Consider the following 71,395-nt stretch of genomic DNA (forward strand, 5'->3'; position numbering starts at 1 on the left):
GTAAGGTGTAGAAGGCACAATAGCTCTGATAGTCTGGTGGTGAAGGAAGACCACCAGACGTTTGAACAAGCCATTCAGCATCACCTTGTTGGGCTAAGTGCAGGCACTGTCAGAGCGCAGGGCGTCCTGCCTTTGAAAGAGTTTCCAAAGTGTCCTGATGTGCCCTTTAGCAATGCAAAATAGGTCAGTGAAAATAGAAACCTTTATCTCACAGGCTGGCCCACGGGAAACGCCTGTGCGCGTTTTATCAGCCTGCTTCGATGGGAGCCATTCGAAACGCCAGGACGGGTCGTTTTCCGTAGTGTAGTGGCTATCACGTTCGCCTCACACGCGAAAGGTCCCCGGTTCGAAACCGGGCGGAAACAACCCGCGGTGCACGCGTGCCAGTGCCATGTTACCCGTCGCCATCTCTCTGCCCCAAGGCCGGCCGTCGTTTTCTCTTCCTCGGAGTGGCAAGAAATCCTGACCTTGAGAACAAACGATCGCAGAAGGGTAGCTTTGCGAGGCGCTGGAACTCACACTTTTAAAATCGATACATGTTGTAGCTGTTACAATACGACCGTAGCAGGATCAGCGACATTGCTGTTACTCTTATGTAGTCGAAGGCGCAGTATAGCTCTGATAGTCTGGTGGTGACGGAAGACCTCCAACCGTTTGAACAAGCCATTCAGCATCACCTTGTTGGGCTGAGTGCAGGCACTGTCAGAGCGCAGGGCGACCTGCCTTTGATAGAGTATCCTAAGTGTCCCGAAATCGGTGCACTCAGAGCGTCCGTCCGTCGACAGGTTGAAATTGTAAACGCTGGTGTAGCCACTTTTAATTAAAATATGATGATGATGATGATGATGTTCTTGTTCTTGTTCTTGTTGTTGTTGTTGTTCTTTTGTTTTTCTTGTTGTCGTCGTGGTCGCCGTCATTATTATTGTTAAAGTAAAGCAGTAGTTAGATTTGTTGCTACCGTAAGGTGTAGAAGGCACAATAGCTTTGTGATTGTCTGATGGTGGCACAAGACGAGCAGCAGCTGTTTGAACAAGCCATTGAGCATCACCTTGTTAGGGTAAGTGTAAGTCTCGTCATAGCTCAGGGCGTTCTTCCTTTGAAAGAGTTTCCAAAGTGTCCTGATGTGCCCTTTAGCAATGCAAAATAGGTCAGTGAAAATAGAAACCTTTATCTCACAGGCTGGCCCACGGGAAACCCCTGTGCGCGTTTTACCAGCCGGCTTCGATGGGAGCCATTTGAAACACCAGGACGGGTCGGTTTCCGTAGTGTAGTGGCTATCACGTTCGCCTCACACGCGAAAGGTCCCTGGTTCGAAACCGGGCGGAAACAACCCGCGGTGCACGCGTGCCAGTGCCGTGTTACCCGTCGCCATCTCTCTGCCCCAAAGCCGGCCGTCGTTTTCTCTTCCTCGGAGTGGCAAGAAATCCTGACCTTGAGAACAAACAATCGCAGAAGGGTAGCTTTGCGAGGCACTGGAACTGACACTTTTAAAATCGATACATGTTGTTGCTGTTACAATACGACCGTAGCAGGATCGGCGACATTGCTGTTACTCTTATGTAGTTGAAGGCGCAGTATAGCTCTGATAGTCTGGTGGTGACGGAAGACCACCAGCCGTTTGAACAAGCCATTCAGCATCACCTTGTAGGGCTAAACGCAGGCACTGTCAGAGCGCAGGTCGTCCTGCCTTTGAAAGAGTTTCCGAAGTGTCCCGAAATCGGTGCACTCAGAGCGTCCGTCCGTCGACAGGTTGAAATTGTAAACGCTGGTGTAGCCACTTTTAATTAAAATCTGATGATGAAGATGTTGTTGTTGTTATTCTTGTTGTCGTCGTAGTCGCCGTCATTATTAATGTTAAAGTAAAGCAGTAGTTAGATTTGTTGCTACCGTAAGGTGTAGAAGGCACAATAGCTCTGATAGTCTGGTGGTGAAGGAAGACCACCAGACGTTTGAACAAGCCATTCAGCATCACCTTGTTGGGTTAAGTGCAGGCACTGTCAGAGCGCAGGGCGTCCTGCCTTTAAAAGAGTTTCCGAAGTGTCCTGATGTGCCCTTTAGCAATGCCAAACAGGTCAGTGAAAATGGCATCCTTTCGCCGCACTTCAGACGCCATCTCACAGCCTAGCCGACCTGAAACACCTGAGCCCGTTTTACCAGCAGGCTTTAACGGTAACCATTTGAAGCAAGAGGCAGCAGTGTCAGTTTCCGTAGTGTAGCGGTTATCACGTTCGCCTAACGCGCGAAAGGTCCCCGGTTCGAAACCGGGCGGAAACAGCCTACTGTGGGCTGGCCCTTTTCGTCATGCTTGCCCTCGTGGTTCCCCGGAGGCGGTGGGTGTCTTTTCTTCATTGGAGTGCCCGCAATCGATGCACTCAGAGCGTCCGTCCGTCGACAGGTTGAAATTGTAAACGCTGGTGTAGCCACTTTTAATTAAAATCTGATGATGATGATGATGATGATGTTGTTGTTGTTGTTCTTGTTGTTGTTGTTCTTGTTGTCATCGTGGTCGCCGTCATTATTATTGTTAAAGTAAAGCAGTAGTTAGATTTGTTGCTACCGTAAGGTGTAGAAGACAACAGTTGGTATGGCGTGTGATATCAAAACATTCAGAATACTTTTAACCTATATAATTTATAAGCTTTGTAAAATAAACCCAAATATCTCTTTTGCGGGGATAAACGCTGTTCTGAGTAGTTTGTGACTTGTTTAATACCAAACAAAGCATCGCTATTAAAAAAAAAAAAAAATCACTGTAAAAGCGCTAGTTATTTTAGATCTTTATAGTTATTTTCTAGGCTCAGGTTGTTTTTTAGTGCTTATAAAGGCCTGAAATATTCTTAGTGGTTGTTGACTATAGGTCTTGATGCTTAAAAATGTTTTTTTGAGAGACCAAAAGGTTCTAATAAAAGTTTAGAGTAGAGAGGAGAGAGATCGTCTCCATCTTGGTTTCTATTTGAAATTTGATGCAGTGTCATTTTATTGGTTGGTTTTGATATGTTAATTGGTAACAGGGCGGCACAAAGGCCAGACCAGAACAATGCCTTACAAGCAGATCCGGCATGTGGCCATCAGTATAAGTATGAAGGTCTGGTCTTCAGCTCGACAGACTCATACTGACCTTTCGATTTAAGACTAAAGATCAACAATGTCCGGAAACAACATCAGCGATTCGATTTAAACGAGTTTTTAGGCAAGTCTTCAGATTATTTTCATTGACTCAGAGCGTGTTGTGTGCATGTATTGTAAATAAGGCTATAACATCTGTTTTAAGTTCTGTAAAATTATTTTTCAGCCAGTCAACAGGAGTTCATTTCCAACGCTGAGGAGATCATCTGGAACAACGACGGTAAGAATTTTGTGTTTGCGCTCATGGGTTCTTATGCATGGGTGTGTGTGGTTTTGAAGCGGCTCATTAGAGTTATGAAAACGTTTTAATATATATTAATGCCGGTCTCTTTAATTACACAGAAACTATCGAAAGGCCTGTGATTAATGTCTCCGAGGATCGACCAAGAGAAGTGGTTATCCCTAGACAGGCTGTCTGCCGACCGGGTAAGAACTAAACCCCTGTTTGTTTGTATAACGATTCTGTAAGATGTTTGAGTCCAGTTTTGTTAATTTAAAAAAATTATCCTGTCTAACAGTATTAAGAAATGTGGTTCGAGACAACGAAAGGCCTTCCACATCGAGGGCTTGTTTCGTTTTACCTTCGAGAACCGTAACCTTTCAAGAATCTGAAAGGCCGTCAGCCCCGGTATCTGATAGCTGTGAGTATATATCTGCAGCCTGTAAGAGGTTAAAGCTTTTTATAAAGCGGTGTGGTTAAAGGTTAAACATGTCTCTTACCTTCACAGCGGTGCAAAAAGCTAAACCAGCCGAAAAACATAAGAAACGATTATTCTGTGGAGGTAAGTAAGATCTTTCAAACTTTAATGTTTTTAAAAGGGCTTTGTTTGCCCGTTGAGGGCTAATATTTAAGCGATGGGTGACCGTTTCCTGTAGGGCGGGGGGTTCTGGGAAAGATCTTTAGAAGTCCGGACAGGTCTAGGCTTGTTTCTGGGGAACGTGTTTAGAAATGACCGATTGCCGTACCGTCTGGTTAGGAAGTAAAGCCGTCCGAAAGGGTTTAGTAAGTTGTTTGGCTTATCTCCCGCTATTATACTTCTGTTTTAAAGTGGTTGTAGGAAAAGGCTTGAAGGTGTTCATTGTATTTAATATTTAAACAGATCGTGAAAACGTTTGTGAAACAGGAAGTCCCGGGATCAGGAAGCGTTTACACTTGGAAGGTTCGTTTAAAAATGAAATGTTGTTGTGTGTGTGTGTGTTTTATTAACAATATTACAGTTTTTAAAGAAACATTTAAGAAACAGTTTATTTACAGCGGCTTCTCTGTTTTACATTTATTATCAAGTCCTAATAAATATATTGTCTGTAAATAATAAGGTGTTGTAGTGAATGTCTAAGGCTATTTTCAAAGGTCTAAAAAAGCTAAAGGTTTTGAATGTCCTGGACATGTTGTTTTAAGTTTGATTTCTGTCGCCGTTTAAAGATGTAAATGTAATGTATATTTTTATTCTTCCCAAGACTCTTGGGATAGTCATTCTGTGAATGAGCTATTGATGACAATTACCCCGTCTAAGTGGGATCAAACATCTTTCCCGGTGAGATCACCGAGAGGATCCCCCACGGTGGTCTTGGAGACCCCCCAACATCTACTCAGGCCACAGCCTTCTGGGGGTAATTCAACACCCCAGATTCAGCCCGCCGCATTGTCGGGCGGAACAAATACAGGCATCCAACAACCTCAGGGGTCGCCGTCAGTCAGGGCTGACACACCACCCAACGACGGCCTGGTTTCAACATCGTCCCCCCAGACCCGTTTCTTGGCTACAGAAACGCGGAACAGTACCCCGCGCTTGGCCAGGGTGTCACCGCAAAGGCCTTCTTGGTCTCCGTCCATGAGTATACACTCGCTCCTTGCCTCCTTCGACCGAGATTTACCGGAGCGACCATCCTTTGAAGCTGAGCCAGGCCACCAGCCCCCGGAGCTTCTTCCTGAAGGTCGGCATGAGTTGCTACATACTTTGTTACAAAATCAAAGACTTGTGTTAGTGGGGCAAAACCTGCTGATAGAGAGCCAAAACACCCTTATTAATACCCTTACTAACGAATTGTACCGTATTTAATGTTTTAATAGACACAAAACGCCTTACTATTGTGGGTTGTTGGAAAAATAAAAAATAAATTAAAAAATGTCCTGACTTGGTAAAAGAACTCACAAACTAAAGGATTATGAACAAGCTAGGGCCCCAAAAAGACCTTCCCGAGAGAACATCCCCGGCCCTGTTGTGAACTCCTCTGATGTCCCAATGAACCTGGAACTATTACAAATGATAAATGATTTAAATAACCCCCAATTACCACCGATAGAATGTGAATTAACAGAATTACCGGTGAACCCCGACCTGTTACAGATGGTCAATGATCTAAATAACCACCTCCCACCGGTAGCGCTTATAGAGGTTCACCCCCTAGTTCACCCCGATTTGTTTGAAATGGTGGAGGCTTTGGAGGAGCTACCCCGACCAAATTCTGCCCCTATTATAAATGATTTGAAACAATTAGAACACAGGATGGCGGCAGAAGCAGCCATCACTATAGAGGAGGGTCTTGACATTAACCGGTTGGATATCTTTGAAGGACTTTTACAGGCTTTAAATGAGCCTCCTCAAAAAGGGGGTTTTGTAGATGTCAGCAGTGGGGGTGTTTGGAATTTGGAGGGTTCTGAGACTGATAAGGCTGTGGAGGACATGCTCTGTGAGAATGTAGGGGGTAAAGGCTTTGTTCAAAATGATGATGTGTCCAAGAGTACCAGTGATCCCGTGATTATAGATAGACCGGCCTATAACAATTTTGAAATGATTCAGCGTTTTAATTTTGCAGAACTTTTAAATTGTGACAATTATGCAGAAATATTTGTCAACATATACGAGGCCTTGCAGAAAATGCTTGAACAGGTTGCTGAAAGGGTCAGACCTCGAGATGTTGTACAGTTAGAACTCAGAGGGGATGATTTGTTTAGCAACCTATCTGTAATGCTGAGTGGAGATAATTTAGACGTCTGGCTAAAATCGAAGCGTTATTGCAAAGTAACACAGCCATCATAGCTGATGAAAGTCTGTCTCTGGTAATGAATGTGGTTCGTAACCCTGAGGGTGGGGTGCTTAGAAGACTGTCGAAATGCTTGAAGAACGACATAATTAGGACCAAGCTCAGGCAATTAGTGGTGAGTTCCAGTGGGGACAATAAGCTCTGTTTTGCTTACAGTTTAATAAAATTACTCACCCCCGACATGCCTGAACCCCAAGCTCTGCAAGAGGCTTTAATGCTTCATCAGAGGGCCGGCTTAAACTCTCAACAGATGGTTGCCTTTTCAGACATCACCAAGTTTGAGGAGTTGTTGTCTTTAAAAATTGTTGTGTGGTACCGTTGTGAGGTAAAGGAAGTATTTGTGAAATTTCAGACACATCCTGAAACCCATACACAGACACTGTTTCTCTTCCTAAGTGATAGTCATTACTTTGGAATAAAGAGTTTGACGGCTTTTTTGGGTTGTTCGTATGTTTGTCATTGTTGTTATAAGGCCTTCAATGATAAGCTTAAGCACCGCTGTGACGGTTACTGTAACGTCTGATTCAATCCCCAATGTTGTAAGGGTTTGGCCCCTACCATCCGATGAAAAGATTGCTTAAGGATTTGTCTCTCTGCGTTCTGTTTTTCCGAGCATAAGGTACAGAGGGCCGCTGCTGAGGGGGTTAAAAAACTGAGTTATTGTGATCAAACTAAATATTGCCCGCAGTGTTGCCTCCAGTACCGTTTTCATGAGGTTAAACCACACAAATGTCTGGAGCCGAGATGCAGGATCTGTAATGCTGATTTAACCCCGGGGTCCGAACACCAGTGCTTTATTCAGCCGGTTAAAAAGGAGCCGCCGCACAACCGGTATGTCTTTTTTGCTTTTGAATGCCGGCAAGAAAACGGGGTCCACGTTGCTAATTATATACACTGTATTGACATGTTGGATCGTGAGTGGTCAGCTAGCGGTGAGAGTTGTGTCAGGGAAATCATTACGCGGTATCGCGGTCCAAAATACCTCAATTACACATTTATTGCCCACAATGCTAAGGGTTATGATTCTTACATTTTGATGAAGTATCTGGTGGAAAATGGGGTGACCCCAAAAATAATAGCTCAGGGTAGCAAGATCATGTGTTTCACCGACGAAGCTTTCAACTAACGTTACATAGACTCGTTAAATTTCCTCCCCATGAAATTGAGCGCTTTGCCTAAGGCTCTGGGTTTTGAGGCTCAGAAGAAAGGTTGGTTCTGCCATTTTTTTAATACTAAGGACACTCAAAATTATCGAGGGTCCTACCCGCCCGCCTCTTATTATGGGGTTGATACTATGATGTCTCATGAGAGGGACGAATTCTTTAAATGGTACAATACCGAGAAGAGATGGCCGCTTATTGTAAAAATGATGTGGTGATCCTTAAAGAAGCCTGTGTGCGTTTCTGCGCCGAGGTTATCAACACATCGGGTCTCGACCCTTTGCAAAGTGTGACCATAGCGTCTCTCTGCATGAAAATGTATCGGTCCAATTTCTTGCAGAAAAACACTATAGCGGTCACCACTTCTGACAACTATCGTGCTAGACAAAAGAACTTTTCGACTGTCTCCATACAGTGGCTGGAATACCTGAGTGCCCGGGATAACATCTTCATCAGACATGCTTTAAATCAAGGGAAAGTCAAAATGGGGCCTTACTACTTAGACGGTTTTAGCGACGTGTCCGGGCGGCGTACCGCTTATGAGTTTGCTGGTTGTATTTACCATGGCTGTCCTCAGTGCTTCGACCCAAACACCTTTAACCCCGTAACACAAAAACTCTGCGGTGATATGTACTATGATTTCCAGGAACGAATTGAAACTTTAAAAAACACCTATGGTTTGAACGTGCTGGTGATTTGGGAACACGAGTGGACGACCCTGAAGCAACAGGATGCGGGGGTACAATGGTTTATGGAAACCTTGGACTTTCCTGAACGTCTAGAGCCCCGGGATGCGTTATTTGGGGGTCGTACCAACGCCCTCTGTTTACATTATGAGGTAAAGGAGGGTGAGAGAGTAGATTACTATGATTTCACCAGTCTGTACCCTTATGTCAACAAGACCAAAATGTACCCGGTGGGGCGTCCAACCATTGTTTATCGTGACTTTCTCAAAATCGGACATTTCTTTGGTTTGATCAAAGTCACCATGTACCCTCCTCGCGAGCTGTTCTTACCCATGTTGCCTTACAGGTGTTCGGGAAAATTGATGTTCCCTCTGTGTAGAACGTGTGTGGAAACTGAAAATCAAACTACCTCTTGTCTGCACAGTGATGAAGAGAGAGCGCTGACGGGTGTCTGGTGTAGCATTGAGCTTGACAAGGCGGTGGAGAAAGGTTACAGAGTCGGTAAGGTGTATGAGGTTTGGCATTTTTCTGAAAAACCTGATACTCTTTTTGCTGATTACATTATGACCCATCTGAAAGGGAAACAGGAGGCATCGGGCTATCCCTCATGGTGTGTTGACTCCGCGGCCAAAGAGCGATACGTTCAGCAATATTTTGAAAAGGAAGGGATCCGTCTAGAGCCGGGGAACATAACTGTAAACCCCGCCAAGAGACAAATGTCCAAACTGATTTTAAACAGTCTGTGGGGTAAGTTTGGGGAAAGAAATTACCGTCTAAACACAACCTTGATTAAAACCCCTGAACTGTTCATAGAATTTATGTTTTCCAAACAACATGCAGTATCACACTTTCAATTCTTAAATGACCACGTGGCACAGGTCCAGTGGAGGGCCCCTAAAGATTTCCCCACCAAACAGGGGAATGTTAATGTTTTCATAGCGGTTTTTACCACGGCTTACGCCCGGCTTGAACTGTACAACTTAATGGATCAGTTGCAGGAACGCACGCTCTATCATGATACTGACTCTGTAATCTTTGTCACCAGGCCAGGGGATTGGGTCCCTCCCCTCGGGGACTACCTTGGGGAGTTAACGAGCGAACTAGATCCTCAGGACCACATAGTGGAGTTTGTTTCAGGGGGTCCTAAGACTTACGCATACAGAACGGCTGCGGGTAAGACCTGTATGAAAGTTAAGGGTTTCACTCTGAACCATTGTAACAACAAGCTCATTAACATCAAGTCTCTGACGACCCTGGTAGAAAGTTTTTTAACCGAGAAAGACGCGCCTCCTCGTGAGATTATTACAGCCGGAAATCAGATCTATCGCAATAAAAAGGGGTACACGTTGGAAAATAGATCACTAAACAAACGATTCAGGGTGGTGTACAATAAAAGAGTGTTGAAGACTGATTATACCACTCTGCCTTATGGATATTAGCGGTGGTTTTGATAACAGACTTCAACACCCTTTCTCCTGTATTATAGCCGGTCCCTCCAATTCGGGGAAGAGCTATCTTATAAAGAACATCATAGAAGATGTGGACGCAACCGTGTCCCAAGCTCTTGACAACATAGTGTGGTGTTACTCTTGCTGGCAACCTCTCTACGATGATTTGGCTTCGGAAAAAAATAATCTGAAATTTGTGCAAGGTCTCCCCGCCTCGTTGTGTGGCGATGACTTGTTCCCGCCCGGTCAAACTAACCTAGTGATCCTTGATGACCAGATGGAGCAGGCCGGTGACAACAGTGAAGTGGAAAAAGCTTTCACAAAGTACACTCATCATAGGAATTAAAGTATTATTTATTTAGTTCAAAATCTATTTTTTCAAGGTAAAAAAAGCCGCACTATTAATTTAAATGCCAATTATATAATTCTTTTTAAAAACCCCAGAGATAAACTACAGGTCACCGTCTTGGCTCGTCAAATGTACCCTAACCAGACCAAGTTCTTTTTGGAGGCATTTGAGGATGCCACCAAAAAACCCTACGGGTACTTGATTGCGGACTTAAAAGCACAAACCCCAGAAGACTTTCGCCTCAGAACAGGTTTGTGCCCGCCCGATTGGCCGGCAGTCTATGTGCTAAAGAAAAGGAAATAAATAAGAATGTCTGTTCGGATTAAAAGAAATCTGCCGCTTTTGCAAATGTTATTTGAGAGGAGCCCGCGCCATAGGAAAGCTGTGCTGGCAGGGGCCCCCTCGGATTTGATCGAGACCCTGTGTGAAATAGCTTTTAACATCTTACGCGGTAATATACCCCTAACCCCTTCTCAACATTCTAAACTCAAAAAACAAAAAGCGGTTATCAAGATCATCGCTAATAAGAAGTATTCTATTAAAAGAAAAAGAAAGAAGATTAATCAAACCGGGGGTTTTATAGGACCGCTGTTGAGCATAGCCGTGCCTTTCCTAACCAGTCTTCTAGCTTCCAGAGTGGGTTAATAATGGAATATGCTCAGAAAATGTTTTTGATCCCTCAGGAGCAGCTTGAGAAACTGAGAAAAAATGTTGTCGGGCCAGAGCCCATTAGACAAACGGCCGAAAACAACCTGGACTCTGAAATGAAAGCTATACAGGCCAGGGCCGATTTAAATCAGTATTCCAAAGCCCAGTTGTATACCAACACGTTACAGCGCTACCTCCGTCTGGTTAGACAGGGTGAAAAAGATCAAAACATTTTAACTTTAACCATGGCCTCTCAAGAAAATGGTTCTGGGGCTGATGCGGGGGGAACGGTTGATAAAGATGTTGCGGTGACCGAACCTGTTGAGAGTTCAGAGGGAGATGTTGTAACGGATGTTTTGAGAAACATGCCGGCCAGAAGCAAAAGACATGCAGAATATATCCTGCACAAAATGGTTCAGAAACCGCGGGTAACGGCTTGGAATGAACAGGGTGAATTTGTTTTTAAAGGACAACTGATCAAAGGTTCACACATGTTTGATTTGTTGAAGAGTGTCACTAGCACTAATAAGGTACCCGATAGTCGCCGACCTGTAGGCTGGAATGCTTTCCTACAGGCGATGGCCTGTCTGAACATGCCCCAATCAACAGTTCCTAACCAGGAAACGCGACAAAAAATCCGTCTGTGTAAAGAGGTGGAGCCTGATCTGACTCCGATATCTCATTACTCTGACCGTGCTGAGCGACCATCCTCAGGATCTATCCATCGTTGGGAAGCTTATTAATCTCATGTTTTTATTTGTCTCCCCTGTAAATAATGACCCGACAAACAATTTTTTATTTTTATTTTTTATTTTTCAAATGTTGTACATTTATTTATACCATAACCCCTGCTTTGTATAAGAATTGTGTTGAATAAAAACAAAACTAATGATTCAAAGGCTGTTTTCATTATTTTTTCACCTTAACACGCATGACATCTTTTAAAATCCTCACAAGAACACCCCATCTGTATACACGGCTGGCTAGGGTCGTAAGTCATTGTGTTATAAGGGGGGGTCCACAGTGTCCTGACAAACTCTGCCACTTTTTTATCATTTTGGCCTAAATCCTCACTGTACAAGGCCATAATATCGGGGTATGACCTTCCTTTAGATCTATGATATAAGAAAAACACACAGTGTTGACCACAAGTGAAGGTCTGAAGACTTTGTACTTGACGACCGCTGTAAATGGTTTCTTGACAGTTGTTGAGCAGAAAGTTATTGATCTTCCGAGGGAAAGGTCTGAAATCCGGGGGGTTTGCATAGGAATCAAAAAATTCACCACGGTGGTCCTCCCTTAGATAAATAGCCAGCCAATGTTCTCCGGGCATATTTTTAGGGTGTGTGTTGATTATGTACATTGCAGGTAAATTCTTGATCTTAAATTTAGGCAGCTGATCGCAGGCGTAGACTCCTTGAAACAGTTTCCGTGAGCCGGCCAGGGCATTCATGATGTGGTTGAGCTCTCTGGTGTTCATTTTAATAATAATCATACATAACGTTTCTCCTCTGATTCACCTCAATAATGTTGTCAAACACTGCATACACGACCATATTTACAGTGCGTGGTAGAGGCTGCTTGAAACGCATCTCCAAACGCATATTGCCCGTCTTCATCAGTGAAAAATGTTGTCCACACTCTTCGTCAGGGGTCAGGTTGAAACCGTACAGGGTGTAACCGCTGCAGTATTCCCGGCGATCGATCAGCAGAGTTTGATCCTTGAGATGGCGACCCGTAGCTAGTACTAGACTGTCATATTCACGAACCGCATTGCCGTTTTCAAAGTCAGGTTGAAAAGGTCTGGATGGAACCTGCACACCATCGACGTACAACGCTATAAATTCCGCGTTATAATGTTTAAAGTTAAAGGGGTTCTTGTTGTAAACCCCGGTAAATGCATCATTATCTTCGAGACCTATAATAACCTGTTTTGGGAGCTGTCCTAGAAACAGATTTTCCTGGTTCATCACCCGTGTCCCTGCGGGGATACTGTGGACTTTCATATAGACTCTTTCGATCGGGTACTTGGCGTTTGCCGTCATTAACGCCTGCGCGTGTCCTAGTTTAACCGCCGGGGAGACGGACACTTTTTTCACAAACAGCGAGGCCGATAATATGGTCAGTTTATATTTTTCAGTATCAGGGGTCATCAGACAAAAAGCACTTTTACTACGGATCATTTTAATTTTAATGTCTACCCCGTTGAGCATGAGTTTTTCTTGGAAAAATATGTCTGCATGGATATGCCCCATTAGCTCAAAGGTCCTCCCTTCTGTTGAAGAGGCCGTTCTTTTTTGCAAACCCTTATTGAGTCCCTCTGGATCCTTGTCGTCCATAGCTTCCGGGATGTCTTTGAAGAAAAGGCCGGGGCTGAACTGTTTGCTTAGGGTCTCCTCACTATAATTAAGTATACACTCCATCATGGCTCTATAGGGGTAAGTATTGCTGCTTTGACTAATGAGCCGATCTCCCAGGGTCACATTCACCTGTGTAAACATGGTGGCCACCGGGTAATTGATGACCCCATCGTTGGTCGTCTTCTCGATTGCATCGCCATCCTCATCAGTCACTTTACAGTTCATTAAAATAAATGTGTTATTCAAATCAATATAATCCTCGCCATTGCCAGCTATAAAAAACTCCAGAGGGGCCGTGTCTGAAATTGCAGAAAGAGGGGGAATCTCTACATATATGCTCTTATCTATACTCGTTTGAGTGTATGGAACTGTAAACAGATCCAGTTCTGATTTGACGCATTCTTCCGATAGACTGTGGACAAAAGACATGTTTAAAAGATGTATCCTGAGGCTCTATTTTTCTTTCTTTGAGACTTTCTTTTTGCAGGTTTTTTCTTGTGCTGCTTCCTTCTCCGAGTGTTTCCACGATATGTTGGAGAATGAGAGATTCTTCGTTTTTTGTTAGCCACGGATCTTTGTCGCCCCCTGGTGGACACATGCTGTTTCTTCTTTTACCCCCCCTCCTCGCCATTACCATGAGACCCGAACCCTCCTGATGCTCATGGCTAGCTGCCCGGTTCATAACATTGGTGAACACGTCACTAACAATATTTTTAGCCGCTGATTTCAAGTGGGGTCTGGCTATAGCAAAGCCTCTCTTAAGCAGGGGTATGGCCATTCTAAAGAGACCACGAAAGAGTCCTCCTAGACTGGCGCCATACATTGTGGGGGCTCCTACAATACCGGGCAAGCCGTTCCATCTTGCATCTTGTAATAATCCACATAGGCGCTAGGATCTACATAACCCCTCGAGGTAGCCATTTTAATAATGTACACACTGTTTCAGGGGTCGAAAATGTAGTTTGACATTAACTTTACCGATGCGGAAGGGTACGTTGATATTCTGATCCAATTTTACTTCGATCGTGATGTTGTCAAAGTGGGTCTTTGAGACTGGTACGTAGTGTGGTTTGTCATAAGTAATTGTGACCATGTCATTGCTTTTACCTTTAATAAGTACATTTCTCAAAAGGGGGACATAACTATCCCCGACCCTCTGGTGGGTTATGATATCCGTATACACATAAAGAGTGTAAAAGCCGCCCCACCACTTCTGAGAACCTGCTCTCTGTGTCAGAATAGAACCCAAATATACGCCCCAGTTGGCCGCTGGTTTGAATGCTAATACCTGGTTTTGACACCTTGTACACTCTGTTTTTAATAGGGTTGTAATATAGCTTGATGTTGGGGGTGCCTTCTGAGAACTGTTTATGCATCTCATCTAATATTTTATCCACATTGTCATAATAACCTCCTTGTATCGTGAATGTCCATTGACTCTTTTTAACATCATCAAAAATGGCGAAGGTGGCATCCTTATCTTGTAAAACAGCCCAAGTGTAAGGATACTGTATTTCCGCCAACCCCACTTCCCACGACACCCTTAGATCTATAGATTTTCCAAATTGTACCGTGTAACTGGATATTTCATTTTTAGGATATATATCGAGAGAGGCATTACTGGGTAGAGTCACGTAGAAGCCTCCTGATTCCATCTTGAGAATCGAAAGTAATGCCCCCAACACACCCGCGGGCATGTTGTTATAAGGATTGAATATCGCAAACCTGTTGTTCCGGGACCCAACTATTGAACTTTTCAGGCCATCCAAGCCATTTCATCAACACATATTTTTTCCGGTTCTGGGTTTTTTCAGCTAATATCTTTTCAACTCTGTATACACTGTCTTTACCCACAATAATTTTTTGTAACTCGGCTTCGTAAAACGTTCCTTCTATATCCTCCCTGTCATAGTCTTTTAACCGGTACACGGGGGGGTCTCTAGCCAACTGTTCGGTAACTGTAAAATATTCGTCAGAAAATGTTTGTTCATAACCTTTGGCAAAAGTACTCCTTAGCTTTGAAACGCGAACCACATCACCGATGTTGAACTAATAAGTAGTTTTTCCCTTCTTAATAAATGGTCCGTATAATTTTTTATAGACCTTAAAAGAATTACTTTGATCAACATCTATAGGCTTCATTTTAATACTGGTGTGATACCCTTGGTTGTAAGCATCGATAAAATCCTGAACTTTATCAAAATACTTGAACGTGTTGACCGCTGTAAAATATCTCCACATTTTGGTCTTTATGGTGCGGTTAAACCTCTCCACTACCGATGCCCTAAGCTCATTACCAGTGGTGAAATGATGTATTTTGTGTCTCTTCAGTAGATTCTGAAATTCTCTGTTGAGAAACTCTTTTCCTTTATCAGTCTGCAGTTTTTTAGGACATCGACCCTGGGACAATATATCCTCAAAGGCCCTTGTCACCGCCCGACCTGTTTTATTATGTAGAATGCGAGCCCAGGCATATTTTGATAACACATCGATACACATCAACATCAATTTGTGACCATTGTTATGTTTTGATAAATTTGACATATCGACTAGATCCATTTGCCATTGTGAATCTATGTCAGTTGCATATACGCGGTTTCTTTTAAAGTTAATCCTGAGAGGTTTATGTAAGGTATAGGCGTCTTGTTCCCGTAACCATTCTGAAACAACCACATCATTAACCTTCACTCCGGCCTCAGCGAGTCCTCTTTGAAAACCCTTCTTACCCGCCAAACCCCCAATCTTGGCTGGGTTGTAGTATAGTTCCTGCATTTGGGGAGCTTGCCGAGTCATTCTGTCAAATAACCACACAGACCCACACTATGCGCAAAGTTTTTATACAAGGTTTTTTATTCAACTTCAGGAGAGCAGATACCCCTTTTTAGACATTTGAGAAAAGTATAACATACACAACAATTTTTTCTACGGTCCAGACAAAAAGAAATCAGATGATTGGTTACTTGATCTATATCAACAAATATACCTGTTTCTTTATCTTGTAGGCACACACCTCAGTTACATATGTAAATAAAACAACAATATGACCTATTTTAAAAGTAAACAGAGGTGTATTAAACATGCTCAGTAAAAGGTCATACAGATGTTGATGAAATGGCCTAATATCATTCTTGGCCCCCTTGAGCCCTTCATCCCAGTGTTCGTACCCCCCGGTCTTTGTTACAGCAGCCATTCACTTTTCCAGGTTTGAAAGTTGATCCTCATCGATGGTTAAATCTGTAGAGAAAAGGCTCGCGTTGGCTACTTTTCTGTCAAGCACATGGTGTAATAGCGCTCTCAGGTTAGCTGCAGAGTGTTGATGACAGAACCAGTTGCAGAAGCAGTCCAGAACATTCCCCATGTTCAAAGTCCCTTAGTTCAGGTCAGAGTCTGAATCAGTGGCGTAGATGTCGAATTCTTCGTCGCTGCCCCCAGCTTTAACTTCTTTACGGAAGAAATAAGCTTTTAGCTTGCCAGCGGTTTTTCTACTCGGCTCATCCAGGTCATTGAGCAGCTGCCCAAGTTTCTCTATTATAAACGGCTCCTTTTTCAGCTCCAGCAAAATCTCATCTATGATTTTCTGGACTTGTCCCACAGTGACATGTATGTGGGAGTAAGAGAGCGCCTTGATTAGTGCCGGTTTCAGCCACGGTTTGTTCAGTCTTCTGTAAAACACATTGAAATAGAACAGGAAATAGTAACGGTCTGGTTCAAACAAACAACTGTGTCTCAACTGACTGGGGTGATTCACTTCACACCCCCGACAGACTTCTTTCAGAGCTCGGTCGATGAGAGCACTCAGAATATACACCAGGGTGCTTTTAACCACTCTGCTTACTTGGTCACATACCCCGGGCATAAATCCTGCGTCTTCATCACGCCCCCGGGACAGTCCGATGCTCATTGGGTCGCCTGGTGGTTTGTGGGGTGTTTCTCCATCCATTGGACTGACCCCCTCCTGAGACGCACAGACGGTAGACAGTTCGGCAAAATCGAGGCCCTCCATGAGCTCCAGAGGCTGGGGATCCCCGAGACTCATTTGGACATCCATCGCACCGCATGTTGTTTCGTCCTGAGGGACCGGGGTCTGAGGTCTTGGAGAGTAACCACAGTCAAAGGGTTCCAGAGTGTATACAAAATCTGGGGAATAGAACCAGGGGTGATCCCGGGTTTGAAGAGGCCTGTAGAGCCTGTCGACGTCCGCAGCTTTCGGGTAAGACATTCTCTTTAATTTTAAACCATGAATGAATTGTTGCACCTTTTATCCTATCTCTTCACTACGTCACGACACACCGCCCTCTTAGAAGAGAGTAGCCCCTGAGCCGTCAGACCCCCCTCCAAAACCCCACACGTCGTCTGTCGTAGTTCTGCAAGCTTTCCCATTCACACCTTTCAAAACCCTGAGTCGGAGACTCCATTTCGCATTCTCTTGGACCCTCTTGCAAGCCTTCTAGAGTCTTATCCACAAGCCCCAGATCTCTCCAGGCCATCACCTTCAACCAGTCCTCATAAGAGTATTCAATTACCGTCTCAAAAGGTTCCAACGTACCCTCCTTCTCTCCCAAAGCAAGAAGCTCCACTCCAACATAGCTGGGATCCCTTTTAAAGCGGTAACCCCGTCGAGCCCCCCAGAACAACACCCAGGAGCGTTCAATCTTCAAATTGGTGAGTACAGGAACCCTTGCCCGGGATTGTTTCTTGCGGGGTTTCATGTTGATGTCGCTGGACATGTTGAAGAAGCGGGATGTTTCAGAAGCTGAGAATTAAAGAGGTATTGCCTAAAAGAAGCGCGGGTTCTTAAATAGAGAGGAGAGTTTCGGGGCGTTGCCTTCAGAGGGGTGGGGGTATTTATGGGTGGCCTTGTTGTTCAGGGTTTTATGGGTGTACACTTTCTGACGGATATGAGGTAGGAATAATTAAGGAAATAACTCTACCTAAAATCACGCCCCCCAATTATGACGTAGGAATATTAATAAGCTTAGGGCATACGTCATAACAAAATAGGCCGCGCCCAAAAAACCCTACTATCTACTCTTATGTAGTTGAAGGCGCAGTATAGCTCTCATAGTCTGGTGGTGACGGAAGACCACCAGCCGTTTGAACAAGCCATTCAGCATCACCTTGTTGGGTTAAGTGCAGGCACTGTCAGAGCGCAGGGCGTCCTGCCTTTGAAAGAGTTTCCGAAGTGTCCTGATGTGCCCTTTAGCAATGCCAAACAGGTCTGTGAAAATGGCATCATTTCGCGGCACTTCAGACGCCATCTCACAGTCTAGCCGACCTGAAACGCCTGAGCCCGTTTTACCAGCAGGCTCCTACGGTAACCGTTTGAAGCAAGAGGTGGCGTTGTCAGTTTCCGTAGTGTAGCGGTTATCACATTCGCCTAACGCGCGAAAGGTCCCCGGTTCGAAACCGGGCGGAAACAGCCTGCTTTGGGCGGGCCCTTTTCGTCCTGCTTGCCCTCGTGGTTCCCCGCAGGCGGTGGGTGGCTTTTCTTCATTGGAGTGCCCGAAATCGGTGCTCTCAGAGCGTCCGTCCGTCGACAGGTTGAAATTGTAAACGCTGGTGTAGCCACTTTTAATTAAAATCTGATGATGATGATGATGATGTTGTTGTTGTTGTTGTTCTTGTTGTCGTCGTAGTCGCCGTCATTATTATTGTTAAAGTAAAGCAGTAGTTAGATTTGTTGCTACCGTAAGGTGTAGAAGGCACAATAGCTCTGATAGTCTGGTGGTGAAGGAAGACCACCAGACGTTTGAACAAGCCATTCAGCATCACCTTGTTGGGCTAAGTGCAGGCACTGTCAGAGCGCAGGGCGTCCTGCCTTTGAAAGAGTTTCCAAAGTGTCCTGATGTGCCCTTTAGCAATGCAATATAGGTCAGTGAAAATAGAAACCTTTATCTCACAGGCTGGCCCACGGGAAACGCCTGTGCGCGTTTTATCAGCCTGCTTCGATGGAAGCCATTCGAAACACCAGGACGGGTTGTTTTCCGTAGTGTAGTGGCTATCACGTTTGCCTCACACGCGAAAGGTCCCCGGTTCGAAACCGGGCGGAAACAACCCCCGGTGCACGCGTGCCAGTGCCATGTTACCCGTCGCCTTCTCTCTGCCCCAAGGCCGGCCGTCGTTTTCTCTTCCTCGGAGTGGCAAGAAATCCTGACCTTAAAAACAAACGATCGCAGAAGGGTAGCTTTGCGAGGCGCTGGAACTCACACTTTTAAAATCGATACATGTTGTAGCTGTTACAATACGACCGTAGCAGGATCAGCGACATTGCTGTTACTCTTATGTAGTCGAAGGCGCAGTATAGCTCTGATAGTCTGGTGGTGACGGAAGACCTCCAGCCGTTTGAACAAGCCATTCAGCATCACCTTGTTGGGCTAAGTGCAGGCACTGTCAGAGCGCAGGGCGACCTGCCTTTGATAGAGTTTCCTAAGTGTCCCGAAATCGGTGCACTCAGAGCGTCCGTCCGTCGACAGGTTGAAATTGTAAACGCTGGTGTAGCCACTTTTAATTAAAATATGATGATGATGATGATGATGTTGTTGTTCTTGTTCTTGTTCTTGTTGTTGTTGTTGTTCTTGTTTTTCTTGTTGTCGTCGTGGTCGCCGTCATTATTATTGTTAAAGTAAAGCAGTTGTTAGATTTGTAGCTACCGTAAGGTGTAGAAGGCACAATAGCTCTGTGATTGTCTGATGGTGGCACAAGACGAGCAGCAGCTGTTTGAACAAGCCATTGAGCATCACCATGTTGGGGTAAGTGTAAGTCTTGTCATAGCTCAGGGCGTTCTTCCTTTGAAAGAGTTTCCAAAGTGTCCTGATGTGCCCTTGAGCAATGCAAAATAGGTCAGTGAAAATAGAAACCTTTATCTCACAGGCTGGCCCACGGGAAACCCCTGTGCGCGTTTTACCAGCCGGCTTCGATGGGAGCCATTTGAAACACCAGGACGGGTCGGTTTCCGTAGTGTAGTGGCTATCACGTGCGCCTCACACGCGAAAGGTCCCTGGTTCGAAACCGGGCGGAAACAACCCGCGGTGCACGCGTGCCAGTGCCGTGTTACCCGTCGCCATCTCTCTGCTCCAAGGCCGGCCGTCGTTTTCTCTTCCTCGGAGTGGCAAGAAATCCTGACCTTGAGAACAAACGATCGCAGAAGGGTAGCTTTGTGAGGCACTGGAACTGACACTTTTAAAATCGATACATGTTGTTGCTGTTACAATACGACCGTAGCAGGATCGGCGACATTGCTGTTACTCTTATCTAGTTGAAGGCGCAGTATAGCTCTGATAGTCTGGTGGTGACGGAAGACCACCAGCCGTTTGAACAAGCCATTCAGCATCACCTTGTTGGGCTAAACGCAGGCACTGTCAGAGCGCAGGTCGTCCTGCCTTTGAAAGAGTTTCCGAAGTGTCCCGAAATCGGTGCACTCAGAGCGTCCGTCCGTCGACAGGTTGAAATTGTAAACGCTGGTGTAGCCACTTTTAATTAAAATCTGATGATGATGATGTTGTTGTTGTTATTCTTGTTGTCGTCGTAGTCGCCGTCATTATTAATGTTAAAGTAAAGCAGTAGTTAGATTTGTTGCTACCGTAAGGTGTAGAAGGCAAAATAGCTCTGATAGTCTGGTGGTGAAGGAAGACCACCAGACGTTTGAACAAGCCATTCAGCATCACCTTGTTGGGCTAAGTGCAGGCACTGTCAGAGCGCAGGGCGTCCTGCCTTTAAAAGAGTTTCCGAAGTGTCCTGATGTGCCCTTTAGCAATGCCAAACAGGTCAGTGAAAATGGCATCCTTTCGCCGCACTTCAGACGACATCTCACAGCCTAGCCGACCTGAAACACCTGAGCCCGTTTTACCAGCAGGCTTTAACGGTAACCATTTGAAGCAAGAGGCAGCGGTGTCAGTTTCCGTAGTGTAGCGGTTATCACGTTCGCCTAACGCGCGAAAGGTCCCCGGTTCGAAACCGGGCGGAAACAGCCTACTGTGGGCTGGCCCTTTTCGTCATGCTTGCCCTCGTGGTTCCCCGGAGGCGGTGGGTGTCTTTTCTTCATTGGAGTGCCCGTAATCGATGCACTCAGAGCGTCCGTCCGTCGACAGGTTGAAATTGTAAACGCTGGTGTAGCCACTTTTAATTAAAATCTGATGATGATGATGATGATGATGTTGTTGTTGTTGTTGTTGTTGTTGTTGTTCTTGTTGTCATCGTGGTCGCCGTCATTATTATTGTTAAAGTAAAGCAGTAGTTAGATTTGTTGCTACCGTAAGGTGTAGAAGACAACAGTAGGTATGGCGTGTGATATCAAAACATTCAGAATACTTTTAACCTATATAATTTATAAGCTTTGTAAAATAAACCCAAATATCTCTTTTGCGGGGATAAACGCTGTTCTGAGTAGTTTGTGACTTGTTTAATACCAAACAAAGCATCGCTATAAAAAATAAATAAAAAAATCACTGTAAAAGCGCTAGTTATTTTTGATCTTTATAGTTATTTTCTAGGCTCAGGTTGTTTTTTAGCGCTTATAAAGGCCTGAAATATTCTTAGTGGTTGTTGACTATAGGTCTTGATGCTTAAAAATGTTTTTTTGAGAGACCAAAAGGTTCTAATAAAAGTTTAGAGTAGAGAGGAGAGAGATCGTCTCCATCTTGGTTTCTATTTGAAATTTGATGCAGTGTCATTTTATTGGTTGGTTTTGATATGTTAATTGGTAACAGGGTGGCACAAAGGCCAGACCAGAACAATGCCTTACAAGCAGATCCGGCATGTGGCCATCAGTATAAGTATGAAGGTCTGGTCTTCAGCTCGACAGACTCACACTGACCTTTCGATTTAAGACTAAAGATCAACAATGTCCGGAAACAACATCAGCGATTCGATTTAAACGAGTTTTTAGGCAAGTCTTCAGATTATTTTCATTGACTCAGAGCGTGTTGTGTGCATGTATTGTAAATAAGGCTATAACATCTGTTTTAAGTTCTGTAAAATTATTTTTCAGCCAGTCAACAGGAGTTAATTCCCAACGCTGAGGAGATCATCTGGAACAACGACGGTAAGATTTTTGTGTTTGCGCTCATGGGTTCTTATGCATGGGTGTGTGTGGTTTTGAAGCGGCTCATTAGAGTTATGAAAACGTTTTAATATATATTAATGCCGGTCTCTTTAATTACACAGAAACTATCGAAAGGCCTGTGATTAATGTCTCCGAGGATCGACCAAGAGAAGTGGTTGTCCCTAGACAGGCTGTCTGCCGACCGGGTAAGAACTAAACCCCTGTTTGTTTGTATAACGTTTCTGTAAGATGTTTGAGTCCAGTTTTGTTAATTTAAAAAAATTATCCTGTCTAACAGTATTAAGAAACGTGGTTCGAGACAACGAAAGGCCTTCCACATCGAGGGCTTGTTTCGTTTTACCTTCGAGAACCGTAACCTTTCAAGAATCTGAAAGGCCGTCAGCCCCGGTATCTGATAGCTGTGAGTATATATCTGCAGCCTGTAAGAGGTTAAAGCTTTTTATAAAGCGGTGTGGTTAAAGGTTAAACATGTCTCTTACCTTCACAGCGGTGCAAAAAGCTAAACCAGCCGAAAAACATAAGAAACGATTATTCTGTGGAGGTAAGTAAGATCTTTCAAACTTTAATGTTTTTAAAAGGGCTTTTTTGCCCGTTGAGGGCTAATATTTAAGCGATGGGTGACCGTTTCCTGTAGGGCGGGGGGTTCTGGGAAAGATCTTTAGAAGTCCGGACAGGTCTAGGCTTGTTTCTGGGGAACGTGTTTAGAAATGACCGATTGCTGTACCGTCTGGTTAGGAAGTAAAGCCGTCCGAAAGGGTTTAGTAAGTTGTTTGGCTTATATCCCGCTATTATACTTCTGTTTTAAAGTGGTTGTAGGAAAAGGCTTGAAGGTGTTCATTGTATTTAATATTTAAACAGATCGTGAAAACGTTTGTGAAACAGGAAGTCCCGGGATCAGGAAGCGTTTACACTTGGAAGGTTCGATTAAAAATGAAATGTTGTTGTGTGTGTGTGTGTTTTATTAACAATATTACAGTTTTTAAAGAAACATTTAAGAAACAGTTTATTTACAGCGGCTTCTCTGTTTTACATTTATTATCAAGTCCTAATAAATATATTGTCTGTAAATAATAAGGCGTTGTAGTGAATGTCTAAGGCTATTTTCAAAGGTCTAAAAAAGCTAAAGGTTTTGAATGTCCTGGACATGTTGTTTTAAGTTTGATTTCTGTCACCGTTTAAAGATGTAAATGTAATGTATATTTTTATTCTTCCCAAGACTCTTGGGATAGTCATTCTGTGAATGAGCTATTGAGGACAATTACCCCGTCTAAGTGGGATCAAACATCTTCCCCGGTGAGATCACCGAGAGGATCCCCCACGGTGGTCTTGGAGACCCCCCAACATCTACTCAGGCCACAGCCTTCTGGGAGTAATTCAACACCCCAGATTCAGCCCGCCGCATTGTCGGGCGGAACAAATACAGGCATCCAACAACCTCAGGGGTCGCCGTCAGTCAGGGCTGACACACCACCCAACGACGGCCTGGTTTCAACATCGTCCCCCCAGACCCGTTTCTTGGCTACAGAAACGCGGAACAGTACCCCGCGCTTGGCCAGGGTGTCACCGCAAAGGCCTTCTTGGTCTCCGTCCATGAGTATACGCTCGCTCCCTGCCTCCTTCGACCGAGATTTACCGGAGCGACCATCCTTTGAAGCTGAGCCAGGCCACCAGCCCCCGGAGCTACATCCTGAAGGTCGGCATGAGTTGCTACATACTTTGTTACAAAATCAAAGACTTGTGTTAGTGGGGCAAAACCTGGTGATAGAGAGCCAAAACATCCTTGTTAATACCCTTACTAACGAATTGTACCGTATTTAATGTTTTAATAGACACAAAACGCCTTACTATTGTGGGTTGTTGGAAAAATAAAAAATAAATTAAAAAATGTCCTGACTTGGTAAAAGAACTCACAAACTAAAGGATTATGAACAAGCTAGGGCCCCAAAAAGACCTTCCCGAGAGAACATCCCCGGCCCTGTTGTGAACTCCTCTGATGTCCCAATGAACCTGGAACTATTACAAATGATAAATGATTTAAATAACCCCCAATTACCACCGATAGAATGTGAATTAACAGACTTACCGGTGAACCCCGACCTGTTACAGATGGTCAATGATCTAAATAACCACCTCCCACCGGTAGCGCTTATAGAGGTTCACCCCCTAGTTCACCCCGATTTGTTTGAAATGGTGGAGGCTTTGGAGGAGCTACCCCGACCAAATTCTGCCCCTATTATAAATGATTTGAGACAATTAGAACACAGGATGGCGGCAGAAGCAGCCATCACTATAGAGGAGGGTCTTGACATTAACCGGTTGGATATCTTTGAAGGACTTTTACAGGCTTTAAATGAGCCTCCTCAAAAAGGGGGTTTTGTAGATGTCAGCAGTGGGGGTGTTCGGAATGTGGAGGGTTCTGAGACTGATAAGGCTGTGGAGGACATGCTCTGTGAGAATGTAGGGGGTGAAGGCTTTGTTCAAAATGATGATGTGTCCAAAAGTACCAGTGATCCCGTGATTATAGATAGACCGGCCTATAACAATTTTGAAATGATTCAGCGTTTTAATTTTGCAGAACTTTTAAATTGTGACAATTATGCAGAAATATTTGTCAACATACACGAGGCCTTGCAGAAAATGCTTGAACAGGTTGCTGAAAGGGTCAGACCTCGAGATGTTGTACAGTTAGAACTCAGAGGGGATGATTTGTTTAGCAACCTATCTGTAATGCTGAGTGGAGATAATTTAGATGTCTGGCTAAAATCGAAGCGTTATTGCAAAGTAACGCAGCCATCTTAGCTGATGAAAGTCTGTCTCTGGTAATGAATGTGGTTCGTAACCCTGAGGGTGGGGCGCTTAGAAGACTGTCGAAATGCTTGAAGAACGACATAATTAGGACCAAGCTCAGGCAATTAGTGGTGAGATCCAGTGGGGACAATAAGCTCTGTTTTGCTTACAGTTTAATAAAACTACTCACCCCCGACATGCCTGAACCCCAAGCTCTGCAAGAGGCTTTAATGCTTCATCAGAGGGCCGGCTTAAACTCTCAACAGATGGTTGCCTTTTCAGACATCACCAAGTTTGAGGAGTTGTTGTCTTTAAAAATTGTTGTGTGGTACCGTTGTGAGGTAAAGGAAGTATTTGTGAAATTTCAGACACATCCTGAAACCCATACACAGACACTGTTTCTCTTCCTAAGTGATAGTCATTACTTTGGAATAAAGAGTTTGACGGCTTTTTTGGGTTGTTCGTATGTTTGTCATTGGTGTTATAAGGCCTTCAATGATAAGCTTAAGCACCGATGTGACGGTTACTGTAATGTCTGTTTCAATCCGCAATGTCGTAAGGGTTTGGCCCCTACCATCCGATGTAAAGATTGCTTAAGGATTTGTCTCTCAGCGTTCTGTTTTTCCGAACATAAGGTACAGAGGGCCGCTGCTGAGAGGGGTTAAAAAATGGAGTTATTGTGATCAAACTAAATGTTGCCCGCAGTGTTGCCTCCAGTACCGTTTTCATGAGGTTAAACCACACAAATGTCTGGAGCCGAGATGCAGGATCTGTAATGCTGATTTAACCCCGGGGTCCGAACACCAGTGCTTTATTCAGCCGGTTAAAAAGGAGCCGCCGCACAACTGGTATGTCTTTTTTGATTTTGAATGCCGGCAAGAAAACGGGGTCCACGTTGCTAATTATATACACTGTATTGACATGTTGGATCGTGAGTGGTCAGCTAGCGGTGAGAGTTGTGTCAGGGATTTCTTTACGCGGTATCGAGGTCCAAAATACCTCAATTACACATTTATTGCCCACAATGCTAAGGGTTATGATTCTTACATTTTGATGAAGTATCTGGTGGAAAATGGGGTGACCCCAAAAATAATAGCTCAGGGTAGCAAGATCATGTGTTTCACCGACGAAGCTTTCAACTAACGTTACATAGACTTGTTAAATTTCCTCCCCATGAAATTGAGCGCTTTGCCTAAGGCTCTGGGTTTTGAGGCTCAGAAGAAAGGTTGGTTCTGCCATTTTTTTAATACTAAGGACACTCAAAATTATCAAGGGTCCTACCCGCCCGCCTCTTATTATGGGGTTGATACTATGATGTCTCATGAGAGGGAGGAATTCTTTAAATGGTACAATACGGTTAAGGGAGGTGTTTTTGATTTCCGAGAAGAGATGGCCGCTTATTGTAAAAATGATGTGGTGATCCTTAAAGAAGCCTGTGTGCGTTTCTGCGCCGAGGTTATCAACACATCGGGTCTCAACCCTTTGCAAAGTGTGACCATAGCGTCTCTCTGCATGAAAATGTATCGGTCCAATTTCTTGCAGAAAAACACTATAGCGGTCACCACTTCTGACAACTATCGTGCTAGACAAAAGAACTTTTCGACTGTCTCCATACAGTGGGTGGAATACCTGAGTGCCCGGGATAACATCTTCATCAGACATGCTTTAAATCAAGGGGAAGTAAAAATGGGGCCTTACTACTTAGACGGTTTTAGCGACGTGTCCGGGCGGCGTACCGCTTATGAGTTTGCCGGTTGTATTTACCATGGCTGTCCTCAGTGCTTCGACCCAAACACCTTTAACCCCGTAACACTAAAACTCTGCGGTGATATGTACTATGATTTCCAGAAACGAATTGAAACTTTAAAAAACACCTATGGTTTGAACATGCTGGTGATTTGGGAACACGAGTGGACGACCCTGAAGCAACAGGATGCGGGGGTATAACGGTTTATGGAAACCTTGGACTTTCCTGAATGTCTAGAGCCCCGGGATGCGTTATTTGGGGGTTGTACCAATGCCCTCTGTTTACATTATGAGGTAAAGGAGGGTGAGAGAGTAGATTACTATGATTTCACCAGTCTGTACCCTTATGTCAACAAGACCAAAATGTACCCGGTGGGGCGTCCAACCATTGTTTATCGTGACTTTCTCGAAATCGGACATTACTTTCGTTTGATCAAAGTCACCATGTACCCTCCTCGCGAGCTGTTCTTACCCGTGTTGCCTTACAGGTGTTCGGGAAAATTGATGTTCCCACTTTGTAGAACGTGTGTGGAAACTGAAAATCAAACTACCTCTTGTCTGCACAGTGATGAAGAGAGAGCGCTGACGGGTGTCTGGTGTAGCATTGAGCTTGACAAGGCGGTGGAGAAAGGTTACAGAGTCGGTAAGGTGTATGAGGTTTGGCATTTTTCTGAAAAAACTGATACTCTTTTTGCTGATTACATTATGACCCATCTGAAAGGGAAACAGGAGGCATCGGGCTATCCCTCATGGTGTGTTGACTCCGCGGCCAAAGAGCGATACGTTCAGCAATATTTTGAAAAGGAAGGGATCCGTCTAGAGCCGGGGAACATAACTGTAAACCCCGCCAAGAGACAAATGTCCAAACTGATTTTAAACAGTCTGTGGGGTAAGTTTGGGGAAAGAAATTACCGTCTAAACACAACCTTGATTAAAACCCCTGAACTGTTCATAGAATTTATGTTTTCCAAACAACATGCAGTATCACACTTTCAATTCTTAAATGACCACGTGGCACAGGTCCAGTGGAGGGCCCCTAAAGATTTCCCCACCAAACAGGGGAACGTTAATGTTTTCATAGCGGTTTTTACCACGGCTTACGCCCGGCTTGAACTGTACAACTTAATGGATCAGTTGCAGGAACGCACGCTCTATCATGATACTGACTCTGTAATCTTTGTCACCAGGCCAGGGGATTGGGTCCCTCCCCTCGGGGACTACCTTGGGGAGTTAACGAGCGAACTAGATCCTCAGGACCACATAGTGGAGTTTGTTTCAGGGGGTCCTAAGACTTACGCATACAGAACGGCTGCGGGTAAGACCTGTATGAAAGTTAAGGGTTTCACTCTGAACCATTGTAACAACAAGCTCATTAACATCAAGTCTCTGACGACCCTGGTAGAAAGTTATGTAACGAGAAAGACGCGCCTCCTCGTGAGATTATTACAGCCGGAAATCAGATCTATCGCAATAAAAAGGGGTACACGTTGGAAAATAGATCACTAAACAAACGGTTCAGAGTGGTGTACAATAAAAGAGTGTTGAAGACTGATTATACCACTCTGCCTTATGGATATTAGCGGTGGTTTTGATAACAGACTTCAACACCCTTTCTCCTGTATTATAGCCGGTCCCTCCAATTCGGGGCAGAGCTATCTTATAAAGAACATCATAGAAGATGTGGACGCAACCGTGTCCCAAGCTCTTGACAACATAGTGTGGTGTTACTCTTGCTGGCAACCTCTCTACGATGATTTGGCTTCGAAAAAAAATAATCTGAAATTTGTGCAAGGTCTCCCCGCCTCGTTGTGTGGTGATGACTTGTTCCAGCCCGGTCAAACTAACCTAGTGATCCTTGATGACCTGATGGAGCAGGCCGGTGACAACAGTGAAGTGGAAAAAGCTTTCACAAAGTACACTCATCATAGGAATTTAAGTATTATTTATTTAGTTCAAAATCTATTTTTTCAAGGTAAAAAAAGCCGCACTATTAATTTATATGCCAATGATATAATTATTTTTAAAAACCCCAGAGATAAACTACAGGTCACCGTCTTGGCTCGTCAAATGTACCCTAACCAGACCAAGTTCTCTTTGGAGGCATTTGAGGATGCCACCAAAAAACCCTACGGGTACTTGATTGCGGACTTAAAAGCACAAACCCCAGAAGACTTTCGCCTCAGAACAGGTTTGTGCCCGCCCGATTGGCCGGCAGTGTATGTGCTAAAGAAAAGGAAATAAATAAGAATGTCTGTTCGGATTAAAAGAAATCTGCCGCTTTTGCAAATGTTATTTGAGAGGAGCCCGCGCCATAGGAAAGCTGTGCTGGCAGGGGCCCCCTCGGATTTGATCGAGACCCTGTGTGAAATAGCTTTTAACATCTTACGCGGTAATATACCCCTAACCCCTTCTCAACATTCTAAACTCAAAAAACAAAAAGCGGTTATCAAGATCATCGCTAATAAGAAGTATTCTATTAAAAGAAAAAGAAAGAAGATTAATCAAACCGGGGGTTTTATAGGACCGCTGTTGAGCATAGCCGTGCCTTTCCTAACCAGTCTTCTAGCTTCCAGAGTGGGTTAATAATGGAATATGCTCAGAAAATGTTTTTGATCCCTCAGGAGCAGCTTGAGAAACTGAGAAAAAATGTTGTCGGGCCAGAGCCCATTAGACAAATGGCCGAAAACAACCTGGACTCTGAAATGAAAGCTATACAGGCCAGGGCCGATTTAAATCAGTATTCCAAAGCCCAGTTGTATACCAACACGTTACAGCGCTACCTCCGTCTGGTTAGACAGGGTGAAAAAGATCAAAACATTTTAACTTTAACCATGGCCTCTCAAGAAAATGGTTCTGGGGCTGATGCGGGGGGTACGGTTGATAAAGATGTTGCGGTGACCGAACCTGTTGAGAGTTCAGAGGGAGATGTTGTAACGGATGTTTTGAGAAACATGCCGGCCAGAAGCAAAAGACATGCAGAATATATCCTGCACAAAATGGTTCAGAAACCGCGGGTAACGGCTTGGAATGAACAGGGTGAATTTGTTTTTAAAGGACAACTGATCAAAGGTTCACACATGTTTGATTTGTTGAAGAGTGTCACTAGCACTAATAAGGTACCCGATAGTCGCCGACCTGTAGGCTGGAATGCTTTCCTACAGGCGATGGCCTGTCTGAACATGCCCCAATCAACAGTTCCTAACCAGGAAACGCGACAAAAAATCCGTCTGTGTAAAGAGGTGGAGCCTGATCTGACTCCGATATCTCATTACTCTGACCGTGCTGAGCGACCATCCTCAGGATCTATCCATCGTTGGGAAGCTTATTAATCTCATGTTTTTATTTGTCTCCCCTGTAAATAATGTCTCGACAAACATTTTTTTTTTTTTATTTTTTTTTTTTCAAATGTTGTACATTTATTTATACCATAACCCCTGCTTTGTATAAGAATTGTGTTGAATAAAAACAAAACTAATGATTCAAAGGCTGTTTTCATTATTTTTTCACCTTAACACGCATGACATCTTTTAAAATCCTCACAAGAACACCCCATCTGTATACACGGCTGGCTAGGGTCGTAAGTCATTGTGTTATAAGGGGGGGTCCACAGTGTCCTGACAAACTCTGCCACTTTTTTATCATTTTGGCCTAAATCCTCACTGTACAAGGCCATAATATCGGGGTATGACCTTCCTTTAGATCTATGATATAAGAAAAACACACAGTGTTGACCACAAGTGAAGGTCTGAAGACTTTGTACTTGACGACCGCTGTAAATGGTTTCTTGACAGTTGTTGAGCAGAAAGTTATTGATCTTCCGAGGGAAAGGTCTGAAATCCGGGGGGTTTGCATAGGAATCAAAAAATTCACCACGGTGGTCCTCCCTTAGATAAATAGCCAGCCAATGTTCTCCGGGCATATTTTTAGGGTGTGTGTTGATTATGTACATTGCAGGTAAATTCTTGATCTTAAATTTAGGCAGCTGATCGCAGGCGTAGACTCCTTGAAACAGTTTCCGTGAGCCGGCCAGGGCATTCATGATGTGGTTGAGCTCTCTGGTGTTCATTTTAATAATAATCATACATAACGTTTCTCCTCTGATTCACCTCAATAATGTTGTCAAACACTGCATACACGACCATATTTACAGTGCGTGGTAGAGGCTGCTTGAAACGCATCTCCAAACGCATATTGCCCGTCTTCATCAGTGAAAAATGTTGTCCACACTCTTCGTCAGGGGTCAGGTTGAAACCGTACAGGGTGTAACCGCTGCAGTATTCCCGGCGATCGATCAGCAGAGTTTGATCCTTGAGATGGCGACCCGTAGCCAGTACTAGACTGTCATATTCACGAACCGCATTGCCGATTTCAAAGTCAGGTTGAAAAGGTCTGGATGGAACCTGCACACCATCGACGTACAACGCTATAAATTCCGCGTTATAATGTTTAAAGTTAAAGGGGTTCTTGTTGTAAACCCCGGTAAATGCATCATTATCTTCGAGACCTATAATAACCTGTTTTGGGAGCTGTCCTAGAAACAGATTTTCCTGGTTCATCACCCGTGTCCCTGCGGGGATACTGTGGACTTTCATATAGACTCTTTCAATCGGGTACTTGGCGTTTGCCGTCATTAACGCCTGCGCGTGTCCTAGTTTAACCGCCGGGGAGACGGACACTTTTTTCACAAACAGCGAGGCCGATAATATGGTCAGTTTATATTTTTCAGTATCAGGGGTCATCAGACAAAAAGCACTTTTACTACGGATCATTTTAATTTTAATGTCTACCCCGTTGAGCATGAGTTTTTCTTGGAAAAATATGTCTGCATGGATATGCCCCATTAGCTCAAAGGTCCTCCCTTCTGTTGAAAAGGCCGTTCTTTTTTGCAAACCCTTATTGAGTCCCTCTGGATCCTTGTCGTCCATAGCTTCCGGAATGTCTTTGAAGAAAAGGCCGGGGCTGAACTGTTTGCTTAGGGTCTCCTCACTATAATTAAGTATACACTCCATCATGGCTCTATAGGGGTAAGTATTGCTGCTTTGACTAATGAGCCGATCTCCCAGGGTCACATCCACCTGTGAAAACATGGTGGCCACCGGGTAATTGATGACCCCATCGTTGGTCGTCTTCTCGATTGCATCGCCATCCTCATCAGTCACTTTACAGTTCATTAAAATAAATGTGTTATTCAAATCAATATAATCCTCGCCATTGCCAGCTATAAAAAACTCCAGAGGGGCCGTGTCTGAAATTGCAGAAAGAGGGGGAATCTCTACATATATGCTCTTATCTATACTCGTTTGAGTGTATGGAACTGTAAACAGATCCAGTTCTGATTTGACGCATTCTTCCGATAGACTGTGGACAAAAGACATGTTTAAAAGATGTATCCTGAGGCTCTATTTTTCTTTCTTTGATACTTTCTTTATGCAGGTTTTTTCTTGTGCTGCTTCCTTCTCCGAGTGTTTCCACGATATGTTGGAGAATGAGAGATTCTTCGTTTTTTGTTAGCCACGGATCTTTGTCGCCCCCTGGTGGACACATGCTGTTTCTTCTTTTACCCCCCCTCCTCGCCATTACCATGAGACCCGAACCCTCCTGATGCTCATGGCTAGCTGCCCGGTTCATAACATTGGTGAACACGTCACTAACAATATTTTTAGCCGCTGATTTCAAGTGGGGTCTGGCTATAGCAAAGCCTCTCTTAAGCAGGGGTATGGCCATTCTAAAGAGACCACGAAAGAGTCCTCCTCGACCGGCGCCATACATTGTGGGGGCTCCTACAATACCGGGCAAGCCGTTCCATCTTGCATCTTGTAATAATCCACATAGGCGCTAGGATCTACATAACCCCTCGAGGTAGCCATTTTAATAATGTACACACTGTTTCAGGGGTCGAAAATGTAGTTTGACATTAACTTTACCGAAGCGGAAGGGTACGTTGATATTCTGATCCGATTATACTTCGATCGTGATGTTGTCAAAGTGGGTCTTTGAGACTGGTACGTAGTGTGGTTTGTCATAAGTAATTGTGACCATGTCATTGCTTTTACCTTTAATAAGTACATTTCTCAAAAGGGGGACATAACTATCCCCGACCCTCTGGTGGGTTATGATATCCGTATACACATAAAGAGTGTAAAAGCCGCCCCACCACTTCTGAGAACCTGCTCTCTGTGTCAGAATAGAACCCAAATATACGCCCCAGTTGGCCGCTGGTTTGAATGCTAATACCTGGTTTTGACACCTTGTACACTCTGTTTTTAATAGGGTTGTAATATAGCTTGATGTTGGGGGTGCCTTCTGAGAACTGTTTATGCATCTCATCTAATATTTTATCCACATTGTCATAATAACCTCCTTGTATCGTGAATGTCCATTGACTCTTTTTAACATCATCAAAAATGGCAAAGGTGGCATCCGTATCTTGTAAAACAGCCCAAGTGTAAGGATACTGTATTTCCGCCAACCCCACTTCCCACGACCCCCTTAGATCTATAGATTTTCCAAATTGTACCGTGTAACTGGATATTTCATTTTTAGGATATATATCGAGAGAGGCATTACTGGGTAGAGTCACGTAGAAGCCTCCTGATTCCATCTTGAGAATCGAAAGTAATGCCCCCAACACACCCGCGGGCATGTTGTTATAAGGATTGAATATCGCAAACCTGTTGTTCCGGGACCCAACTATTGAACTTTTCAGGCCATCCAAGCCATTTCATCAACACATATTTTTTCCGGTTCTGGGTTTTTTCAGCTAATATCTTTTCAACTCTGTATACACTGTCTTTACCCACAATAATTTTTTGTAACTTGGCTTCGTAAAACGTTCCTTCTATATCCTCCCTGTCATAGTCTTTTAACCGGTACACGGGGGGGTCTCTAGCCAACTGTTCGGTAATTGTAAAATATTCGTCAGAAAATGTTTCTTCATAACCTTTGGCAAAAGTACTCCTTAGCTTTGAAACGCGAACCACATCACCGATGTTGAACTAATAAGTAGTTTTTCCCTTCTTAATAAATGGTCCGTATAATTTTTTATAGACCTTAAAAGAATTACTTTGATCAACATCTAAAGGCTTCATTTTAATACTGGTGTGATACCCTTGGTTGTAAGCATCGATAAAATCCTGAACTTTATCAAAATACTTGAACGTGTTGACCGCTGTAAAATATCTCCACATTTTGGTCTTTATGGTGCGGTTAAACCTCTCCAATACCGATGCCCTAAGCTCATTACCGGTGGTGAAATGATGTATTTTGTGTCTCTTCAGTAGATTCTGAAATTCTCTCTTGAGAAACTCTTTTCCTTTATCAGTCTGCAGTTTTTTAGGACATCGACCCTGGGACAATATATCCTCAAAGGCCCTTGTCACCGCCCGACCTGTTTTATTATGTAGAATGCGAGCCCAGGCATATTTTGATAACACATCGATACACATCAACATCAATTTGTGACCATTGTTATGTTTTGATAAATTTGACATATCGACTAGATCCATTTGCCATTGTGAATCTATGTCAGTTGCATATACGCGGTTTCTTTTAAAGTTAATCCTGAGAGGTTTATGTAAGGTATAGGCGTCTTGTTCCCGTAACCATTCTGAAACAACCACATCATTAACCTTCACTCCGGCCTCAGCGAGTCCTCTTTGAAAACCCTTCTTACCTGCCAAACCCCCAATCTTGGCTGGGTTGTAGTATAGTTCCTGCATTTGGGGAGCTTGCCGAGTCATTCTGTCAAATAACCACACAGACCCACACTATGCGCAAAGTTTTTATACAAGGTTTTTTATTCAACTTCAGGAGAGCAGATACCCCTTTTTAGACATTTGAGAAAAGTATAACATACACAACAATTTTTTCTACGGTCCAGACAAAAAGAAATCAGATGATTGGTTACTTGATCTATATCAACAAATATACCTGTTTCTTTATCTTGTAGGCACACACCTCAGTTACATATGTAAATAAAACAACAATATGACCTATTTTAAAAGTAAATAGAGGTGTATTAAACATGCTCAGTAAAAGGTCATACAGATGTTGATGAAATGGCCTAATATCATTCTTGGCCCCCTTGAGCGCTTCATCCCAGTGTTCGTACCCCCCGGTCTTTGTTACAGCAGCCATTAACTTTTCCAGGTTTGAAAGTTGATCCTCATCGATGGTTAAATCTGTAGAGAAAAGGCTCGCGTTGGCTACTTTTCTGTCAAGCACATGGTGTAATAGCGCTCTCAGGTTAGCTGCAGAGTGTTGATGACAGAACCAGTTGCAGAAGCAGTCCAGAACATTCCCCATGTTCAAAGTCCCTTAGTTCAGGTCAGAGTCTGAATCAGTGGCGTAGATGTCGAATTCTTCGTCGCTGCCCCCAGCTTTAACTTCTTTACGGAAGAAATAAGCTTTTAGCTTGCCAGCGGTTTTTCTACTCGGCTCATCCAGGTCATTGAGCAGCTGCCCAAGTTTCTCTATTATAAACGGCTCCTTTTTCAGCTCCAGCAAAATCTCATCTATGATTTTCTGGACTTGTCCCACAGTGACATGTATGTGGGAGTAAGAGAGCGCCTTGATTAGTGCCGGTTTCAGCCACGGTTTGTTCAGTCTTCTGTAAAACACGTTGAAATAGAACAGGAAATAGTAACGGTCTGGTTCAAACAAACAACTGTGTCTCAACTGACTGGGGTGATTCACTTCACACCCCCGACAGACTTCTTTCAGAGCTCGGTCGATGAGAGCACTCAGAATATACACCAGGGTGCTTTTAACCACTCTGCTTACTTGGTCACATACCCCGGGCAAAAATCCTGCGTCTTCATCACGCCCCCGGGACAGTCCGATGCTCATTGGGTCGCCTGGTGGTTTGTGGGGTGTTTCTCCATCCATTGGACTGACCCCCTCCTGAGACGCACAGACGGTAGACAGTTCGGCAAAATCGAGGCCCTCCATGAGCTCCAGAGGCTGGGGATCCCCGAGACTCATTTGGACATCCATCGCACCGCATGTTGTTTCGTCCTGAGGGACCGGGGTCTGAGGTCTTGGAGAGTAACCACAGTCAAAGGGTTCCAGAGTGTATACAAAATCTGGGGAATAGAACCAGGGGTGATCCCGGGTTTGAAGAGGCCTGTAGAGCCTGTCGACGTCCGCAGCTTTCGGGTAAGACATTCTCTTTAATTTTAAACCATGAATGAATTGTTGCACCTTTTATCCTATCTCTTCACTACGTCACGACACACCGCCCTCTTAGAAGAGAGTAGCCCCTGAGCCGTCAGACCCCCCTCCATAACCCCACACGTCGTCTGTCGTAGTTCTGCAAGCTTTCCCATTCACACCTTTCAAAACCCTGAGTCGGAGACTCCATTTCGCATTCTCTTGGACCCTCTTGCAAGCCTTCTAGAGTCTTATCCACAAGCCCCAGATCTCTCCAGGCCATCACCTTCAACCAGTCCTCATAAGAGTATTCAATTACCGTCTCAAAAGGTTCCAACGTACCCTCCTTCTCTCCCAAAGCAAGAAGCTCCACTCCAACATAGCTGGGATCCCTTTTAAAGCGGTAACCCCGTCGAGCCCCCCAGAACAACACCCAGGAGCGTTCAATCTTCAAATTGGTGAGTACAGGAACCCTTGCCCGGGATTGTTTCTTGCGGGGTTTCATGTTGATGTCGCTGGACATGATGAAGAAGCGGGATGTTTCAGAAGCTGAGAATTAAAGAGGTATTGCCTAATAGAAGCGCGAGTTCTTAAATAGAGAGGAGAGTTTCGGGGCGTTGCCTTCAGAGGGGTGGGGGTATTTATGGGTGGCCTTGTTGTTCAGGGTTTTATGGGTGCACACTTTCTGACGGATATGACGTAGGAATAATTAAGGAAATAACTCTACCTAAAATCACGCCCCCCAATTATGACGTAGGAATATTAATAAGCTTAGGGCATACGTCATAACAAAATAGGCCGCGCCCAAAAAACCCTACTATCTACTCTTATGTAGTTGAAGGCGCAGTATAGCTCTCATAGTCTGGTGGTGACGGAAGACCACCAGCCGTTTGAACAAGCCATTCAGCATCACCTTGTTGGGTTAAGTGCAGGCACTGTCAGAGCGCAGGGCGTCCTGCCTTTGAAAGAGTTTCCGAAGTGTCCTGATGTGCCCTTTAGCAATGCCAAACAGGTCTGTGAAAATGGCATCCTTTCGCGGCACTTCAGACGCCATCTCACAGTCTAGCCGACCTGAAACGCCTGAGCCCGTTTTACCAGCAGGCTCCAACGGTAACCGTTTGAAGCAAGAGGCGGCGTTGTCAGTTTCCGTAGTGTAGCGGTTATCAAATTCGCCTAACGCGCGAAAGGTCCCCTTTTCGAAACCGGGCGGAAACAGCCTGCTTTGGGCCGGCCCTTTTCGTCCTGCTTGCCCTTGTGGTTCCCCGCAGGCGGTGGGTGGCTTTTCTTCATTGGAGTGCCCGAAATCGGTGCTCTCAGAGCGTCCGTCCGTCGACAGGTTGAAATTGTAAACGCTGGTGTAGCCACTTTTAATTAAAATCTGATGATGATGATGATGATGATGTTGTTGTTGTTGTTCTTGTTGTTCTTGTTGTCGTCGTAGTCGCCGTCATTATTATTGTTAAAGTAAAGCAGTAGTTAGATTTGTTGCTACCGTAAGGTGTAGAAGGCACAATAGCTCTGATAGTCTGGTGGTGAAGGAAGACCACCAGACGTTTGAACAAGCCATTCAGCATCACCTTGTTGGGCTAAGTGCAGGCACTGTCAGAGCGCAGGGCGTCCTGCCTTTGAAAGAGTTTCCAAAGTGTCCTGATGTGCCCTTTAGCAATGCAAAATAGGTCAGTGAAAATAGAAACCTTTATCTCACAGGCTGGCCCACGGGAAACGCCTGTGCGCGTTTTATCAGCCTGCTTCGATGGGAGCCATTCGAAACGCCAGGACGGGTCGTTTTCCGTAGTGTAGTGGCTATCACGTTCGCCTCACACGCGAAAGGTCCCCGGTTCGAAACCGGGCGGAAACAACCCGCGGTGCACGCGTGCCAGTGCCATGTTACCCGTCGCCATCTCTCTGCCCCAAGGCCGGCCGTCGTTTTCTCTTCCTCGGAGTGGCAAGAAATCCTGACCTTGAGAACAAACGATCGCAGAAGGGTAGCTTTGCGAGGCGCTGGAACTCACACTTTTAAAATCGATACATGTTGTAGCTGTTACAATACGACCGTAGCAGGATCAGCGACATTGCTGTTACTCTTATGTAGTCGAAGGCGCAGTATAGCTCTGATAGTCTGGTGGTGACGGAAGACCTCCAACCGTTTGAACAAGCCATTCAGCATCACCTTGTTGGGCTGAGTGCAGGCACTGTCAGAGCGCAGGGCGACCTGCCTTTGATAGAGTATCCTAAGTGTCCCGAAATCGGTGCACTCAGAGCGTCCGTCCGTCGACAGGTTGAAATTGTAAACGCTGGTGTAGCCACTTTTAATTAAAATATGATGATGATGATGATGATGTTCTTGTTCTTGTTCTTGTTGTTGTTGTTGTTCTTTTGTTTTTCTTGTTGTCGTCGTGGTCGCCGTCATTATTATTGTTAAAGTAAAGCAGTAGTTAGATTTGTTGCTACCGTAAGGTGTAGAAGGCACAATAGCTTTGTGATTGTCTGATGGTGGCACAAGACGAGCAGCAGCTGTTTGAACAAGCCATTGAGCATCACCTTGTTAGGGTAAGTGTAAGTCTCGTCATAGCTCAGGGCGTTCTTCCTTTGAAAGAGTTTCCAAAGTGTCCTGATGTGCCCTTTAGCAATGCAAAATAGGTCAGTGAAAATAGAAACCTTTATCTCACAGGCTGGCCCACGGGAAACCCCTGTGCGCGTTTTACCAGCCGGCTTCGATGGGAGCCATTTGAAACACCAGGACGGGTCGGTTTCCGTAGTGTAGTGGCTATCACGTTCGCCTCACACGCGAAAGGTCCCTGGTTCGAAACCGGGCGGAAACAACCCGCGGTGCACGCGTGCCAGTGCCGTGTTACCCGTCGCCATCTCTCTGCCCCAAAGCCGGCCGTCGTTTTCTCTTCCTCGGAGTGGCAAGAAATCCTGACCTTGAGAACAAACAATCGCAGAAGGGTAGCTTTGCGAGGCACTGGAACTGACACTTTTAAAATCGATACATGTTGTTGCTGTTACAATACGACCGTAGCAGGATCGGCGACATTGCTGTTACTCTTATGTAGTTGAAGGCGCAGTATAGCTCTGATAGTCTGGTGGTGACGGAAGACCACCAGCCGTTTGAACAAGCCATTCAGCATCACCTTGTAGGGCTAAACGCAGGCACTGTCAGAGCGCAGGTCGTCCTGCCTTTGAAAGAGTTTCCGAAGTGTCCCGAAATCGGTGCACTCAGAGCGTCCGTCCGTCGACAGGTTGAAATTGTAAACGCTGGTGTAGCCACTTTTAATTAAAATCTGATGATGAAGATGTTGTTGTTGTTATTCTTGTTGTCGTCGTAGTCGCCGTCATTATTAATGTTAAAGTAAAGCAGTAGTTAGATTTGTTGCTACCGTAAGGTGTAGAAGGCACAATAGCTCTGATAGTCTGGTGGTGAAGGAAGACCACCAGACGTTTGAACAAGCCATTCAGCATCACCTTGTTGGGTTAAGTGCAGGCACTGTCAGAGCGCAGGGCGTCCTGCCTTTAAAAGAGTTTCCGAAGTGTCCTGATGTGCCCTTTAGCAATGCCAAACAGGTCAGTGAAAATGGCATCCTTTCGCCGCACTTCAGACGCCATCTCACAGCCTAGCCGACCTGAAACACCTGAGCCCGTTTTACCAGCAGGCTTTAACGGTAACCATTTGAAGCAAGAGGCAGCGGTGTCAGTTTCCGTAGTGTAGCGGTTATCACGTTCGCCTAACGCGCGAAAGGTCCCCGGTTCGAAACCGGGCGGAAACAGCCTACTGTGGGCTGGCCCTTTTCGTCATGCTTGCCCTCGTGGTTCCCCGGAGGCGGTGGGTGTCTTTTCTTCATTGGAGTGCCCGCAATCGATGCACTCAGAGCGTCCGTCCGTCGACAGGTTGAAATTGTAAACGCTGGTGTAGCCACTTTTAATTAAAATCTGATGATGATGATGATGATGATGTTGTTGTTGTTGTTCTTGTTGTTGTTGTTCTTGTTGTCATCGTGGTCGCCGTCATTATTATTGTTAAAGTAAAGCAGTAGTTAGATTTGTTGCTACCGTAAGGTGTAGAAGACAACAGTTGGTATGGCGTGTGATATCAAAACATTCAGAATACTTTTAACCTATATAATTTATAAGCTTTGTAAAATAAACCCAAATATCTCTTTTGCGGGGATAAACGCTGTTCTGAGTAGTTTGTGACTTGTTTAATACCAAACAAAGCATCGCTATTAAAAAAAAAAAAAAATCACTGTAAAAGCGCTAGTTATTTTAGATCTTTATAGTTATTTTCTAGGCTCAGGTTGTTTTTTAGTGCTTATAAAGGCCTGAAATATTCTTAGTGGTTGTTGACTATAGGTCTTGATGCTTAAAAATGTTTTTTTGAGAGACCAAAAGGTTCTAATAAAAGTTTAGAGTAGAGAGGAGAGAGATCGTCTCCATCTTGGTTTCTATTTGAAATTTGATGCAGTGTCATTTTATTGGTTGGTTTTGATATGTTAATTGGTAACAGGGCGGCACAAAGGCCAGACCAGAACAATGCCTTACAAGCAGATCCGGCATGTGGCCATCAGTATAAGTATGAAGGTCTGGTCTTCAGCTCGACAGACTCATACTGACCTTTCGATTTAAGACTAAAGATCAACAATGTCCGGAAACAACATCAGCGATTCGATTTAAACGAGTTTTTAGGCAAGTCTTCAGATTATTTTCATTGACTCAGAGCGTGTTGTGTGCATGTATTGTAAATAAGGCTATAACATCTGTTTTAAGTTCTGTAAAATTATTTTTCAGCCAGTCAACAGGAGTTCATTTCCAACGCTGAGGAGATCATCTGGAACAACGACGGTAAGAATTTTGTGTTTGCGCTCATGGGTTCTTATGCATGGGTGTGTGTGGTTTTGAAGCGGCTCATTAGAGTTATGAAAACGTTTTAATATATATTAATGCCGGTCTCTTTAATTACACAGAAACTATCGAAAGGCCTGTGATTAATGTCTCCGAGGATCGACCAAGAGAAGTGGTTATCCCTAGACAGGCTGTCTGCCGACCGGGTAAGAACTAAACCCCTGTTTGTTTGTATAACGATTCTGTAAGATGTTTGAGTCCAGTTTTGTTAATTTAAAAAAATTATCCTGTCTAACAGTATTAAGAAATGTGGTTCGAGACAACGAAAGGCCTTCCACATCGAGGGCTTGTTTCGTTTTACCTTCGAGAACCGTAACCTTTCAAGAATCTGAAAGGCCGTCAGCCCCGGTATCTGATAGCTGTGAGTATATATCTGCAGCCTGTAAGAGGTTAAAGCTTTTTATAAAGCGGTGTGGTTAAAGGTTAAACATGTCTCTTACCTTCACAGCGGTGCAAAAAGCTAAACCAGCCGAAAAACATAAGAAACGATTATTCTGTGGAGGTAAGTAAGATCTTTCAAACTTTAATGTTTTTAAAAGGGCTTTGTTTGCCCGTTGAGGGCTAATATTTAAGCGATGGGTGACCGTTTCCTGTAGGGCGGGGGGTTCTGGGAAAGATCTTTAGAAGTCCGGACAGGTCTAGGCTTGTTTCTGGGGAACGTGTTTAGAAATGACCGATTGCCGTACCGTCTGGTTAGGAAGTAAAGCCGTCCGAAAGGGTTTAGTAAGTTGTTTGGCTTATCTCCCGCTATTATACTTCTGTTTTAAAGTGGTTGTAGGAAAAGGCTTGAAGGTGTTCATTGTATTTAATATTTAAACAGATCGTGAAAACGTTTGTGAAACAGGAAGTCCCGGGATCAGGAAGCGTTTACACTTGGAAGGTTCGTTTAAAAATGAAATGTTGTTGTGTGTGTGTGTGTTTTATTAACAATATTACAGTTTTTAAAGAAACATTTAAGAAACAGTTTATTTACAGCGGCTTCTCTGTTTTACATTTATTATCAAGTCCTAATAAATATATTGTCTGTAAATAATAAGGTGTTGTAGTGAATGTCTAAGGCTATTTTCAAAGGTCTAAAAAAGCTAAAGGTTTTGAATGTCCTGGACATGTTGTTTTAAGTTTGATTTCTGTCGCCGTTTAAAGATGTAAATGTAATGTATATTTTTATTCTTCCCAAGACTCTTGGGATAGTCATTCTGTGAATGAGCTATTGATGACAATTACCCCGTCTAAGTGGGATCAAACATCTTTCCCGGTGAGATCACCGAGAGGATCCCCCACGGTGGTCTTGGAGACCCCCCAACATCTACTCAGGCCACAGCCTTCTGGGGGTAATTCAACACCCCAGATTCAGCCCGCCGCATTGTCGGGCGGAACAAATACAGGCATCCAACAACCTCAGGGGTCGCCGTCAGTCAGGGCTGACACACCACCCAACGACGGCCTGGTTTCAACATCGTCCCCCCAGACCCGTTTCTTGGCTACAGAAACGCGGAACAGTACCCCGCGCTTGGCCAGGGTGTCACCGCAAAGGCCTTCTTGGTCTCCGTCCATGAGTATACACTCGCTCCTTGCCTCCTTCGACCGAGATTTACCGGAGCGACCATCCTTTGAAGCTGAGCCAGGCCACCAGCCCCCGGAGCTTCTTCCTGAAGGTCGGCATGAGTTGCTACATACTTTGTTACAAAATCAAAGACTTGTGTTAGTGGGGCAAAACCTGCTGATAGAGAGCCAAAACACCCTTATTAATACCCTTACTAACGAATTGTACCGTATTTAATGTTTTAATAGACACAAAACGCCTTACTATTGTGGGTTGTTGGAAAAATAAAAAATAAATTAAAAAATGTCCTGACTTGGTAAAAGAACTCACAAACTAAAGGATTATGAACAAGCTAGGGCCCCAAAAAGACCTTCCCGAGAGAACATCCCCGGCCCTGTTGTGAACTCCTCTGATGTCCCAATGAACCTGGAACTATTACAAATGATAAATGATTTAAATAACCCCCAATTACCACCGATAGAATGTGAATTAACAGAATTACCGGTGAACCCCGACCTGTTACAGATGGTCAATGATCTAAATAACCACCTCCCACCGGTAGCGCTTATAGAGGTTCACCCCCTAGTTCACCCCGATTTGTTTGAAATGGTGGAGGCTTTGGAGGAGCTACCCCGACCAAATTCTGCCCCTATTATAAATGATTTGAAACAATTAGAACACAGGATGGCGGCAGAAGCAGCCATCACTATAGAGGAGGGTCTTGACATTAACCGGTTGGATATCTTTGAAGGACTTTTACAGGCTTTAAATGAGCCTCCTCAAAAAGGGGGTTTTGTAGATGTCAGCAGTGGGGGTGTTTGGAATTTGGAGGGTTCTGAGACTGATAAGGCTGTGGAGGACATGCTCTGTGAGAATGTAGGGGGTAAAGGCTTTGTTCAAAATGATGATGTGTCCAAGAGTACCAGTGATCCCGTGATTATAGATAGACCGGCCTATAACAATTTTGAAATGATTCAGCGTTTTAATTTTGCAGAACTTTTAAATTGTGACAATTATGCAGAAATATTTGTCAACATATACGAGGCCTTGCAGAAAATGCTTGAACAGGTTGCTGAAAGGGTCAGACCTCGAGATGTTGTACAGTTAGAACTCAGAGGGGATGATTTGTTTAGCAACCTATCTGTAATGCTGAGTGGAGATAATTTAGACGTCTGGCTAAAATCGAAGCGTTATTGCAAAGTAACACAGCCATCATAGCTGATGAAAGTCTGTCTCTGGTAATGAATGTGGTTCGTAACCCTGAGGGTGGGGTGCTTAGAAGACTGTCGAAATGCTTGAAGAACGACATAATTAGGACCAAGCTCAGGCAATTAGTGGTGAGTTCCAGTGGGGACAATAAGCTCTGTTTTGCTTACAGTTTAATAAAATTACTCACCCCCGACATGCCTGAACCCCAAGCTCTGCAAGAGGCTTTAATGCTTCATCAGAGGGCCGGCTTAAACTCTCAACAGATGGTTGCCTTTTCAGACATCACCAAGTTTGAGGAGTTGTTGTCTTTAAAAATTGTTGTGTGGTACCGTTGTGAGGTAAAGGAAGTATTTGTGAAATTTCAGACACATCCTGAAACCCATACACAGACACTGTTTCTCTTCCTAAGTGATAGTCATTACTTTGGAATAAAGAGTTTGACGGCTTTTTTGGGTTGTTCGTATGTTTGTCATTGTTGTTATAAGGCCTTCAATGATAAGCTTAAGCACCGCTGTGACGGTTACTGTAACGTCTGATTCAATCCCCAATGTTGTAAGGGTTTGGCCCCTACCATCCGATGAAAAGATTGCTTAAGGATTTGTCTCTCTGCGTTCTGTTTTTCCGAGCATAAGGTACAGAGGGCCGCTGCTGAGGGGGTTAAAAAACTGAGTTATTGTGATCAAACTAAATATTGCCCGCAGTGTTGCCTCCAGTACCGTTTTCATGAGGTTAAACCACACAAATGTCTGGAGCCGAGATGCAGGATCTGTAATGCTGATTTAACCCCGGGGTCCGAACACCAGTGCTTTATTCAGCCGGTTAAAAAGGAGCCGCCGCACAACCGGTATGTCTTTTTTGCTTTTGAATGCCGGCAAGAAAACGGGGTCCACGTTGCTAATTATATACACTGTATTGACATGTTGGATCGTGAGTGGTCAGCTAGCGGTGAGAGTTGTGTCAGGGAAATCATTACGCGGTATCGCGGTCCAAAATACCTCAATTACACATTTATTGCCCACAATGCTAAGGGTTATGATTCTTACATTTTGATGAAGTATCTGGTGGAAAATGGGGTGACCCCAAAAATAATAGCTCAGGGTAGCAAGATCATGTGTTTCACCGACGAAGCTTTCAACTAACGTTACATAGACTCGTTAAATTTCCTCCCCATGAAATTGAGCGCTTTGCCTAAGGCTCTGGGTTTTGAGGCTCAGAAGAAAGGTTGGTTCTGCCATTTTTTTAATACTAAGGACACTCAAAATTATCGAGGGTCCTACCCGCCCGCCTCTTATTATGGGGTTGATACTATGATGTCTCATGAGAGGGACGAATTCTTTAAATGGTACAATACCGAGAAGAGATGGCCGCTTATTGTAAAAATGATGTGGTGATCCTTAAAGAAGCCTGTGTGCGTTTCTGCGCCGAGGTTATCAACACATCGGGTCTCGACCCTTTGCAAAGTGTGACCATAGCGTCTCTCTGCATGAAAATGTATCGGTCCAATTTCTTGCAGAAAAACACTATAGCGGTCACCACTTCTGACAACTATCGTGCTAGACAAAAGAACTTTTCGACTGTCTCCATACAGTGGCTGGAATACCTGAGTGCCCGGGATAACATCTTCATCAGACATGCTTTAAATCAAGGGAAAGTCAAAATGGGGCCTTACTACTTAGACGGTTTTAGCGACGTGTCCGGGCGGCGTACCGCTTATGAGTTTGCTGGTTGTATTTACCATGGCTGTCCTCAGTGCTTCGACCCAAACACCTTTAACCCCGTAACACAAAAACTCTGCGGTGATATGTACTATGATTTCCAGGAACGAATTGAAACTTTAAAAAACACCTATGGTTTGAACGTGCTGGTGATTTGGGAACACGAGTGGACGACCCTGAAGCAACAGGATGCGGGGGTACAATGGTTTATGGAAACCTTGGACTTTCCTGAACGTCTAGAGCCCCGGGATGCGTTATTTGGGGGTCGTACCAACGCCCTCTGTTTACATTATGAGGTAAAGGAGGGTGAGAGAGTAGATTACTATGATTTCACCAGTCTGTACCCTTATGTCAACAAGACCAAAATGTACCCGGTGGGGCGTCCAACCATTGTTTATCGTGACTTTCTCAAAATCGGACATTTCTTTGGTTTGATCAAAGTCACCATGTACCCTCCTCGCGAGCTGTTCTTACCCATGTTGCCTTACAGGTGTTCGGGAAAATTGATGTTCCCTCTGTGTAGAACGTGTGTGGAAACTGAAAATCAAACTACCTCTTGTCTGCACAGTGATGAAGAGAGAGCGCTGACGGGTGTCTGGTGTAGCATTGAGCTTGACAAGGCGGTGGAGAAAGGTTACAGAGTCGGTAAGGTGTATGAGGTTTGGCATTTTTCTGAAAAACCTGATACTCTTTTTGCTGATTACATTATGACCCATCTGAAAGGGAAACAGGAGGCATCGGGCTATCCCTCATGGTGTGTTGACTCCGCGGCCAAAGAGCGATACGTTCATCAATATTTTGAAAAGGAAGGGATCCGTCTAGAGCCGGGGAACATAACTGTAAACCCCGCCAAGAGACAAATGTCCAAACTGATTTTAAACAGTCTGTGGGGTAAGTTTGGGGAAAGAAATTACCGTCTAAACACAACCTTGATTAAAACCCCTAAACAGTTTATAGAATTTATGTTTTCCAAACAACATGCAGTATCACACTTTCAATTCTTAAATGACCACGTGGCACAGGTCCAGTGGAGGGCCCCTAAAGATTTCCCCACCAAACAGGGGAACGTTAATGTTTTCATAGCGGTTTTTACCACGGCTTTCGCCCGGCTTGAACTGTACAACTTAATGGATCAGTTGCAGGAACGCACGCTCTATCAAGATACTGACTCTGTAATCTTTGTCACCAGGCCAGGGGATTGGGTCCCTCCCCTCGGGGACTACCTTGGGGAGTTAACGAGTGAACTAGATCCTCAGGACCACATAGTGGAGTTTGTTTCAGGGGGTCCTAAGACTTACGCATACAGAACGGCTGCGGGTAAGACCTGTATGAAAGTTAAGGGTTTCACTCTGAACCACTGTAACATCAAGCTCATTAACATCAAGTCTCTGACGACCCTGGTAGAAAGTTTTTTAACCGAGAAAGACGCGCCTCCTCGTGAGATTATTACAGCCGGAAATCAGATCTATCGCAATAAAAAGGGGTACACGTTGTAAAATAGATCACTAAACAAACGGTTCAGGGTGGTGTACAATAAAAGAGTGTTGAAGACTGATTATACCACTCTGCCTTATGGATATAAGCGGTGGTTTTGATAACAGACTTCAACACCCTTTCTCCTGTATTATAGCCGGTCCCTCCAATTCGGGGAAGAGCTATCTTATAAAGAACATCATAGAAGATGTGGACGCAACCGTGTCCCAAGCTCTTGACAACATAGTGTGGTACTCTTGCTGGCAACCTCTCTACGATGATTTGGCTTCGAAAAAAAATAATCTGAAATTTGTGCAAGGTCTCCCCGCCTCGTTGTGTGACGATGACTTGTTCCCGCCCGGTCAAACTAATCTAGTGATCCTTGATGACCTGATGGAGCAGGCCGGTGACAACAGTGAAGTGGAAAAAGCTTACACAAAGTACACTCATCATAGGAATTTAAGTATTATTTATTTAGTTCAAAATCTATTTTTTCAAGGTAAAAAAAGCCGCACTATTAATTTAAATGCCAATTATATAATTCTTTTTAAAAACCCCAGAGATAAACTACAGGTCACCGTCGTGGCTCGTCAAATGTAACCTAACCAGACCAAGTTCTTTTTGGAGGCATTTGAGGATGCCACCAAAAAACCCTACGGGTACTTGATTGCGGACTTAAAAGCACAAACCCCAGAAGACTTTCGCCTCAGAACAGGTTTGTGCCCGCCCGATTGGCCGGCAGTGTATGTGCTAAAGAAAAGGAAATAAATAAGAATGTCTGTTCGGATTAAAAGAAATCTGCCGCTTTTGCAAATGTTATCTGAGGGGAGCCCGCGCCATAGGAAAGCTGTGCTGGCAGGGGCCCCCTCGGATTTGATCGAGACCCTGTGTGAAATAGCTTTTAACATCTTACGCGGTAATATACCCCTAACCCCTTCTCAACATTCTAAACTCAAAAAACAAAAAGCGGTTATCAAGATCATCGCTAATAAGAAGTATTCTATTAAAAGAAAAAGAAAGAAGATTAATCAAACCGGGGGTTTTATAGGACCGCTGTTGAGCATAGCCGTGCCTTTCCTAACCAGTCTTCTAGCTTCCAGAGTGGGTTAATAATGGAATATGCTCAGAAAATGTTTTTGATCCCTCAGGAGCAGCTTGAGAAACTGAGAAAAAATGTTGTCGGGCCAGAGCCCATTAGACAAACGGCCGAAAACAACCTGAACTCTGAAATGAAAGCTATACAGGCCAGGGCTGATTTAAATCAGTATTCCAAAGCCCAGTTGTATACCAACACTTTACAGCGCTACCTCCGTCTGGTTAGACAGGGTGAAAAAGATCAAAACATTTTAACTTTAACCATGGCCTCTCAAGAAAATGGTTCTGGGGCTGATGCGGGAGGTACGGTTGATAAAGATGTTGCGGTGACCGAACCTGTTGAGAGTTCAGAGGGAGATGTTGTAACGGATGTTTTGAGAAACATGCCGGCCAGAAGCAAAAGACATGCAGAATATATCCTGCACAAAATGGTTCAGAAACCGCGGGTAACGGCTTGGAATGAACAGGGTGAATTTGTTTTTAAAGGACAACTGATCAAAGGTTCACACGTTTGATTTGTTGAAGAGTGTCACTAGCACTAATAAGGTACCCGATAGTCGCCGACCTGTAGGCTGGAATGCTTTCCTACAGGCGATGGCCTGTCTGAACATGCCCCAATCCACAGTTCCTAACCAGGAAACGCTACAAAAAATCCGTCTGTGTAAAGAGGTGGAGCCTGATCTGACTCCGATATCTCATTACTCTGACCGTGCTGAGCGACCATCCTCAGGATCTATCCATCGTTGGGAAGCTTATTAATCTCATGTTTTTATTTGTCTCCCCTGTAAATAATGACCCGACAAACAATTTTTTTTTTTTTTTTTTTTTTTTCAAATGTTGTACATTTATTTATAACATAACCCCTGCTTTGTATAAGAATTGTATTGAAAAAAAACAATAACTAATGATTCAAAGGCTGTTTTCATTATTTTTTCACCTTAACACGCATGACATCTTTTAAAATCCTCACAAGAACACCCCATCTGTATACATGGCTGGCTAGGGTCGTAAGTCATTGTGTTATAAGGGGGGGTCCACAGTGTCCTGACAAACTCTGCCACTTTTTTATCATTTTGGCCTAAATCCTCACTGTACAAGGCCATAATATCGGGGTATGACCTTCCTTTAGATCTATGATATAAGAAAAACACACAGTGTTGACCACAAGTGAAGGTCTGAAGACTTTGTACTTGACGACCGCTGTAAATGGTTTCTTGACAGTTGTTGAGCAGAAAGTTATTGATCTTCCGAGGGAAATGTCTGAAATCCGGGGGGTTTGCATAGGAATCAAAAAATTCACCACGGTGGTCCTCCCTTAGATAAATAGCCAGCCAATGTTCTCCGGGCATGTTTTTAGGGTGTGTGTTGATTATGTACATTGCAGGTAAATTCTTGATCTTAAATTTAGGCAGCTGATCGCAGGCGTTGACCCTTTAAACAGTTTCCGTGAGCCGGCCAGGGCATTCATGATGTGGTTGAGCTCTCTGGTGTTCATTTTAATAATAATCATACAGAACGTTTCTTCTCTGATTCACCTCAATAATGTTGTCAAACACAGCATACACGACCATATTTACAGTGCGTGGTAGAGGCTGCTTGAAACGCATCTCCAAACGCATATTGCCCGTCTTCATCAGTGAAAAATGTTGTCCACACTCTTCGTCAGGGGTCAGGTTGAAACCGTACAGGGTGTAACCGCTGCAGTATTCCCGGCGATCGATCAGCAGAGTTTGATCCTTGAGATGGCGACCCGTAGCCAGTACTAGACTGTAATATTCACGAACCGCATTGCCGTTTTCAAAGTCAGGTTGAAAAGGTCTGGATGGAACCTGCACACCATCGACGTACAACGCTATAAATTCCGCATTATAATCTTTAAAGTTAAAGGGGTTCTTGTTGTAAACCCCGGTAAATGCATCATTAACCACGAGGCCTATAATAACCTGTTTTGGGAGCTGTCCTAGAAACAGATTTTCCTGGTTCATCACCCGTGTCCCTGCGGGGATACTGTGGACTTTCATATAGACTCTTTCGATCGGGTACTCGGCGTTTGCCGTCATTAACGCCTGCGCGTGTCCTAGTTTAACCGCCGGGGAGACGGACACTTTTTTCACAAACAGCGAGGCCGATAATATGGTCAGTTTATATTTTTCAGTATCAGGGGTCATCAGACAAAAAGCACTTTTACTACGGATCATTTTAATTTTAATGTCTACCCCGTTGAGCATGAGTTTTTCTTGGAAAAATATGTCTGCATGGATATGCCCCATTAGCTCAAAGGTCCTCCCTTCTGTTGAAGAGGCCGTTCTTTTTTGCAAACCCTTATTGAGTCCCTCTGGATCCTTGTCGTCCATAGCTTCCGGGATGTCTTTGAAGAAAAGGCCGGGGCTGTACTGTTTGCTTAGGGTCTCCTTACTATAATTAAGTTTACACTCCATCATGGCTCTATAGGGGTAAGTATTGCTGCTTTGACTAATGAGCCGATCTCCCAGGGTCACATCCACCTGTGAAAACATGGTGGCCACCGGGTAATTGATGACCCCAGCGTTGGTCGTCTTCTCGATTGCATCGCCATCCTAATCAGTCACTTTTCAGTTCATTAAAATAAATGTGTTATTCAAATCAATATAATCCTCGCCATTGCCAGCTATAAAAAACTCCAGAGGGGCCGTGTCTGAAATTGCAGAAAGAGGGGGAATCTCTACATATATGATCTTATCTATACTCGTTTGAGTGTATGGAACTGTAAACAGATCCAGTTCTGATTTGACGCATTCTTCCGATAGACTGTGGACAAAAGACATGTTTAAAAGATGTATCCTGAGGCTCTATTTTTCTTTCTTTGAGACTTTCTTTTTGCAGGTTTTTTCTTGTGCTGCTTCCTTCTCCGAGTGTTTCCACAATATGTTGGAGAATGAGAGATTCTTCGTTTTTTGTTAGCCACAGATCATCGTCGCCCTGGTGGACACATGCTGTTTCTTCTTTTACCCCCCCTCCTCGCCATTACCATGAGACCCGAACCCTCCTGATGCTCATGGCTAGCTGCTCGGTACATAACATTGGTGAACACGTCACTAACAATATTTTTAGCCGCTGATTTCAAGTGGGGTCTGGCTATAGCAAAGCCTCTCTTAAGCAGGGGTACGGCCATTCTAAAGAGACCACGAAAGAGTCCTCCTAGACCGGCGCCATACATTGTGGGGGCTCCTACAAAACCGGGCAAGCCGTTCCATCTTGCATCTTGTAATAATCCACATAGGCGCTAGGATCTACATAACCCCTCGAGGTAGCCATTTTAATAATGTACACACTGTTTCAGGGGTCGAAAATGTAGTTTGACATTAACTTTACCGAAGCGGAAGGGTACGTTGATATTCTGATCCGATTTTACTTCGATCGTGATGTTGTCAAAGTGGGTCTTTGAGACTGGTACGTAGTGTGGCTTGTCATAAGTAATTGTGACCATGTCATTGCTTTTACCTTTAATAAGTACATTTCTCAAAAGGGGGACATAACTATCCCCAACCCTCTGGTGGGTTATGATATCCGTATACACATAAAGAGTGTTAAAGCCGCCACACCACTTCTGAGAACCTGCTCTCTGTGTCAGAATAGAACCCTAATATACGCCCCAGTTGGCCGCTGGTTTGAATGCTAATACCTGGTAACACCTTGTACACTCTGTTTTTAATAGGGTTGTAATATAGCTTGATGTTGGGGGTGCCTTCTGAGAACTGTTTATGCATCTCATCTAATATTTTATCCACATTGTCATAATAACCTCCTTGTATCGTGAATGTCCATTGACTCTTTTTAACATCATCAAAAATGGCGAAGGTGGCATCCTTATCTTGTAAAACAGCCCAAGTGTAAGGATACTGTATTTCCGCCAACCCCACTTCCCACAACCCCCTTAGATCTATAGATTTTCCAAATTGTACCGTGTAACTGGATATTTCATTTTTAGGGTATATATCGAGAGAGGCGTTACTGGGTAGAGTCACGTAGAAGCCTCCTGATTCCATCTTGAGTATCGAAAGTAATGCCCCCAACACACCCGCGGGCTTGTTGTTATAAGGATTGAATATCGCAAACCTGTTGTTCCGGGACCCAACTATTGAACTTTTCAGGCCATCCAAGCCATTTCACCAACACATATTTTTTCCGGTTCTGGGTTTTTTCAGCTAATATCTTTTCAACTCTGTATACACTGTCTTTACCCACAATAATTTTTTGTAACTCGGCTTCGTAAAACGTTCCTTCTATATCCTCCCCGTCATAGTCTTTTAACCGGTACACGGGGGGGTCTCTAGCCAACTGTTCGGTAACTGTAAAATATTCGTCAGAAAATGTTTGTTCATAACCTTTGGCAAAAGTACTCCTTAGCTTTGAAACGCGAACCACATCACCGATGTTGAACTTATAAGTAGTTTTTCCCTTCTTAATAAATGGTCCGTATAATTTTGTATAGACCTGAAAAGAATTACTTTGATCAACATCTATAGACTTCATTTTAATACTGGTGTGATACCCTTGGTTGTAAGCATCAATAAAATCCTGAACTTTATCAAAATACTTGAACGTGTTGACCGCTGTAAAATATCTCCACATTTTGGTCTTTATGGTGCGGTTAAACCTCTCCACTACCGATGCTTTAAGCTCATTTCCGGTGGTGAAATGATGTATTTTGTGTCTCTTCAGTAGATTCTGAAATTCTCTGTTGAGAAACTCTTTTCCTTAATCAGTCTGCAGTTTTTTAGGACATCGACCCTGGGACAATATATCCTCAAAGGCCCTTGTCACCGCCCAACCTGTTTTATTATGTAGAATTCGAGCCCAGGCATATTTTGATTACACATCGATACACATCAACATCAATTTGTGACCATTGTTATGTTTTGATAAATTTGACATATCGACTAGATCCATTTGCCATTGTGAGTCTATGTCAGTTGCATATACGCGGTTTCTTTTAAACTTAATCCTGAGAGGTTTATGAAAGGTATAGGCGTCTTGTTCCCGTAACCATTCTGAAACAACCACAACATTAACCTTCACTCCGGCCTCAGCGAGTCCTCTTTGAAAACCCTTCTTACCCGCCAAACCCCCAATCTTGGCTGGGTTGTAGTATAGTTCCTGCATTTGGGGAGCTTGCCGAGTCATTCTGTCAAATAACCACACAGACCCACACTATGCGCAAAGTTTTTATACAAGGTTTTTTATTCAACTTCAGGAGAGCAGATACCCCTTTTTAGACATTTGAGAAAAGTATAACATACACAACAATTTTTTCTACGGTCCAGACAAAAAGAAATCAGATGATTGGTTACTTGATCTATATCAACAAATATACCTGTTTCTTTATCTTGTAGGCACACACCTCAGTTACATATGTAAATAAAACAACAATATGACCTATTTTAAAAGTAAACAGAGGTGTATTAAACATGCTCAGTAAAAGGTCATACAGATGTTGATGAAATGGCCTAATATCATTCTTGGCCCCCTTGAGCGCTTCATCCCAGTGTTCGTACCCCCCGGTCTTTGTTACAGCAGCCATTAACTTTTCCAGGTTTGAAAGTTGATCCTCATCGATGGTTAAATCTGTAGAGAAAAGGCTCGCGTTGGCTACTTTTCTGTCAAGCACATGGTGTAATAGCGCTCTCAGGTTAGCTGCAGAGTGTTGATGACAGAACCAGTTGCAGAAGCAGTCCAGAACATTCCCCATGTTCAAAGTCCCTTAGTTCAGGTCAGAGTCTGAATCAGTGGCGTAGATGTCGAATTCTTCGTCGCTGCCCCCAGCTTTAACTTCTTTACGGAAGAAATAAGCTTTTAGCTTGCCAGCGGTTTTTCTACTCGGCTCATCCAGGTCATTGAGCAGCTGCCCAAGTTTCTCTATTATAAACGGCTCCTTTTTCAGCTCCAGCAAAATCTCATCTATGATTTTCTGGACTTGTCCCGCAGTGACATGTATGTGGGAGTAAGACAGCGCCTTGATTAGTGCCGGTTTCAGCCACGGTTTGTTGAGTCTTCTGTAAAACACGTTGAAATAGAACAGGAAATAGTAACGGTCTGGTTCAAACAAACAACTGTGTCTCAACTGACTGGGGTGATTCACTTCACACCCCCGACAGACTTCTTTCAGAGCTCGGTCGATGAGAGCACTCAGAATATACACCAGGGTGCTTTTAACCACTCTGCTTACTTGGTCACATACCCCGGGCATAAATCCTGCGTCTTCATCATGCCTCCGGGACAGTCCGATGCTCATTGGGTCGCCTGGTGGTTTGTGGGGTGTTTCTACATCCATTGGACTGACCCCCTCCTGAGACGCACAGACGGTAGACAGTTCGGCAAAATCAAGGCCCTCCATGAGCTCCAGAGGCTGGGGATCCCCGAGACTCATTTGGACATCCATCGCACCGCATGTTGTTTCATCCTGAGGGACCGGGGTCTGAGGTCTTGGAGAGTAACCGCAGTCAGAGGGTTCCGGAGTGTATACAAAATCTGGGGAATAGAACCAGGGGTGATCCCGGGTTTGAAGAGGCCTGTAGAGCCTGTCGACGTCCGCAGCTTTCGGGTAAGACATTCTCTTTAATTTTAAACCATGAATGAATTGTTGTGCCTTTTATCCTATCTCTTCACTACGTCACGACACACCGCCCTCTTAGAAGAGAGTAGCCCCTGAGCCGTCAGACCCCCCTTCAAAACCCCACACGTCGTCTGTTTTATCATCGTCGTCGTCATTCAAGGGGGATATATAATCCATAATCCAGCATATTCTCCTTCTAACCAAATCCAGTTGCGAACATTTGGTCAAGATGTCAAAACCATCATTTATACAGTTTATGACCTCTTTCAAGAACGGCCAGTCCACGGCGTCAAACATAATTTCAGTAACCTGTTTTTCTGGATCCTCCACACCCCTTTCAATAGGGTTTGTAATCAGGGTACTGCTAAACAAAATCTTACGATCTGTAGTTAGAGATAGACTCTTCACCACTCTACCGTAGTTCTGCAAGCTTTCCCATTCACACCTTTCAAAACCCTGAGTCGGAGACTCCATTTCGCATTCTCTTGGACCCTCTTGCAAGCCTTCTAGAGTCTTATCCACAAGCCCCAGATATTTCCAGGCCATCACCTTCAACCAGTCCTCATAAGAGTATTCAATTACCGTCTCAAAAGGTTCCAACGTACCCTCCTTCTCTCCCAAAGCAAAAAGCTCCACTCCAACATAGCCGGGATCCCTTTTAAAGCGGTAACCCTGTCGAGCCCCGCAGAACAACACCCAGGAGCGTTCAATCTTCAAATTGGTGAGTACAGGAACCCTTGCCCGGGATTGTTTCTTGCGGGGTTTCATGTTGATGTCGCTGGACATGTTGAAGAAGCGGGATGTTTCAGAAGCTGAGAATTAAAGAGGTATTGCCTAAAAGAAGCGCGGGTTCTTAAATAGAGAGGAGAGTTTCGGGGCGTTGCCTTCAGAGGGGTGGGGGTATTTATGGGTGGCCTTGTTGTTCAGGGTTTTATGGGTGTACACTTTCTGACGGATATGACGTAGGAATAATTAAGGAAATAACTCTACCTAAAATCACGCCCCCCAATTATGACTTAGGAATATTAATAAGCTTAGGGCATACGTCATAACAAAATAGGCCGCGCCCAAAAAACCCTACTATCTACTCTTATGTAGTTGAAGGCGCAGTATAGCTCTGATAGTCTGGTGGTGACGGAAGACCACCAGCCGTTTGAACAAGCCATTCAGCATCACCTTGTTGGGTTAAGTGCAGGCACTGTCAGAGCGCAGGGCGTCCTGCCTTTGAAAGAGTTTCCGAAGTGTCCTGATGTGCCCTTTTGCAATGCCAAACAGGTCAGTGAAAATGGCATCCTTTCGCGGCACTTCAGACGCCATCTCATAGCCAAGCCGACCTGAAACGCCTGAGCACGTTTTACCAGCAGGCTTCAACGGTAACCGTTCGAAGCAAGAGGCAGCGGTGTCAGTTTCCGTAGTGTAACGGTTATCACGTTTGCCTAACGCGCGAAAGGTCCCTGGTTCGAAACCGGGCGGAAACAGCCTGCTGTGGGCCGGTCCTTTTCATCCTGCTTGCCCTCGTGGTTCCCCGGAGGCGGTGGGTGGTTTTTCTTCGTTGGAGTGCCCGAAATCGGTGCACTCACAGCGTCCGTCCGTCGACAGGTTGAAATTGTAAGTGCTGGTGTAGGCACTTTTAATTAAAATCTGATGATGATGATGATGATGTTGTTGTTCTTGTTCTTTTGTTGCTGTTGTTTTTGTTGTTGTTCTTGTTGTTCTTGTTGTCGTCGTGGTCGCCGTCATTATTATTGTTAAAGTAAAGCAGTAGTTAGATTTGTTGCTACCGTAAGGTGTAGAAGGCACAATAGCTCTGTGAATGTCTGATGGTGGCAAAAGACGAGCAGCAGCTGTTTGAACAAGCCATTGAGCATCACCTTGTTGGGGTAAGTGTAAGTCTTGTCATAGCTCAGGGCGTTCTTCCTTTGAAAGAGTTTCCAAAGTGTCCTGATGTGCCCTTGAGCAATGCAAAATAGGTCAGTGAAAATAGAAACCTTTATCTCACAGGCTGGCCCACAGGAAATGCCTGTGCGCGTTTTACCAGCCTACTTCAATGGGAGCCATTCGAAACGCCAGGATGGGTTGGTTTCCGTAGTGTAGTGGCTATCACATTCGCCTCACACGCGAATGGTCCCCGGTTCGAAACCGGGCGGAAACAACCCGCGGTGCACGCGTGCCAGTACCGTGTTACCCGTCCTCATCTCCCTGCCCCAAGGCCGGCCGTCGTTTTCTCTTCCTCGGAGTGGCAAGAAATCCTGACCTTGAGAAGAAATGATCGCAAAAGGGTAGCTTTGCGAGGCGCTGGAACTGACACTTTTAAAATCGATACATGTTGTTGCTGTTACTATACGACCGTAGCAGGATCGGCGACATTGCTGTTACTCTTATGTAGTTGAAGGCGCAGTATAGCTCTGATAGTCTGGTGGTGACGGAAGACCACCAGCCGTTTGAACAAGCCATTCAGCATCACCTTGTTGGGCTAAGTGCAGGCACTGTCAGAGCGCAGGGCGTCCTGCCTTTGAATGAGTTTCCGAAGTGTCCTGATGTGCCCTTTAGCAATGCCAAACAGGTCTGTGAAAATGGCATCCTTTCACGGCACTTCAGACGCCATCTCACAGTCTAGCCGACCTGAAATGCCTGAGCCCGTTCTACCAGCAGGCTTCAACGGTAACCGTTTGAAGCAAGACGCGGCGGTGTCAGTTTCCGTATTGTAGCGGTTATCACGTTCGCTTAACACGCGAAAGGTCCCCGGTTCGAAACCGGGCGGAAACAGCCTGCTGTGGGCCGGCCCTTTTCGTCCTGTTTGCCCTCGTGGTTCCCCGGAGGCGGTGGGTAGCTTTTCTTCATTGGAGTGCCCGAAATCGGTGCACTCACAGCGTCCGTCCGTCGACAGGTTGAAATTGTAAACGCTGGTGTAGCCACTTTTAATTAAAATCTGATGATAATGATGATGATGATGTTGTTGTTCTTGTTGTTGTTCTTGTTGTCGTCGTAGTCGCCGTCATTACTAATGTTAAAGTAAAGCAGTAGTTAGATTTGTTGCTACCGTAAGGTGCAGAAGGCACAATAGCTCTGTGATTGTCTGATGGTGGCACAAGACGAGCAGCAGCTGTTTGAACATGCCATTGAGCATCACCTTGTTGGGGTAAGTGTAAGTCTTGTCATTGCTCAGGGCGTTCTTCCATTGAAAGAGTTTCCAAAGTGTCCTGATGTGCCCTTGAGCAATGCAAAATAGGTCAGTGAAAATAGAAACCTTTATCTCACAGGCTGGCCCACGGGAAACGCCTGTGTACGTTTTACCAGCCGGCTTCGATAGGAGTTATTCGAAACACCAGGACGGGTTGGTTTGCGTAGTGTAGTGGCTATCACGTTCGCTTCACACGCGTAAGGTCCCCGGTTCGAAACCGGGTGGAAACAACCCGCGGTGCACGCGTGCCAGTGCCGTGTTACCCGTCCCCCATCTCTCTGCCCCAAGGGTGGCTGTCGTTTTCTCTTCCTCTGAGTGTCAAGAAATCCTGACCTTGAGAACAAACGATCGCAGAAGGGTAGCTTTGCGAGGCGCTGGAACTGACACTTTTAAAATCGATACATGTTGTTGCTGTTACAATTCGACCGTAGCAGGATCGGCGACATTGCAGTTACTCTTATGTAGTTGAAGGCGCAGTATAGCTCTGATAGTCTGGTGGTGACGGAAGACCACCAGCCGTTTGAACAAGCCATTCAGCATCACCTTGTTGGGTTAAGTGCAGGCACTGTCTGAGCGCAGGGCGTCCTGCCTTTGAAAGAGTTTCCGAAGTGTCCCGAAATCGGTGCACTCAGAGCGTCCGTCCGTCGACAGGTTGAAATTGTTAACACTGGTGTAGCCACTTTTAATTAAAATCTGATGATGATGTTGTTGTTCTTGTTCTTGTTGTTGTTGTTGTTCTTGTTTTTCTTGTTGTTCTTGTTGTCGTCGTGGTCGCCGTCATTATTATTGTTAAAGTAAAGCAGTAGTTAGATTTGTAGCTACCGTAAGGTGTAGAAGGCACAATAGCTCTGTGATTGTCTGATGGTGGCACAAGACGAGCAGCAGCTGTTTGAACAAGCCATTGAGCATCACCTTGTTGGGGTAAGTGTTAGTCTTGTCATAGCTCAGGGCGTTCTTCCTTTGAAAGAGTTTCCAAAGTGTCCTGATGTGCCCTTGAGCAATGCAAAATAGGTCAGTGAAAATAGAAACCTTTATCTCACAGGCTGGCCCACGGGAAACGCCTGTGTGTGTTTTACCAGCCGGCTTCGATGGGAGCCATTCGAAACACCAGGACGGGGCGGTTTCCGTAGTGTAGTGGCTATCACGTTCGCCTCACACGCGAAAGGTCCCCGGTTCGAAACCGGGTGGAAACAACCCGCGGTGCACATGTGCCAGTGCCGTGTTACCCGTCCCCATCTCTCTGCCCCAAGGCTGGCTGTAGTTTTCTCTTCCTCGGAGTGGCAAGAAATCCTGACCTTGAGAACAAACGATCGCAGAAGGGTAGCTTTGCGAGGCGCTGGAACTGACACTTTTAAAATCGATACATGTTGTTGCTGTTACAATACGACCGTAACAGGATCGGCGACATTGCTGTTACTCTTATGAGTAGATGGTAGAGTTTTATGGGCGCGGCCTATTTTGTTATGACGTATGCCCTAAGCTTATTAATATTCCTACGTCATAATTGGGGGGCGTGATTTTAGGTAGAGTTATTTCCTTAATTATTCCTACGTCATATCCGTCAGAAAGTGTACACCCATAAAACCCTGAACAACAAGGCCGCCCATAACCTGTTGTTCTTGTTGTTCTTGTTGGTCAACTGTAGAGTGTGAATGGGTCGGCTCTTCCTGTAGTGTTTGGGGGTCTTTTTTAAATATACATGTAATGGTTTAGTAAATCTAAACCGTTATAAGATCAACAAGTTCTGTTGTCTGTAATGGTCCCAGGTCTTAACAATGCCAGTTTTGAATAGTGCGTTTATCATATTCACACTGTCTCTGTCTGTCTCTCTCTCTCTCTCGCCCAATCATTTTATAAGATCAACAAGTTCTGTTGTCTGTTATGATCCCAGGTCCTAACAATGCCTGTTTTGCATAGGGTACTTATGTTATCCACACTGTATCTGGCTCTGTCTCTCCCCTCAAATTTAATTAAAAATAAAATTAAAAAAGAGGGTGTGTGTGTGGGTGTTTGTGTGTATAGGTTAATTGTTTTTGTAAAAAAAAAAAAAAAAAAAGCTGTGGTTATATTTTATCTCTCACATAATGTGTTCAGTCGTTTTACTTAAATACATTCTAGGGTCTTAAAGCTCATAGGAGTTAGACTTAAGATAAGGATATGCTTTTAAGGTATTTTAGCAGTCTCAATCCCTGATGATAAGGAATCGTTTAAAAAATAAAAACAACTGATCACTCAATGCTAAATAGATCACAACACTCAAGGCTAAATCACTCACACCATGGGGGGCGGGGGTGGGCTCAGACAACAGTAGGTATGGCGTGTGGTATCAAAACATTCAGAATACTTTTAACCTATATAATTTATAAGCTTTGTAAAATAAACCCAAATATCTCTTTTGCGGGGATAAACGCTGTTCTGAGTAGTTTGTGACTTGTTTAATACCAAACAAAGCATCGCTATTAAAAAAAAAAAAAAAAATCACTGTAAAAGCGCTAGTTATTTTAGATCTTTATAGTTATTTTCTTGGCTCAGGTTGTTTTTTAGCGCTTATAAAGGCCTGAAATATTCTTAGTGGTTTGTTGACTATAGGTCTTGATGCTTAAAAATGTTTTTTTGAGAGACCTAAAGGTTCTAATAAAAGTTTAGAGTAGAGAGGAAGAGATCGTCTCCATCTTGGTTTCTATTTGAAATTTGATGCAGTGTCATTTTATTGGTTGGTTTTGATATGTTAATTGGTAACAGGGCGGCACAAAGGCCAGACCAGAACAATGCCTTACAAGCAGATCCGGCATGTGGCCATCAGTATAAGTATGAAGGTCTGGTCTTCAGCTCGACAGACTCATACTGACCTTTCGATTTAAGTCTAAAGATCAACAATGTCCGGAAACAACATCAGCGACTTCGATTTAAACGAGTTTTTAGGCAAGTCTTCAGATTATTTTCATTGACTCAGAGCGTGTTGTGTGCATGTATTGTAAATAAGGCTATAACATTTGTTTTAAGTTCTGTAAAATTATTTTTCAGCCAGTCAACAGGAGTTAATTCCCAACGCTGAGGAGATCATCTGGAACAACGACGGTAAGATTTTTGTGTTTGCGCTCATGGGTTCTTATGTATGGGTGTGTGTGGTTTTGAAGCGGCTCATTAGAGTTATGAAAACGTTTTAATATATATTAATGCCGGTCTCTTTAATTACACAGAAACTATCGAAAGGCCTGTGATTAATGTCTCGACCAAGAGAAGTGGTTGTCCCTAGACAGGCTGTCTGCCGACCGGGTAAGAACTAAACCCCTGTTTGTTTGTATAACGTTTCTGTAAGATGTTTGAGTCCAGTTTTGTTAATTTTAAAAAAATTATCCTGTCTAACAGTATTAAGAAACGTGGTTCGAGACAACGAAAGGCCTTCCACATCGAGGGCTTGTTTCGTTTTACCTTCGAGAACCGTAACCTTTCAAGAATCTGAAAGGCTGTCAGCCCCGGTATCTGATAGCTGTGAGTATATGTCTGCAGCCTGTAAGAGGTTAAATCTTTTTATAAAGCGGTGTGGTTAAAGGTTAAACATGTCTCTTACCTTCACAGCGGTGCAAAAAGCTAAACCAGCCGAAAAACATAAGAAACGATTATTCTGTGGAGGTAAGTAAGATCTTTCAAACTTTAATGTTTTTAAAAGGGCTTTGTTTGCACGTTGAGGGCTAATATTTAAGCGATGGGTGACCGTTTCCTGTAGGGCGGGGGGTTCTGGGAAAGATCTTTAGAAGTCCGGACAGATCTAGGCTTGTTTCTGGGGAACGTGTTTAGAAATGACCGATTGTCGTACCGTCTGGTTAGGAAGTAAAGCCGTCCGAAAGGGTTTAGTAAGTTGTTTGGCTTATCTCCCGCTATTATACTTCTGTTTTAAAGTGGTTGTAGGAAAAGGCTTGAAGGTGTTCATTGTATTTAATATTTAAACAGATCGTGAAAACGTTTGTGAAACAGGAAGTCCCGGGATCAGGAAGCGTTAACACTTGGAAGGTTCGTTTAAAAATGAAATGTTGTTGTGTGTGTGTGTGTTTTATTAACAATATTACAGTTTTTAAAGAAACATTTAAGAAACAGTTTATTTACAGCGGCTTCTCTGTTTTACATTTATTATCAAGTCCTAATAAATATATTGTCTGTAAATAATAAGGCGTTGTAGTGAATGTCTAAGGCTATTTTCAAAGGTCTAAAAAAGCTAAAGGTTTTGAATGTCCTGGACATGTTGTTTTAAGTTTGATTTCTGTCGCCGTTTAAAGATGTAAATTTAATGTATATTTTTATTCTTCCCAAGACTCTTCTGTGGATGAGCTATTGAGGACAATTACCCCGTCTAAGTGGGATCAAACATCTTCCCCGGTGAGATCACCGAGAGGATCCCCCACGGTGGTCTTGGAGACCCCCCAACATCTACTCAGGCCACAGCCTTCTGGGGGTAATTCAACACCCCAGATTCAGCCCGCCGCATTGTCGGGCGGAACAAATACAGGCATCCAACAACCTCAGGGGTCGCCGTCAGTCAGGGCTGACACACCACCCAACGACGGCCTGGTTTCAACATCGTCCCCCCAGACCCGTTTCTTGGCTACAGAAACGCTGAACAGTACCCCGCGCTTGGCCAGGGTGTCACCGCAAAGGCCTTCTTGGTCTCCGTCCATGAGTATACGCTCGCTCCCTGCCTCCTTCGACCGAGATTTACCGGAGCGACCATCCTTTGAAGCTGAGCCAGGCCACCAGCCCCCGGAGCTACTTACTGAAGGTCGGCATGAGTTGCAACATACTTTGTTACAAAATCAAAGACTTGTGTTAGTGGGGCAAAACCTGCTGATAGAGAGCCAAAACACCCTTATTAATACCCTTACTAACGAATTGTACCGTATTTAATGTTTTAATAGACACAAAACGCCTTACTATTGTGGGTTGTTGGAAAAATAAAAAATAAATTAAAAAATGTCCTGACTTGGTAAAAGAACTCACAAACTAAAGGATTATGAACAAGCTAGGGCCCCAAAAAGACCTTCCCGAGAGAACATCCCCGGCCCTGTTGTGAACTCCTCTGATGTCCCAATGAACCTGGAACTATTACAAATGATAAATGATTTAAATAACCCCCAATTACCACCGATAGAATGTGAATTAACAGACTTACCGGTGAACCCCGACCTGTTACAGATGGTCAATGATCTAAATAACCACCTCCCACCGGTAGCGCTTATAGAGGTTCACCCCCTAGTTCACCCCGATTTGTTTGAAATGGTGGAGGCTTTGGAGGAGCTACCCCTACCAAATTCTGCCCCTATTATAAATGATTTGAGACAATTAGAACACAGGATGGCGGCAGAAGCAGCCATCACTATAGAGGAGGGTCTTGACATTAACCGGTTGGATATCTTTGAAGGACTTTTACAGGCTTTAAATGAGCCTACTCAAAAAGGGGGTTTTGTAGATGTCAGCAGTGGGGGTGTTCGGAATGTGGAGGGTTCTGAGACTGATAAGGCTGTGGAGGACATGCTCTGTGAGAATGTAGGGGGTGAAGGCTTTGTTCAAAATGATGATGTGTCCAAGAGTACCTGTGATCCCGTGATTATAGATAGACCGGCCTATAACAATTTTGAAATGATTCAGCGTTTTAATTTTGCAGAACTTTTAAATTGTGACAATTATGCAGAAATATTTGTCAACATACACGAGGCCTTGCAGAAAATGCTTGAACAGGTTGCTGAAAGGGTCAGACCTCGAGATGTTGTACAGTTAGAACTCAGAGGGGATGATTTGTTTAGCAACCTATCTGTAATGCTGAGTGGAGATAATTTAGACGTCTGGCTAAAATCGAAGCGTTATTGCAAAGTAACGCAGCCATCATAGCTGATGAAAGTCTGTCTCTGGTAATGAATGTGGTTCGTAACCCTGAGGGTGGGGCGCTTAGAAGACTGTCGAAATGCTTGAAGAACGACATAATTAGGACCAAGCTCAGGCAATTAGTGGTGAGTTCCAGTGGGGACAATAAGCTCTGTTTTGCTTACAGTTTAATAAAACTACTCACCCCCGACATGCCTGAACCCCAAGCTCTGCAAGAGGCTTTAATGCTTCATCAGAGGGCCGGCTTAAACTCTCAACAGATGGTTGCCTTTTCAGACATCACCAAGTTTGAGGAGTTGTTGTCTTTAAAAATTGTTGTGTGGTACCGTTGTGAGGTAAAGGAAGTATTTGTGAAATTTCAGACACATCCTGAAACCCATACACAGACACTGTTTCTCTTCCTAAGTGATAGTCATTACTTTGGAATAAAGAGTTTGACGGCTTTTTTGGGTTGTTCGTATGTTTGTCATTGTTGTTATAAGGCCTTCAATGATAAGCTTAAGCACCGCTGTGACGGTTACTGTAACGTCTGATTCAATCCGCAATGTTGTAAGGGTTTGGCCCCTACCATCCGATGAAAAGATTGCTTAAGGATTTGTCTCTCTGCGTTCTGTTTTTCCGAGCATAAGGTACAGAGGGCCGCTTCTGAGGGGGTTAAAAAACTGAGTTATTGTGATCAAACTAAATATTGCCCGCAGTGTTGCCTCCAGTACCGTTTTCATGAGGTTAAACCACACAAATGTCTGGAGCCGAGATGCAGGATCTGTAATGCTGATTTAACCCCGGGGTCCGAACACCAGTGCTTTATTCAGCCGGTTAAAAAGGAGCCGCCGCACAATTATAATTAATTATATACACTGTATTGACATGTTGGATCGTGAGTGGTCAGCTAGCGGTGAGAGTTGTGTCAGGGATTTCTTTACGCGGTATCGCGGTCCAAAATACCTCAATTACACATTTATTGCCCACAATGCTAAGGGTTATGATTCTTACATTTTGATGAAGTATCTGGTGGAAAATGGGGTGACCCCAAAAATAATAGCTCAGGGTAGCAAGATCATGTGTTTCACCGACGAAGCTTTCAACTAACGTTACATAGACTCGTTAAATTTCCTCCCCATGAAATTGAGCGCTTTGCCTAAGGCTCTGGGTTTTGAGGCTCAGAAGAAAGGTTGGTTCTGCCATTTTTTTAATACTAAGGACACTCAAAATTATCGAGGGTCCTACCCGCCCGCCTCTTATTATGGGGTTGTTACTATGATGTCTCATGAGAGGGAGGAATTCTTTAAATGGTACAATACGGTTAAGGGAGGTGTTTTTGATTTCCGAGAAGAGATGGCCGCTTATTGTAAAAATGATGTGGTGATCCTTAAAGAAGCCTGTGTGCGTTTCTGCGCCGAGGTTATCAACACATCGGGTCTCGACCCTTTGCAAAGTGTGACCATAGCGTCTCTCTGCATGAAAATGTATCGGTCCAATTTCTTGCAGAAAAACACTATAGCGGTCACCACTTCTGACAACTATCGTGCTAGACAAAAGAACTTTTCGACTGTCTCCATACAGTGGCTGGAATACCTGAGTGCCCGGGATAACATCTTCATCAGACATGCTTTAAATCAAGGGGAAGTCAAAATGGGGCCTTACTACTTAGACGGTTTTAGCGACGTGTTCGGGCGGCGTACCGCTTATGAGTTTGCTGGTTGTATTTACCATGGCTGTCCTCAGTGCTTCGACCCAAACACCTTTAACCCCGTAACACAAAAACTCTGCGGTGATATGTACTATGATTTCCAGGAACGAATTGAAACTTTAAAAAACACCTATGGTTTGAACGTGCTGGTGATTTGGGAACACGAGTGGACGACCCTGAAGCAACAGGATGCGGGGGTACAACGGTTTATGGAAACCTTGGACTTTCCTGAACGTCTAGAGCCCCGGGATGCGTTATTTGGGGGTCGTACCAACGCCCTCTGTTTACATTATGAGGTAAAGGAGGGTGAGAGAGTAGATTACTATGATTTCACCAGTCTGTACCCTTATGTCAACAAGACCAAAATGTACCCGGTGGGGCGTCCAACCATTGTTTATCGTGACTTTCTCGAAATCGGACATTACTTTGGTTTGATCAAAGTCACCATGTACCCTCCTCGCGAGCTGTTCTTACACGTGTTGCCTTACAGTTGTTCGGGAAAATTGATGTTCCCTCTGTGTAGAACGTGTGTGGAAACTGAAAATCAAACTACCTCTTGTCTGCACAGTGATGAAGAGAGAGCGCTGACGGGTGTCTGGTGTAGCATTGAGCTTGACAAGGCGGTGGAGAAAGGTTACAGAGTCGGTAAGGTGTATGAGGTTTGGCATTTTTCTGAAAAACCTGATACTCTTTTTGCTGATTACATTATGACCCATCTGAAAGGGAAACAGGAGGCATCGGGCTATCCCTCATGGTGTGTTGACTCCGCGGCCAAAGAGCGATAAGTTCAGCAATATTTTGAAAAGGAAGGGATCCGTCTAGAGCCGGGGAACATAACTGTAAACCCCGCCAAGAGACAAATGTCCAAACTGATTTTAAACAGTCTGTGGGGTAAGTTTGGGGAAAGAAATTACCGTCTAAACACAACCTTGATTAAAACCCCTAAACAGTTTATAGAATTTATGTTTACCAAACAACATGCAGTATCACACTTTCAATTCTTAAATGACCACGTGGCACAGGTCCAGTGGAGGGCCCCTAAAGATTTCCCCACCAAACAGGGGAACGTTAATGTTTTCATAGCGGTTTTTACCACGGCTTACGCCCAGCTTGAACTGTACAACTTAATGGATCAGTTGCAGGAACGCACGCTCTATCAAGATACTGACTCTGTAATCTTTGTCACCAGGCCAGGGGATTGGGTCCCTCCCCTCGGGGACTACCTTGGGGAGTTAACGAGTGAACTAGATCCTCAGGACCACATAGTGGAGTTTGTTTCAGGGGGTCCTAAGACTTACGCATACAGAACGGCTGCGGGTAAGACCTGTATGAAAGTTAAGGGTTTCACTCTGAACCACTGTAACATCAAGCTCATTAACATCAAGTCTCTGACGACCCTGGTAGAAAGTTTTTTAACCGAGAAAGACGCGCCTCCTCGTGAGATTATTACAGCCGGAAATCAGATCTATCGCAATAAAAAGGGGTACACGTTGTAAAATAGATCACTAAACAAATGGTTCAGGGTGGTGTACAATAAAAGAGTGTTGAAGACTGATTATACCACTCTGCCTTATGGATATTAGCGGTGGTTTTGATAACAGACTTCAACACCCTTTCTCCTGTATTATAGCCGGTCCCTCCAATTCGGGGAAGAGCTATCTTATAAAGAACATCATAGAAGATGTGGACGCAACCGTGTCCCAAGCTCTTGACAACATAGTGTGGTGTTACTCTTGCTGGCAACCTCTCTACGATGATTTGGCTTCGAAAAAAAATAATCTGAAATTTGTGCAAGGTCTCCCCGCCTCGTTGTGTGACGATGACTTGTTCCCGCCCGGTCAAACTAATCTAGTGATCCTTGATGACCTGATGGAGCAGGCCGGTGACAACAGTGAAGTGGAAAAAGCTTTCACAAAGTACACTCATCATAGGAATTTAAGTATTATTTATTTAGTTCAAAATCTATTTTTTCAAGGTAAAAAAAGCCGCACTATTAATTTAAATGCCAATGATATAATTCTTTTTAAAAACCCCAGAGATAAACTACAGGTCACCGTCGTGGCTCGTCAAATGTACCCTAACCAGACCAAGTTCTTTTTGGAGGCATTTGAGGATGCCACCAAAAAACCCTACGGGTACTTGATTGCGGACTTAAAAGCACAAACCCCAGAAGACTTTCGCCTCAGAACAGGTTTGTGCCCGCCCGATTGGCCGGCAGTGTATGTGCTAAAGAAAAGGAAATAAATAAGAATGTCTGTTCGGATTAAAAGAAATCTGCCGCTTTTGCAAATGTTATTTGAGGGGAGCCCGCGCCATAGGAAAGCTGTGCTGGCAGGGGCCCCCTCGGATTTGATCGAGACCCTGTGTGAAATAGCTTTTAACATCTTACGCGGTAATATACCCCTAACCCCTTCTCAACATTCTAAACTCAAAAAACAAAAAGCGGTTATCAAGATCATCGCTAATAAGAAGTATTCTATTAAAAGAAAAAGAAAGAAGATTAATCAAACCGGGGGTTTTATAGTACCGCTGTTGAGCATAGCCGTGCCTTTCCTAACCAGTCTTCTAGCTTCCAGAGTGGGTTAATAATGGAATATCCTCAGAAAATGTTTTTGATCCCTCAGGAGCAGCTTGAGAAACTGAGAAAAAATGTTTTCGGGCCAGAGCCCATTAGACAAACGGCCGAAAACAACCTGAACTCTGAAATGAAAGCTATACAGGCCAGGGCCGATTTAAATCAGTATTCCAAAGCCCAGTTGTATACCAACACTTTACAGCGCTACCTCCGTCTGGTTAGACAGGGTGAAAAAGATCAAAACATTTTAACTTTAACCATGGCCTCTCAAGAAAATGGTTCTGGGGCTGATGCGGGAGGTACGGTTGATAAAGATGTTGCGGTGACCGAACCTGTTGAGAGTTCAGAGGGAGGTGTTGTAACGGATGTTTTGAGAAACATGCCGGCCAGAAGCAAAAGACATGCAGAATATATCCTGCACAAAATGGTTCAGAAACCGCGGGTAACGGCTTGGAATGAACAGGGTGAATTTGTTTTTAAAGGACAACTGATCAAAGGTTCACACATGTTTGATTTGTTGAAGAGTGTCACTAGCACTAATAAGGTACCCGATAGTCGCCGACCTGTAGGCTGGAATGCTTTCCTACAGGCGATGGCCTGTCTGAACATGCCCCAATCCACAGTTCCTAACCAGGAAACGCGACAAAAAATCCGTCTGTGTAAAGAGGTGGAGCCTGATCTGACTCCGATATCTCATTACTCTGACCGTGCTGAGCGACCATCCTCAGGATCTATCCATCGTTGGGAAGCTTTTTAATCTCATGTTTTTATTTGTCTCCCCTGTAAATAATGACCCGACAAACAATTTTTTTTTTTATTTATTTATTTTTCAAATGTTGTACATTTATTTATAACATAACCCCTGCTTTGTATAAGAATTGTATTGAATAAAAACAAAAACTAATGATTCAAAGGCTGTTTTCATTATTTTTTCACCTTAACACGCATGACATCTTTTAAAATCCTCACAAGAACACCCCATCTGTATACATGGCTGGCCAGGGTCGTAAGTCATTGTGTTATAAGGGGGGGTCCACAGTGTCCTGACAAACTCTGCCACTTTTTTATCATTTTGGCCTAAATCCTCACTGTACAAGGCCATAATATCGGGGTATGACCTTCCATTAGATCTATGATATAAGAAAAACACACAGTGTTGACCACAAGTGAAGGTCTGAAGACTTTGTACTTGACGACCGCTGTAAATGGTTTCTTGACAGTTGTTGAGCAGAAAGTTATTGATCTTCCGAGGGAAAGGTCGGAAATCCGGGGGGTTTGCATAGGAATCAAAAAATTCACCACGGTGGTCCTCCCTTAGATAAATAGCCAGCCAATGTTCTCCGGGCATGTTTTTAGGGTATGTGTTGATTATGTACATTGCAGGTAAATTCTTGATCTTAAATTTAGGCAGCTGATCGCAGGCGTAGACTCCTTGAAACAGTTTCCGTGAGCCGGCCAGGGCATTCATGATGTGGTTGAGCTCTCTGGTGTTCATTTTAATAATAATCATACAGAACGTTTCTCCTCTGATTCACCTCAATAATGTTGTCAAACACAGCATACACGACCATATTTACAGTGCGTGGTAGAGGCTGCTTGAAACGCATCTCCAAACGCATATTGCCCGTCTTCATCAGTGAAAAATGTTGTCCACACTCTTCGTCAGGGGTCAGGTTGAAACCGTACAAGGTGTAACCGCTGCAGTATTCCCGGCGATCGATCAGTAGAGTTTGATCCTTGAGATGGCGACCCGTGGCCAGTACTAGACTGTAATATTCACGAACCGCATTGCCGTTTTCAAAGTCAGCTTGAAAAGGTCTGGATGGAACCTGCACACCATCGACGTACAACGCTATAAATTCCGCATTATAATCTTTAAAGTTAAAGGGGTTCTTGTTGTAAACCCCGGTAAATGCATCATTATCCACGAGGCCTATAATAACCTGTTTTGGGAGCTGTCCTAGAAACAGATTCTCCTGGTCCATCACCCGTGTCCCTGCGGGGATTCTGTGGACTTTCATATAGACTCTTTCGATCGGGTACTCGGCGTTTGCCGTCATTAACGCCTGCGCGTGTCCTAGTTTAACCGCCGGGGAGACGGACACTTTTTTCACAAACAGCGAGGCCGATAATATGGTCAGTTTATATTTTTCAGTATCAGGGGTCATCAGACAAAAAGCACTTTTACTACGGATCATTTTAATTTTAATGTCTACCCCGTTGAGCATGAGTTTTTCTTGGAAAAATATGTCTGCATGGATATGCCCCATTAGCTCAAAGGTCCTCCCTTCTGTTGAAGAGGCCGTTCTTTTTTGCAAACCCTTATTGAGTCCCTCTGGATCCTTGTCGTCCATAGCTTCCGGGATGTCTTTGAAGAAAAGGCCGGGGCTGAACTGTTTGCTTAGGGTCTCCTCACTATAATTAAGGATACACTCCATCATGGCTCTATAGGGGTAAGTATTGCTGCTTTGACTAATGAGCCGATCTCCCAGGGTCACATCCACCTGTGAAAACATGGTGGCCACCGGGTAATTGAAGACCCCAGCGTTGGCCGTCTTCTCGATTGCATCGCCATCCTCATCAGTCACTTTACAGTTCATTAAAATAAATGTGTTATTCAAATCAATATAATCCTCGCCATTGCCAGCTATAAAAAAACTCTTGAGGGGCCGTGTCTGAAATTGCAGAAAGAGGGGGAATCTCTACATATATGCTCTTATCTATACTCGTTTGAGTGTATGGAACTGTAAACAGATCCAGTTCTGATTTGACGCATTCTTCCGATAGACTGTGGACAAAAGACATGTTTAAAAGATGTATCCTGAGGCTCTATTTTTCTTTCTTTGAGACTTTCTTTTTGCAGGTTTTTTCTTGTGCTGCTTCCTTCTCCGAGTGTTTCCACGATATGTTGGAGAATGAGAGATTCTTCGTTTTTTGTTAGCCACGGATCTTCGTCGCCCCCTGGTGGACACATGCTGATTCTTCTTTTACCCCCCTCCTCGCCATTACCATGAGACCCGAACCCTCCTGATGCTCATGGCTAGCTGCCCGGTTCATAACATTGGTGAACACGTCACTAACAATATTTTTAGCCGCTGATTTCAAGTGGGGTCTGGCTATAGCAAAGCCTCTCTTAAGCAGGGGTACGGCCATTCTAAAGAGACCACGAAAGAGTCCTCCTAGACCGGCGCCATACATTGTGGGGGCTCCTACAATACCGGGCAAGCCGTTCCCGTCTTGCATCTTGTAATAATCCACATAGGCGCTAGGATCTACATAACCCCTCGAGGTAGCCATTTTAATAATGTACACACTGTTTCAGGGGTCTAAAATGTAGTTTGACATTAACTTTACCGAAGCGGAAGGGTACGTTGATATTCTGATCCGATTTTACTTCGATCGTGATGTTGTCAAAGTGGATCTTTGAGACTGCTACGTAGTGTGGTTTGTCATAAGTAATTGTGACCATGTCATTGCTTTTACCTTTAATAAGTACATTTCTCAAAAGGGGGACATAACTATCCCCAACCCTCTGGTGGGTTATGATATCCGTATACACATAAAGAGTGTAAAAGCCGCCCCACCACTTCTGAGAACCTGCTCTCTGTGTCAGAATAGAACCCTAATATACGCCCCAGTTGGCCGCTGGTTTGAATGCTAATACCTGGTTTTGACACCTTGTACACTCTGTTTTTAATAGGGTTGTAATATAGCTTGATGTTGGGGGTGCCTTCTGAGAACTGTTTATGAATCTCATCTAATATTTTATCCACATTGTCATAATAACCTCCTTGTATCGTGAATGTCCATTGATTTTAACATCATCAAAAATGGCGAAGGTGGCATCCTTATCTTGTAAAACAGCCCAAGTGTAAGGATACTGTATTTCCGCCAACCCCACTTCCCACGACCCCCTTAGATCTATAGATTTTCCAAATTGTACCGTGTAACTGGATATTTCATTTTTAGGGTATATATCGAGA

General features: G+C 44.2%; 13 non-coding genes across 13 annotated transcripts; all 13 read left to right on the top strand.

Moving 5' to 3' along the window:
* The first annotated feature begins 291 nt into the window (after positions 1–291).
* Positions 292–365, top strand: trnav-cac (transfer RNA valine (anticodon CAC)). The gene has a single exon. It is a non-coding gene; the product is annotated as a tRNA-Val (tRNA).
* Positions 366–1,256: 891 nt separating this feature from the next.
* Positions 1,257–1,329, top strand: trnav-cac (transfer RNA valine (anticodon CAC)). Its single transcript has one exon. It is a non-coding gene; the product is annotated as a tRNA-Val (tRNA).
* Positions 1,330–2,201: 872 nt separating this feature from the next.
* On the top strand, positions 2,202–2,274 carry trnav-aac (transfer RNA valine (anticodon AAC)). The gene has a single exon. It is a non-coding gene; the product is annotated as a tRNA-Val (tRNA).
* Positions 2,275–18,168: 15,894 nt separating this feature from the next.
* trnav-aac (transfer RNA valine (anticodon AAC)) lies at positions 18,169–18,241 on the top strand. The gene has a single exon. It is a non-coding gene; the product is annotated as a tRNA-Val (tRNA).
* A 1,529-nt stretch (positions 18,242–19,770) lies between these two features.
* Positions 19,771–19,843, top strand: trnav-cac (transfer RNA valine (anticodon CAC)). Its single transcript has one exon. It is a non-coding gene; the product is annotated as a tRNA-Val (tRNA).
* Positions 19,844–20,715: 872 nt separating this feature from the next.
* trnav-aac (transfer RNA valine (anticodon AAC)) lies at positions 20,716–20,788 on the top strand. The gene has a single exon. It is a non-coding gene; the product is annotated as a tRNA-Val (tRNA).
* Positions 20,789–37,350: 16,562 nt separating this feature from the next.
* On the top strand, positions 37,351–37,424 carry trnav-cac (transfer RNA valine (anticodon CAC)). Its single transcript has one exon. It is a non-coding gene; the product is annotated as a tRNA-Val (tRNA).
* Positions 37,425–38,315: 891 nt separating this feature from the next.
* Positions 38,316–38,388, top strand: trnav-cac (transfer RNA valine (anticodon CAC)). The gene has a single exon. It is a non-coding gene; the product is annotated as a tRNA-Val (tRNA).
* An 872-nt stretch (positions 38,389–39,260) lies between these two features.
* trnav-aac (transfer RNA valine (anticodon AAC)) lies at positions 39,261–39,333 on the top strand. The gene has a single exon. It is a non-coding gene; the product is annotated as a tRNA-Val (tRNA).
* A 16,164-nt stretch (positions 39,334–55,497) lies between these two features.
* Positions 55,498–55,570, top strand: trnav-aac (transfer RNA valine (anticodon AAC)). The gene has a single exon. It is a non-coding gene; the product is annotated as a tRNA-Val (tRNA).
* A 601-nt stretch (positions 55,571–56,171) lies between these two features.
* trnav-cac (transfer RNA valine (anticodon CAC)) lies at positions 56,172–56,244 on the top strand. The gene has a single exon. It is a non-coding gene; the product is annotated as a tRNA-Val (tRNA).
* A 541-nt stretch (positions 56,245–56,785) lies between these two features.
* trnav-aac (transfer RNA valine (anticodon AAC)) lies at positions 56,786–56,858 on the top strand. The gene has a single exon. It is a non-coding gene; the product is annotated as a tRNA-Val (tRNA).
* A 1,535-nt stretch (positions 56,859–58,393) lies between these two features.
* trnav-cac (transfer RNA valine (anticodon CAC)) lies at positions 58,394–58,466 on the top strand. The gene has a single exon. It is a non-coding gene; the product is annotated as a tRNA-Val (tRNA).
* Positions 58,467–71,395: the final 12,929 nt, after the last annotated feature.

Source organism: Amia ocellicauda, unplaced genomic scaffold (assembly GCF_036373705.1).
Source record: "Amia ocellicauda isolate fAmiCal2 unplaced genomic scaffold, fAmiCal2.hap1 HAP1_SCAFFOLD_101, whole genome shotgun sequence".
Classification (NCBI taxonomy): Eukaryota; Metazoa; Chordata; class Actinopteri; order Amiiformes; family Amiidae; genus Amia; species Amia ocellicauda.